Source organism: Emys orbicularis, chromosome 8 (assembly GCF_028017835.1).
Source record: "Emys orbicularis isolate rEmyOrb1 chromosome 8, rEmyOrb1.hap1, whole genome shotgun sequence".
Lineage (NCBI taxonomy): Eukaryota > Metazoa > Chordata > Testudines > Emydidae > Emys > Emys orbicularis.
The window spans coordinates 68286960-68359048 of record NC_088690.1 but is presented as its reverse complement, the minus strand read 5'-3'; the positions used below and the strand labels follow the sequence as shown (position 1 = coordinate 68359048).

Genomic DNA, 72089 nt, shown 5'->3' with positions numbered 1-72089 from the left:
ATATTTGCATTTTTTGTCTAGCATTCAAATCCTCTTCAGCAGCTGTCAAACAATCCTAGCTGGCAAGCAGGTATTCAATATTGTTTCGATATTACATTTCTTCAACAATATTAGTGGAACTTTCCCCAAAGGCAACAATCAACTGCATAACAAACTGAAAAAGTAGTTTACTTTTCTTGGAGAAATTGGACTATTTTAAATAAAAAAGTGACTTATCTAAAGTAACCAGCTGCTCAAACTCAAATGAACACACAAGTGCTGTCTCCCAATTCTATTCTTCAGTGCTCACAGACTTGCAATGCTCAAACCCCCATTAATAGTTTCAATACTGAATTGAAGATACAGGAGGATTAAAAAGTCAAAACACAAGATTCCTTAAGGATAGATTTGGTGTATTAAGTATAAAATTCAAAACAGAATGGCAGAGGCACTGAGGAGACAGAATAAAATATATACTAGAATCATTTCATCAATAGGTGTAGTTTTGCTTAAGAAGAATGCAGGTAGCATCTAGAAATGGCTATATACCGTGCTTGTAGTACAAGAAGGCAAAGCAATGAATAAAGAGTTGTTACAAGATAGCAAATCACAGGCAAAAATGGAATGGGTTATAGCATCTTGTGTCAATGCAATCTAAATGGACATGCACCAGAAGGAGAGGTGAACTGTTATTTATACTTCTACTCTAACCATCTAGATGAACAAGCCTGACCGTGACTTTACCAAGCTTCCAAAGGCATGGGAAAGTGGCTAATCCTGTGCAAACTCTGCATGATGAGCTTGTGCATATTAAGACAGGCATCTACTTTACACACTTATATGTGCACATAGTGAAACACACACAGGCCTGGTCTACACTATGAGTTTAATTCGAATTTAGCAGCGTTAAATCGAATTAACCCTGCACCCGTCCGAAATTTATTTATTTCGAAATAAAGGGCTCTTAAAATCGATTTCTGTACTCCTCCCCGAAGAGCGGAGTAGCGCCGAAATCGATATTGCCGTTTCGAATTAGGGTTAATGTGGCCGCAATTCGATGGTATTGACCTCCGGGAGCTATCCCACAGTGCACCATTGTGACCGCTCTGGACAGGAATCTGAACTTGGATGCACTGGCCAGGTAGACAGGAAAAGCCCCGCGAACATTTGAATTTTATTTCCTGTTTGCCCAGCGTGGAGAGCACAAGTGACCACAGAGAGCTCATCAGCACAGGTAACCATGCAGGCCGATAATCGAAAAAGAGCACCAGCATGGACCATACGGGAGGTACTAGATCTGATCGCTATATGGGGAGAGGATTCAGTGCTAGCAGAACTTCGTTCGAAAAGACGAAATGCCAAAACTTTTGAAAAAATCTTCAAGGGCATGATGGAGAGAGGCCACAATAGGGACTCAGATCAGTGCTGCGTGAAAGTCAAGGAGCTCAGACAAGCCTATCAAAAAACAAAGGAGGCAAACGGTCGCTCCGGGTTAGAGCCGCGGACATGCCGCTTCTATGCCGAGCTGCATGCAATTCTAGGGGGGGCCGCCACCCCTACCCCACCTGTGACCGTGGATTCCGGGGCGGGGATAATCTCATCAGCTACACCTGAGGATTCTGCGGATGGGGAAGAGGAGGAGGAGGAGGAGCTTGCGGAGAGCACCCACCACTCCGTTCTCCCCAACAGCCAGGATCTTTTTCTCAGCCTAACTGAAGTACCCTCCCAACCCTCCCAAGCCAGTATCCAAGACCATGACCCCATGGAAGGGACCTCAGGTGAGTTTACCTTTTAAAATATAAAACTTGTTTTAAAAGCAAGCGTTTTTTAATGATTACTTTGCCCTGAGGACTTGGGATGCATTCGCGGCCAGTACAGCTACTGGAAAAGTCTGTTAACGTGTCTGGGGATGGAGCGGAAATCCTCCAGGGACATCTCCATGAAGCTCTCCTGGAGGTACTCCAAAAGCCTTTCCACAAGGTTTCTGGGCAGTGCAGCCTTATTCCGTCCTCCATGGTAGGACACTTGACCACGCCATGCTAGTAGCAAGTAATCTGGTATCATTGCATGACAAAGCCTGGCAGCGTATGGTCCCGGTGTTTGCTGGCATTCAAGCAACATCTGTTCTTTATCTCACTGTGTAATCCTCAGGAGAGTGATATCGCTCATGGTAACCTAGTTGAAATACGGGAATTTAATTAAGGGGACAGAGGTGGCCGTTCCTACTGGGCTGTTTGCCTGTGGCTGAAAAGAAATCCTTCCCTGCAGTTAGCCAAGCGCGGGGGGGGGAGGAGGGGATTAGCCCTGAGCTTTTCGCGTTTGGCTAGCAGGGATCTTCCCTGATACCAGCCACGCGGTGGGGGGAGGGATAAAGCGATCATCCAGAGAATTGGATGGGGGGGGGGGGAGGGGTTAGTTTGGTTTCTGCTGCTGAAGGTTAACAGGAAAACCGCAGCACTCAACGGGCTTTGCTTGGTATGTGGGAAAGGAGGGCGCAGAAGCCGAAAGACAATGGCTTACCATGGCCGCATGCAAGCCGAATTCTGTTGCCCGGACCTGCGTCTGTGATCTCTAGCAGCAAAGCCACAGACACTCAATATTAAGAGGCAAAATGCGACCTTGCACAGAAATCACATGTGCTATGTAATGTGAATAGTGTTGTTCACCGTGAAAGAGTATAAGCATTGTTCTATAAAATGTATCTTTTTAAAAAATTCTCTCCTTTTTTCCCTCCCTCCAGCAGCTGCAAATTTTTCAAGCCTCCCTCCTCCGTCCCGAAGGCTCTCTCAGATAAGGCGTCAGAAAAAGAGGACGCGAGATGAGATGTTCGCGGAAATCATGGAATCCACCCGCAGTGAAAGAGCTCATCTGAATGAGTGGAAGGACATGGTTTCAAAGTATAGGAAAGATGCCAGTGAACGTGAGGACAGGAGGGACCAACGTGAGGAGAGGAGAGATGCTCGAGATGAGAGGTGGCGGCAGGAAGATCAGAGGAGGCAGGATGCAACGCTGGGGCTGCTGCGTGAGCAAACAGACATGCTCCAGCGTCTGGTGGAGCTTCAGGAACGGCAGCAGGATCACAGACTGCCGCTGCAGCCCCTGTATAACCCCTCTCCCCCCTCACAATGTTCCATAGCCTCCTCACCCAGACGTGTAAGAACGCGGGGGGGGGGAGGCTCCATGCACCCTCCCATTCCACCCCAGTGGACAGCCCAAGCAAAAGGCTGTCATTTTTTTTAACCTTTTTTAGTGGCCTTTTCCTTCCCGCTGATCCTCCTCCCAAACCCCACCCGGGTTCTCTCCCTCTTTTTATAATCAATTAATAAAGAATAAATGATTTTTAAAAGATAGTGACTTTATTTCCTTTGAAAGCAAGCTGTGATCGAAGGGGGAGGGTGGGTTCCTTACAGAGAATGAGTCAATAAAGGGGGCGGGTTTTCATCAAGGAGAAACAAACAGAAATTTCACACTGTAGCCTGGCCAGTCATGAAACTGGTTTTCAAAGCTTCTCTGATGCGCAGCGCTTCCTGGTGTGCTCTTCTAATCGCCCTGGTGTCTGGCTGCGCGTAATCAGCGGCCAGGCGATTTGCCTCAGCCTCCCACCCCGCCATAAAGGTCTCCCCCTTACTTTCACAGAGATTGTGGAGCACACAGCAAGCAGCAATAACAATGGGGATATTGGTTTGGCTGAGGTCTGACCAAGTCAGTAACGATCGCCAGCAACCTTTTAAACGTCCAAATGCACATTCTACCATCATTCTGCACTTGCTCAGCCTGTAGTTGAACAGCTCCTGACTCCTGTCCAGGCTGCCTGTGTATGGCTTCATGAGCCATGGCATTAAGGGGTAGGCTGGGTCCCCAAGGATAACTATTGGCATTTCAACATCCCCAACGGTTATTTTCTGGTCCGGGAAGTAAGTCCCTTGCTGCAGCCGTTTAAACAGAGTAGTGTTCCTGAAGACGTGAGCATCATGAACACTTCCCGGCCAGCCCACGTTGATGTTGGTGAAACGTCCCTTGTGATCCACCAGTGCTTGCAGCACCATTGAAAAGTACCCTTGTGGTTTATGTACTGGGTACCCTGGTGCTCCGGTGCCAAGATAGGGATATGGGTTCCATCTATCGCCCCACCATAGTTAGGGAACCCCATTGCAGCAAAGCCATCCACTATGACCTGCACATTTCCCAGAGTCACTACCTTTGGTAGCAGCAGCTCAGTGATTGCTTTGGCTACTTGCATGACAGCAGCCCCCACAGTAGATTTGCCCACTCCAAATTGATTCCCGACCGACCGGTAGCTGTCTGGCGTTGCAAGCTTCCACAGGGCTATCGCCACTCGCTTCTCAACTGTGAGGACTGCTCTCATCTTGGTATTCTGGCGCTTCAGGGCAGGGGACAGCAAGTCACAAAGTTCCATGAAAGTGCCCTTACGCATGCGAAAGTTTTGCAGCCACTGGGAATCATCCCACACCTGCAACACTATGCGGTCCCACCAGTCTGTGCTTGTTTCCCGGGCCCAGAACCGGCGTTCCACGGATAGAACCTGCCCCATCAACAACATGATCTCCAAAGCGCCGGGACCCGTGGTTTGAGAGAATGCTGTGTCCATGTCCAGGTCCTCATCACTCTTGTCGCTGCGCTGCCATCGGTGCCTCCTCCTCGCCTCGTTTTTCTGGTCCTGGTTCAGCATAAATTGCACGAGAATGCGCGAGGTGTTTACAATGTTCATGACTGCTGTCTTGGGCTAAGCGGGCTCCATGCTTGCCATGGTATGGAGTCTGCAGTGTCCACCCAGGAAAAAAGGCGCAAAACGGTTGTCTGCCATTGCTTTCATGGAGGGAGGGGTAAGGCTGTACCCAGAACCACCTGCGACAATGTTTTTTGCCCCATCAGGCACTGGGATCTCAACCGAGAATTCCAATGGGCGGGGGAGACTGCGGGAACTATGGGATAGCTATGGGATAACTACCCACAGTGCAACGCTCCGGAAATCGACACTAGCCCCGGTACATGGACGCACACCGCCGAATTAATGTGCTTAGACTTTATACAATCTGTTTCCAAAATTCGAATTCTGTAAATTCGGATTAATCCCGTAGTGTAGACGTAGCTGCAGATCTTAACTGTGGGTATGTCCTCAGATAAGCAGTGAACCCATTTAATAATTGAACTCCATATACAAATCTATGATAAGATCATTCAAGTTGCAAAGTGAAGCAGGTGAGCCTCAGGAAAATGTCAAGAATTATGGCTGCCCATAAAACCTTAACTCTGCCCCTATGCATTATAGTAGTTTTTAATTATAGGATCACATGCACATCTTTCTGCATGAGCCTGCCTCAATGCACAGACTGGACAAACTATCTGGTGATGTGGCACACCAAAACCACTATGAGAAGATGGGTAAATATTATCCCCATTACATGATAATGAACTCAGATGGATTAAAAGATTGTAAATGCCTTGCATGAAGTCGCACAGGAGGAAGTTTGTGACAGTGCAGGGAACAGACCACAGATCAGCATTTCCTGAAGCCCCTTATACTGTTCTTGTCCTTGATTAGGAGTTTCTTGTGAATCATGAGGAATGCAGGCAGGACAGCTGCAAGCCTCACAGCAAGGACTCCTTTGTTGACATAGGATTCCTGACACCCATTCCTTAACTTCAGCCTGTGCAAAGAGGTAACGTTCTCACCTCTTCTTGATGGGCTTTGTGAAACTCCCAAATAGTCCCTTGCATTGGTTGTAGTAAGAGACTTACTGAGAAGAGAAAAATTATAGTAAAGCCGAACAAACAATGCACAACACATCTAATCTAACACTCTATATAACTACCAGAGGTAGGTGCAATCTGTGTAGTTACAGTGAAACAGCATAATCTTATTGCACACAGCATCCTCTGTCCCCAATTTGTCCTGTGGCCAACCAGCTATCCATACAAAGACATTGTGCTCAAGGTAAGTGTCATTCCTCTGGGTAATCAAGTGCATGGCTGTCACTCCCTTTGGTGTCTGCTCAGTAATATTTTCTGGGTTACTTAGGCCTGTGATCTTCCCACACAGAAGGTATTTAAAGAGATTTCCCAGTCCCAGGACTGTCCCATTGTTATGGTATGTCTCAAGATGTTCCTCATAAATTCATCTTATTCAGAGGCATGCGTCTCTGAAGATGACATTTTGCCAGACAGGTAACACCTGGGTGCTGACTAAACTATTAAAATAACCTCAGCGAGAACATAAAAGAAACAAAGAATGAAAAAAATGTTTGAGTTGCTTCCTGACTACTTTTTTCGTACTTTGGTAGTGCCAGGAGCCCCAGCCATGGGTCCGGAAGGAACGTTCTGTACTAGGTGCTGTACAGATACAGAATAAAGATGGTCCCTAAACCAACAAGCTCACAATCTTTCCAGGTGTAGAAAAAAAAATGTATGCTACTACAGGTAGTCCTCGGATTTATGACAATTGGTTCCTAAAAATCGCATCTTAAGTCAAAACGTCGTAACTCAATTTTCCCATAGGAATAATGTTGGATCGAGCATTGTTAAGTCAAAATAGACATCGTAAAGTTGAAACCAACGTCGTCAAGTCAAAACAGGATGTAAATTTATAAATGTCGTAAGTGCCATTCATCATTCCTCAAGTTGAAACCAACATCGTAAAGTCGAGGATTGCCTGTATAATGTATTTGGGTGGAAAAACCATGGAGCGGATCCTCAAGGAATCCATTTTGAAGCACTTGAAGGAGAGGAAGGTGATCAGGAACAGTCAACATAGATTCACCAAGGGCAAGTCATGCCTGACCAACCTCATTGCCTTCTATGATGAGATAACTGGCTCTGTTGATACGGGGAAAGCAGTGGACGTGATATATCTTGACTTTAGCAAAGCTTTGGATACGGTCTCCCACAGTACTCTTGCCAGCAAGTTAAAAAAGTATGGATTGGATGAATGGCCTATAGGGTGGATAGAAAGGTGGTTAGACTGTCGGGCTCAACAGGGTAGTGATCAACAGCTCAATGTCTAGTTGGCAGCTGGTATCAAGTGGAGTGCCCCAGGGGTCAGTTTTGTTCAACAACTTCATTAATGATCTGGCTGATGGGATGGATTGCACCCTCAGCAAGTTCACAGATGACACTAAACTGGTGGGAGAGGTAGATACGCTGGAGGGTAGGGATAGGGTCCAGAGTGACCTAGACAAATTGGAGGATTGGGCCAAAAGAAATCTGATGAGGTTCAACAAGTACAAGTGCAGAGTCCTGCACTTAGGACGGAAGAATCCCATGCACTGCTACAGGCTGGACCGACTGACTAAGCGGCAGCTCTACAGAAAAGGGCCTGGGGATTACAGCGGACAAGAAGCTGGATATGAGTCAGCAGTGTGCCCTTGTTGCCAAGAAGGCTAACAGCATATTGGGCTGCATTAGTAGGAGCACTGCCAGCAGATTGAGGGAAGTGATTATTCCCCTCTATTCGGCACTGGTGAGGCCACATCTGGAGTACTGTGTCCAGTTTTGGTCCCCCTGCTACAGAAAGGATGTGGACAAATTGGAGAGAGTCCAGCGGAGGGCAACAAAAATGATTAGGGAACTGAGGCACATGACTTACGAGGAGAGGCTGAGGGAACTGAGCTTATTTAGTCTGCAGGAGAGAAGGGGGGCGGTATTTGATAGCAGCCCTCAACTACCTGAAGTGGGGTTCCAAAGAGGATGGAGCTCGGCTGTTCTCAGTGGTGGCAGATGAGACCATTGCTTCTTGTTCTGTCAAGTTGCAGTGGGGGAGGTCTAGTTTGGTTATTAGGAAAAACTATTTCACTAGGAGCGGGATGAAGCACTGGAATGGGTTACCTAGAGTGGTGGAATCTCCATCCTTAGGATGTTTTTAAGGCCTGACTTGACAAAGCCCTGGCTGGGATGATTTAGTTGGGGTTGGTCCTGCTTTGAGCAGGGAGTTGGACTAGATGACCTCCTGAGGTCTCTTCCAACCCTAATCTTCTATGATTCTAGGTTATTTTGAGAATGATAGAATTATAGCAATGTAGGGCTGGAAGAGACCCCGACATGTCATCAAGTCCAGGGCCCAGATTTGAGGCAGGACCAAGTAAACCTAGACCATCCCTGACAGGTGCTTGTCCAACCTGTTCTTAAAAACCTTCAATGATGGGGATTCCACAACTTCACTTGGAAGCCTCCGTGCCTCAGTTTCCTCCTCTGTAAAATGGGCATAAAGACACTGACTTTTGTAAAGTGTTTTGAGATCTTCTGATGAAAAGTACTTTGTGCATATAAAGCATCTTTAATGTGTAAGTTCAAAATAAATTTAGAACCAAACTGATTTTGTGATTTTAAAAAAACCTGTCAACTCACCCTCACAAACTACTGAGGCAGAAAGCATAGCAAAACTCTAAATTAGAACTAGCCCAACGTCTCCCCATCCAAGGTTAGTGAGGGACAAAGGCATATAGGGCAGAGAACAGTGAGTGAAGAAAGTTGCATGATATAGAATCTGCACCTTTCCAAAGCAAACATACTTGTCTGCCTGTTTATAAAGCAGAGGCTGATTTCTTAAGAGTCTCCAGCATTCTGCTCTAGCCTCAACAAAGCAGCCTATAATGCAGTCAACCACAGGAGCAGTTCCTTTGCACAGGGCTAGAGATGTGGGCAGCAACTTGCAGCCTCAGGTTTTTCTTCTCAGCTCTCATGATGGTCAGCTAAGCTGCAAGAACATGCGACTTTGCACCACAGAACCACTGTGGGATGCCCGAACCCCAAGCAGCAACGCAGCTTTCTGCTGAGCAGGGAGTGAGTGGGAACCACAAAATGAGAGCAAAAAGTGAGGCACGATAAGAGAGGCAGAAAAGGATGGAAGAGAGATTGGCATAAAGGTGGCAGAAACTGTGAGAGGGCACATACAGCCATCCATCACAAGGAAATATATAGGAAATTCATATCGCCTCAGTTACACTAGCTAGGATACTCTAATAAGGGATATCATCCCTCTGGCTTCAGGACATAACCCCAGGGAATCTCATCTGTCAAGGCAGTCAAGATAGAGACAAGGTGGGTGAGGTAATATCTTGTATTGGACCAACTACAGAAGATGGTTCATTAAAAGGATATTCACCCTCCTTGTCTCTAATATCCTGGGTCCAACACAGCTACAACATTGCAAGACAGTCAAGATCTGTTTTGACTTTCCCTGCCCCTCAAATAACCAGGTTTTATTCTCAGGTTTGACTGTTTGCATTTATTGGTCACTAGTGCTTCACTCTGGAATACTGGGAATGCTTCGTAAGCGGTCAAACCACAGGACTGGGAGTCAAGACTCCTGGGTTCCATCCAACTCCACAAATGACTCAACTTAGGCAAGCCAACGTTTTGAGCCTCAGTTCTCCCCTCTGTGAACTAACAATCATCACAGGCTCTTTCACAGAGTTATTGTTTGCCAAGCACCATGAGACTTTTGCATGAAAGGGTGTATCAAATACATTATTGTAGAGCCCAGGAGAGCACAAGATGCAAGAGTTAAGAGCAGATTTTCATATACATGGCCACAAAAGTTAAACAAATTATCAGGTTAATTTCTCCACTTCACATCTGAGTCAGCAAGGACAGAATTCAGTGCTGATGCAGAGTATGGTTTCCAGTGATTTATATTCAGCAATGTCCTCTGAGTTTGCAGACGTTGGTGTCTGCCCAGCCACCGAGCAGCTTCTTCACATAGCTATGCTTCTTCAGGGCAAGCATTTTGTGGGAACATGGATCTAGCACTACTGAGTGAAGTCTATAAGCTGGGATCATTTAAGCAACAACTTGGAAAACCTGGTGATCATTTTGGAACTGGGTCAGTAAAGAAGGGCTTGATTTTAGGAGTGAGCTTCCCATGCTGGGAAAGGAGGGCAAACCGGGAAAAGTTAGAAACTTAGAATCATAGAAGATTAGAGTTGGAAGAACCCTCAGGAGGTCATCTAGTCCAACCCCTGCTCAAAGCAGGACTAACCTCCAACTAAATCATCCCAGCCAGGGCTTTGTCAAACTGGGCCTTAAAAACCTCTAAGAATGGAGATTCCACCACCTCCCTAGGTAACCCATTCCAGTGCTTCACCACCCTCCTAGTGAAATAGTGTTTCCCAATATCCAACCTAGACCTCCCCCACTGCAACTTGAAACCATTGCTCCTTGTTCTGACAAAATTACGTCAAGACTTCACTATGATCCCATTAGTCTAAGCTCACTAGCTTGGTTTGTTGTGATGTACAACAGTTTAAAACATTTTTAAGATTGCAGTTACCAGGGAAGGGGAGTTACGGTATGCTCAGTCACTTCGCTTTTCAGATACTCTATCACCTATCCCATCATCCCAGACTAGGGAATATGGAACAGGATATACATATGCTGTACTGTTCACTGCAGGCCCATATTGACAGTCTTGCTCCATTAAAATTTCCATGGAAGTACACTGGTGCTTTATTCTTTATAAAACCACAAGCACAGTTGTAATGACAAGAGTTGTCCTTTCATATAGACGCATAAACTCTTATTTTGATTTCTCATGCAAGCTTTAACGAAAATATGCTGCATACAACTTCTTCTCCCTGCATATGCTTGTCTATTTAGACAATATTCCATCTTTTTCCTTGTACTCCCTGTGTCTGTATTTGTACAGCGCCTAGCACAATGGGGACCTGGGCCATGACTGGGGCTGCTGGGTGCTACCACAATACAAGCAATAACTAAGTAAATATTAGAGAATGTACAATGAACAACATGACAAATTCTGCTCTCAGTGAAAACTATAAAATTATTGTAACTCCAGGGATTTCAGTACAGGTACTCTGGAATTACACTGGTTTATCTGAAAGCAGATTTTCAATCTGGCTCCCAACATCCATTGCTCCTCTCCCCAAGGGACACTCAAAGGCACTTATCCTTGTTAAATGCAATTGAATAAAGCATGTTTGAAGTTTCCAGGCCATGGGTGTGTAAACCTCCCTCCCCCTGAAAGTTGGTGCCTCCACCACAAATCCTATGGATGACTAGCAAGCCAGCAGGGTTAGAATACAAATGATACACCAAGAAAGGGAAACCTAAAGGAGGGGAAGTTATTTTTCTGGCTTAGTCTTTTTTGTTAACCATTTATGCTTAACATGCAGACAGCTGAAGAAAAGCTGTTTTGTTAAGGCCTGATCAACAGTTTTTTTGTACCAGTGTAACGTTCAGGTGCGATTTTTAAAAAACAACTCCTAGTATGGCTGCAGCTCTCTCAATATAATACGCCTTATAACAGACTCCAGCCAGCAGGAGCAGAAGGCAGAGAAGCGGGGTCCTTTGGACATTCAGAGAACTCAGTTTTGAATGGACTTTCTCGGTTTCTCTGACTGGCTCTTTGCTCAAGTCCCCTGACCCCACGCTCCATACCTGCCCCTCTTCCCCACTGCCCTGTCCCCTTCCCTCTTCTTTCCATTTAGCTAATCCCCTCCTAAGTAAAGCCACACAAAAAATCCAGATATTATGGAACTAACATGTTTGCTGCCATCAGACTGTTCACACAGTTTGTATGTCATACCCCTTGCCCACCCTCTGGCTGGCTGTCCTATTTAGATTATAAGCTCTTTGGGACAGAGACCATCTGCTGCTCTGTACAGTGCCTAGCACAATGGGGCCCCATTCTTGGTTGTCACTTAAGCACTACTGTAATACAAAAGATTAAATATGTATAGCTTATTCCCCTTCCTGAACAGGAATAGCTGTACTTGTACAAGTATATATATACTGGTATAACTGTGTCCATACTAGGGGATGGTGCCACTTTATATTGGTATAGTTAAAGCAATACAGCTTGTGTGCAAACAAGCCCTTGGATCCAATACCTTCACCCCTTAATAGGACATAGCACTTCCTAATTACACCTCCAGATTCTCCACTGGAGACCTCCAGAGGATCTGGGAAGGCAAGACTTGATATTCCTGATGTTTTTAAGTTTAAAATAACCTTTTTTTATTGTACCGCCATGCTTCACATCTTCCTTGTGCATCATAATGCAGCAAACAAGGCAAAAACCTAATTGTTGCCACTTCTTCGGGTCATCTCACACATGAACTTCAACAGCAGCTACCTCTTAATGGACTATTCCTAGCCACACTTAACTTCCAACCTACATATACAGACGTTTTTTGATGGCTTGGCAATTTAAAAGTAAACATCCTTTACAAAATAACATTCACTATTAAGTTCTAGGGTCTGGCTGTGACATTAGCTACTTGCTTCTTTAAACAAGACAGAGAGAGTCCATTGAATGCAAGCTTTAACAATGAAGCCCTTTCAAAATACAAAATATTTGCATCTATGCATTTTTCTTTTCAGTCATAAGATTAAATCAACTATACCTCAGCATGCCTTGTAGAGAAGGTTGGGTGGAGGGTGGGAAGGGAGAGAGAAAAGTAGAGAAGAATTTCTACTAAACAAAAGAGCTCCCAGAAGTTGATACAAATTTGCTGGAAATTAAACCCACTCAACATTTTTCATTGTATGCAGACATACCAGAATCCCAACAAGGAGCATTTTTTCCAGCTAAAATATGAACCATCAGCAGTTTGACCACCACCAGACCGAAATATGACATCCAAGTGGAAGGAACAGAGGGCTAGGTAGGGGAAGAAGCAGCAAAGTAAAATATTGCATATGTTTACACTGAATGTAGGGTTTGCTCTACAAGTTCACCACGTTATAGGTATCACTCCCACCAATCGTTCAGAATGTGCTGAAACTGCTCCTCTTGGAACGGACAGGAAACTGGACCCCCAAGTACTGCCATGCTTTACTGTCAAAACTGAACCACTGCGACTTCCTTTAGGAGAACAATGGTAGCAGCACCTTTTAACTGACCAGGTATAGTGGGTTTATTGGAGCTGAAAAATGGAAATCCATGAACATGAGACTAATCTCCAGTTTTCACAGAGCTCAAAACAGGCATGTTATACAAACACAAATAGTTGTTTTATTCTTGCTTGTAGTTCTTATATACCTTCCAAATGGATAATGATGTAAAGTAAACCTAGGAAACCAGATGAACTTTCAAAATGTAAAGCATGCCCCTGTGCAAGCCAGGAGGAAGAAATGGATCCTTTTACATTTAAGTATGGACCATCCCCCCTTGTTAATTTTTCTGGGATCTGCTCTTTGCACCCTTATGTTCTTACTACACCCATAGTTCAAAGAAGTCAGCAGCTTGATACTATCAAGATGAAGATTTTTTTTTCTTAATTACTACCCTGAAATAAGGAAACACTTTGAGAGGAAATATAGATTAAGCACACAGATTTCAGAATAAAAGCAGCAGAATCACTGTCATTTACTAGTCAAAAATAAGCTGTTTTTGGATAAGCATTTATTAGTTAAATACACCCCTGCAAGATAGTTGCCAGCTCCCTGGAAAAAGTCCTGTCCGCACACTGAAACCGGCCAGTTGCTGAAACACACTGGCAGGCTCCATACCACCAACTAGGTATGTGAGCTCACCACCTCAAATGGCCTCCATTAACCAATTTTTAATCCAGAGAGCTGGTTGTGATTTGCCTCAGGAGTAAACCAACCACCCAGCACACTTAGCAGCTAAGCACGTCAGGAAGGACAAATTCTCTAACCTATTTTGGTATCTGAGATACACCAGTTTTAGATCCTAGCAGGACTCAGCAATAGGTTAATTTCCTAGTGACATACAAAAGAGCTAGAAATGCTACAAGATCTTGAAGCAGGGCAGAGGGGCAGAAGGTGTTTTACTGCAGCCTGCAGGAAGCCACAACAACCTAAGAGAGACAAGTGCAATAAGACGGGCAATCCTGGCAGGGTCAGAGAGATACAAACCCTCCTAGACATGGAGGGAGACTTAAGATCTCAATTCCCCAATAAAACAGTGGCTGGGCAGCTCAACGGCACAGGTGCAGTGTACAGAAGACGTAGAACAGCAAACAAAAGAAGTTCTTCCCATAGCAAGACATGAGCAACACGAAACTGGACCTTCTGGTTGATCCCTTTTACACAGAAAATTGCTGCCAATTGGATCAGAGGCAGAGGCCATTGAGGTAGGTTCTTGGGACAGGCATAAGGAACCTGGAGCAGATTCTGTGAGCCACAAATCAAAATCAGCGCTGGTTTTGGGAAAGGATTGGAAAAATAGAACAAGGCAGCAATGCCAGAGATGAATGATCCTCATAAAAATCATAAGCTTTTTGCTGGAGTTTTCCCCATTTACTCTGATTCTAGATGTAAGCACCCAGGGAAGGACCACATTTAAAATGTGATTGATTCCTTGCTTTAAAATAGGATTTTTATTTTACTTTTTACAGAATTGGTTAAATTAAAATACATTAAGTCAACTAGCAAGCACTCAAGGGTTACCAGTGCCATTTTCTTTCTCCTCACCACAAAAGATCATACAGATCAATGTTCTAATCTGAATTGTAAGTCAGATGGTACCTGATTTAATTCCTGCAAATCTTCATATATTATATACATTTTTGTGCCATAGAAACAGTGTTCTAAGTCACTGGCTAAACCCTTTACTGTATATAGTACAAACATTTCTAGAATTTAATTCTGAAAATATAAGATATAAAAGTTTAGAAAACAGGGTTTATATGTTTAAACATGCAGTTACAAGTGTGGCATGTTTAGAAAAAATTGAAACCAAAAAACTGAACCAATACCTATGAATGCAGCTTCACAATAAACTTCTACAGGACTCCAAAAGTCTTAAATAAATGTATCTAGAAGTCTGAATTTGTAGATTTGTGTAGCAATTTAAGACTATTTGCACAGTCAATATATAAAATCTTGTATTTTTTGCAACATCAAGTATTTGATTTACCCAAAAAACCACAAGTATATCTATGAAATGAATGCAGCATTAACAGGTTATCAAGGGGCTTTTTTGCTACTTAAGTAGCCTAACATATGCAATATGAAAACAGGCAAATGCATGTTCTCAGGCACACAGATACTATTGCTGTATTCTAGACAGTCCATAAAGTCAAATATGAAAGTTACTGTAAAACTATGTGTATAACAATTATAGTAGAAGGACAATAATGCAAAACCCATGTGCTACCTATAGTATAGGGCCTACAATTATATTAGTTCAAAATAACTATGTCAATATCTGAGTTCCTGTAAATTCATTAATACAATATATACACGTCTTTATGTCAGCTTTTCAAAGGAGTCACATTCTTCAGTTTATTTGCGCATGGCTAGTTAAGAAATCAGTGGCAAAACATTTAAATACAGACCAATTCTTATGTGAAGTCAAATAAAGTAGATTCAATTATATCCCAAAGAACTATAGTAAAACAAAGCTTAGGCTACAAGGTTGAGCACCCAAAAGATAGGAATTGCCAGATTTAAGGTTCCCCATGGAACCTTAATTCAGCCCCCTACATTATGATGCAGTCTTTAATTACATGATACAGTTTTTCCCCCACTGGACCCCTGCCTCATTCAGTGAAGGATGAGTGGGGAAAACAGGATCCTCACCCAGCCCTTTCCCTGACTCTACAGCTTCTTTTGAAGTACCTGGCCCAAGTCTTTGCCCGGAGGATGTGTACTGCAGTATCTAGGCTGGGGAACACGTGCAGGGCTTTGGAATGCTCAGGGTTCCTTATAAGCTGCCCCAAATAAATAAATAAATAAATAAATAAATAAATAAATATCAAGCTGTACACCACAAGCCACAGATGGGAAATAGCACTAACAACTCACAACTCAGACAAATCTTAACAGAATTTCATGGGATCAGCAAAAGGCCACCTCCCTGGCCCCAAGGCTATCCCCCATTAAATACAAGAGGCCTAGGGCAAACAATGGAAGTATGAAATTCTCAGAAAAGTTCACACAAATCTTTTATAATGGAAGGAATTAGGCATTCTAAATATAAGGGCCATTTCGAGCTTCTTCAATATCACAAGTGAAATGAAATAGTCCAAATGAAAGATGCAAGTTAGTTTATACTGTCTCATGTAGAAAAACAAGAACTTAAAAATATTGTTAATACAACTATATGCATTTCTCTGACAAGAAGCCTAGGAGATAGTGCAATAAATTACTTATCAGTGGCTCTCCAAAAGGGTGGAATAGCCTTGTTAAATATTTAATCTACACTGATGAGCCAAAACTAGAACATACCTTGAGAAGAGTATTTGAAGTCTAGGGACCAAATCTTGCTCTTATTGACTTCAATGGAAGCAGAAATGGGCTGCAAGACCAGCTCTTATACTGCACCCATTACAAATCAATAATGGTACCGCAAACCAGTGTAACAAAGAAATCAGGTGAAGTATGCAAAAATGACAAATAGTAAAGTTGCTAAGTACTGTATGTGTATTAGATTTAGAAATGTTGCATGATAGCCTCCATTTCCATAAGAGATTGCATTTTGTCTCTCAGCAGTCCATCAGAAAGCTTCCTCAAGAAGGATGGAAAAGAGGTTGGGTTTTTGCATGACCCCAAGTTAAAGTGTGTATTCTCAATGGATAATTCCAGGACCCACTGATGTGAAGGGATCCTGTGTGCTTGTAAAAATGTGAATAATGAGGAGATGGAGTTAAAATTAGTTCAGTCCTTTAGAATAAGTGCGACTTTGCTGGACTGTTGGACCAGTCTACATCTTGGGTGAGTTCTTTATATTTTCTTCTCTAGATGGACCAGGATGTGAACTGCACTGGACTCAAACTGCTTGAAGTGCAGAGGAAGGACTAGTCAGGTATCAGAAAGACAACTGACACTTATAAGTTGGATCATTCTTCATAAAGTGACTCACCCACTAATCTGGTCCTTGAATTCTATAGCCAAGAGGGCTTGAAAAGAAATAATGTTTGTAGCCAAGAACCTAGACACTGAATCTAACAGATCATTAGAGGCCCTTCACAGAGTTAGTTAAAACTTCTCAACTTTCCAAAGGTCATGAAATTCCAACTTCTTAGTCTTCAGGATAAACTCCCACCAGGTATCTCTTAGTCTAGAGGGAGTAGCAAAGAATAACTGTCAGTAATTAGCAGTTCTTAGAGGGCCACAGAAGAGTATGCTTTCCTTCCAAACTGTAATGCTGGCTGGTAGAGAACATAAGAATGGCCATACTGGGACAGACCAATAGAACCATCTAGCCCAGTATCTTGTCTTCCAACAGTGGCCGATGCCAGATACTTAAGAGAGAATGAACAGAACAGGGTAGTTATTGAATTATCCATCCCATCATCCAGTCCCAGTTTCTGGCAGTCAGAGGTTTAGGGACAGCCCCATGCTCTGGATGTGACCATAGCTAACGACCAATAGCCATTGATGGACCTATCCTCCATAAGCTCATCTAATTTTATACTTTTGGCCTTCACAACAACCCCTGGCAATGAGTTCCACAAGTTAACTGTGCACTGTGTGAAGAAGTACTTCCTTTTCTTGTTTTTTAAACCTGCTGCCTGTTAATTTCATCTGGTGACCCCTGGTTCTTGTGTTATGTGAAGGGGTAAATAACACTTTCCTATTCACGTTCTCCACACCATGCATTGTTTATAGACCTCTATCATATCACCCCTTAATCGTCTTTTTTCCAAGATGAACAGTCCCAGTCTTTTTAGTCTCTCCTCATATGGAAGCTGTTCCATACCCTTAATCATTTTTGTTGTCCTTCTCTGTACCTTTCCCAATTCTAATACAGCTTTTCTAAGGAAGAAAGGCTGGCAGGGGATAGGCTAAAATATCCAAGTGGATGAGTCTCAATGCCAGGAGATAACTTAACTCCACATTCACTCAGGCTGGCAGAAAGAGAACAACTGTGGAGTGGGCGTTTTATATACCCTGGGTTCCAGAAAGAGAGACACAAGGGCATGTACCCACTCAGCCAAATGCTAACATTTTAAATGAGTTCCACATGATCATACCATGGAGAGCTGCAATGCCAATATCAGCAGAAGAGTCTGAAACAATCAAGAGCTCTCATCCCATCCCATCCCCCCCGCTCCCCCGGTCAGCGTACAGCTTGGATCCAGCTGACGCATGACCACAGGACCTGTCTCCATTGGATCCTACACACACAGCACTGAAGCACTGCTTCAGATTCTAAGAACTAAGTATTGTTATTATTTCTGTGCCAATGTTACCTAGGTACTTCTTGGTCTTGGAGCCAGAGAGGAGCCAAGGAGAGTGTTTGGAACTCGACAAGCCTCAGACCGGAGTGAGATTCAGTGTCCAAAAACTTGGTTAACGCTCAGTTAAAGTTGATTGGCAGGGCTGTGAACCCTTCCAGAACATGAAATGCACCTATACTTAAACCTCTGAAAGCTACAATTTAGAGTTAAAGTAAATGCCAGCTCACCCTGCAGCTTTCACTCTGCCCCCTGGAGCTGGCAAGTGCCACTGGGGATAGACTGTAAGTATGTTTCAGCCAGGGCTGTCCCATAATAAGCAGGCATGAGGTACGTGTCATTTTATGTGGGGTGCTGTGTCCCACAGAACTGTATTCTCCCATTCATCTGCCTGCACTCCAACAGCCCTTCAGTGTGTTAGGGCAACCGCATTGACTGGTGCAGGGATTACTTGCAGTAGGTCACAATAGCTCACACTGCAATATGTGGAGAGATGCATCTACATCCAGAGGGATCATGAACCACTTGTTTCTGTGCTGAGTGATGTCTGCTCTGCAAGCAGAGGAGCACAACAGATTATTCTTGCCACAGGAATTGGCAGCAGGCTGGTGAGGAGGTAAGTGCAGGGGACGCTCCAGAGGGGATCCTTAGGACAATTGTTGGTAACATCTGGCCACTCGAGGGTCATCTGCGCAGAACAGGTGAAACGGAGGATAAGAATAGGCATAGCCAGCTGGTGTTGACTAAGCTCACCTCACACAACTTTTGCTTTAGCGAGGACCTGGTGTGACAGTTTCTCCTAATATACTCAAGTGCTGTGTCCCTGCAGTGCTCCATATCATATGGATAGAGTGCAACAGTATCCATCAGAGCAGGCAGGACATCACTGAAAGAGGGCAGAGTTAGGGTTGCATAATGGGGATGGGTGCCATGTGACCTGTATTTCCTGGTTTTCAGGAGTGCCAGGCACTCAACGTTCTGGTAGGGTACGAGGTGTTGCTGATCAACCTTAACTCTGCATTAACAAAGTTCTGAGGGCATTTCCCTTGTTTTTGGGGGAAACGGGAGTAATGGGGGACCATGAGCACAAGGAGACTTCCTGGGAACATCTCAGTGGATGTTCTATCCCTTCTCTCAAAAGGTACCCCAGCCCGTTGGAGGGAAGTATCAGTACTCAAGATAGTCTTGCCACACATGTGGTTTTTAGAGCATTTTGAAAATTGAAATAAGCTCAGCATAGGCTGTATGTTGGGAACCCCTTGAGCCAAAGGACCCCAACTTACACCACTAACTCCACCCTGGCCTTGATGTGGCACAGCAATATTATGGTAGGGCAATAGTACCACCACAGTGAAGGTCGCAACAGCGTTTCCATTATAATGGGGTGAAAAAGGTCTACAAAAATTCTGTCTTTGGGATTAGAATACCATTTTAATACTTACTGCAGTTTGTACATGGCTGGATTTTTCTATAGCAGTTTGTTTTTGGGAAAACGCATTTGAGGTTGGCTGTTTTAAAAAGAGGGTCATTCGACTGAAGTTTTTTTCTAATGTCTATCTTTGCATTCGGACCCCTTTTTCCAGGGACCTACAGCACTTTGAGATGTGAAATTGATAAGAGTAATCTCTGTGTTTGCGTAGATTGGATAAATTATTCTAAATAATTCTAATACTTAGTCCTGCCATGAGTGCAGGGGACTGGACTAGATGACCTCTTCAAGGTCCCCTCCAGTCCTATGATTCTATGAAAAAGGTGACATTTGTTTTCTGTGTGTATTTTTCATAGTACACATGAATTCTTGTTTTGACTGATTACATCATTCTGGTACCATATTAGTGGATGTTGATGCTACACCAGTCCTTATTATAGGGTTCTCTATTATGGCTGCATTCCCTGATGCTTAGCAATCCATTTTGATATGCTTACACTGATGAGAGTCACAACTACATGGCTTCTCCAATCACTCAGTCCCACTGTTCAGGAAATGGGCGAGGAGCTTGCAGCATAGTTACATTACCATAAAACTGCTGCTTACTAGAGTCTTTCAGCTCTACTCTAATACATATTATTTTCCTTGACAATGCTTCTAAAGGAAAATCTGAGTATGCCTGTGGAGCACTGAAATATCATCTCAAACAAGAACTTTGCTCTCATGGCAAAGCTTCCAGGAGCCTCTGCAAATGCAACAGAGAGCTAAATATGCACAACACATTCAGAAAACTGCTACGGGCAGGTGTAGTAGGAAGAAAGCCTGAGACATAAGCCCTTGTATCAGAGGCCTAAGGCTTGGGCTAAAGTAGTAGTCAAAGCTTTACTGATATAAAGCAAAGACAAGCTGTGAGCAAGAGGCAGGACCAACTCACAGAATCTGGCAAGAACAGGGCTGATATTGTAGAAATACACATTCTTAAGAAGTCCTAGGCACAGAATACTCGCTGTCACAGAGTCCCCAGGCAACGCTCTGCTCCCCACAAAGCCAGTCAGGACTTTGGGGAGTCTCCTCTCCCTTGCAGCAGACTGTCTTCAGGGCAAGAAGCTCACACGGCTTCACCTTCCTGGGTCTGACCTTGGAGCATTCAGCATATGCCCCTCCGTGCGCTTCCCACAGTGCGTCCGCCCAAGTGGGGTCCTGGGGAAGCCAGGGGGTCCTGCACGCACCCCCACTTCGCAGTCAGACGAGACTCTTAGCCAGCCAGTAAAACAGAGGTTTATTAGATAACAGGAACATGGTCTAAAACAGAGCTTGTAGGTACAGAGAACAGGACCCCTCAGCCAGGTCCATTCTGGGGCCCAGCGAGCCAGACAACCCCGTCTGCCCTCACTTCCCGTCCCCAGCCAGCTCCCAACTGAAACCCCCCCCAGCCCCTCCTTTCTAGCCTTTGTCTCTTTCCCGGGCCAGGAGGTCACCTGATCTCTTTGTTCACCTTTAGCTATTCCCTTGCAGGGGGGAAGGGCCCCAACCATTTGTTGCCAGGATACAGAGTGTCGGCCATTTATGCGCACTGGAGACTTAAGAAATGCATAGGGGAAACTGAGGCACCCACACAGCATTCAGAGGAAACATTAAGAACAGTCCCACTTCGTCACACTGGTGCAAACATATCCTGCTATCAAGTGGTACCAGAGCATCCCGATATCAAGGATGGTACAAAAAACATTCCCCAAGGATAACAGGAACACACTGACCCCTCCTAAAAGATAAGGTCAAGATGGGTAATAACTAGCCATGTCAGAGGCAGTGAGCTGGTCCATTGTTACGGCCATACATGTATTAGTGGCCCGGTAGAGTCTGCGGGATACTAGTACTGTGCTTCGCCGACAATAAACCTGGCTGGGTGCCTTCGTACCTAACAGATCTTTTGGTCATTGGGCAGGTCTGCTGTGCCAGCTGTCTGCGCAGAGCTGGGGCAGCACACAGTGAGAACACAGAGATGCAGCCAAACATCTAACCACAGCAGGACTCAAACTCACAGTACATGGGTGCTGCACAAGTTCAAAGGCCACAGCTTGTCACCTCGAGCCACCAACTTACTGACTTCTGGCTGCTTGAAGAACCCTAGTCCTGCTGCACGTGCATAAATGGCTGTATCATCAACCCCGAATCATGTTATTGATCCAACTTTTAAAATATCGCTTCCCCAAAGGGACAGTGGGGGCTGGACGGTAGCTGATACCAATCCCAAGCAGGTGATATTAGTTTGGGGAGGATCAGACCCATAGTTTGAGCCTCACATGTATGTAAATGTCAGAACCATAATATTTTTTTTTTTTTTTTTTTTTTTTTAAGGGGACATGCATCTTGGAAGCTCCTTGCTCAAGTGATCTGAAATGTGGACCACTAACCCTACTCTGGATCGCCATGCTGCACAGCAATTTTTAAGACAATCCAGGAAGCATGTGGCTTTAAGCACTTTAAAAAAATAGGTTGTTAAACAATAAGCTAGTCTCAACATTAACATATATAATTAACCTGGGTAATCCCATCCATAAACACAAATTCAACTATCATCTCTTGCTGATGACCCTCAGATCTACCTCTCTACTGCAGACCGGTCTCCATCTGTCCAAAAGGAAATCTCAGCCCATTTCTCTGACATCTCCTTCTGGATGTCCAGCCATCAGCTTAAGCTCAACATTGCGAAAATAGAGCTCTTAAATGGCCCCTCTCCCCAAGACCTTCCTGCTACCTTTTCTCGATCACAGTAGACACCATTACCATTCCACTTGTCTCTCGGGCAAAAAATTTGAGCATCCTCATCGACTAGGAACTTTCTGTAGGACCTCACATCCAAACTATGTCTAAGCCCTACTGATTCTTTTCTGCACGACGTCTCAGACACAGCATTTCCTATCCATCCACACAGCTAAAACCCTTGTCCAGCCTCTCATCTTGCCTTTCGATTAGAGCAACATTCTTTTTTCCTTAGTTGACCAATGAAGTCTTGTCTTGCTTGTATCCATTCAGAATACTGCTGCAAAGATCATTTTCAAAGCCCATCACTTTGACCATGTCCTCCCACCCCCTTGAATCCCTTGACTCCTGCCTTAGATCAGCCTCTATTGCCCACTTGTTAAATTTTAAAACAAGCACCTTCATACTTTCTCTTATGCTGCCCCCCATACCTGAGAGAAGCTGCCCATAACTCATCCTCCTTCAAATCCCTCTTCAAAACACTTTAGCATGATGCCCAGGGCCGTCCTTAGACATACACAGCATACGCAGCTGCGTAGGGCACCATGAAATTTGGGGCACCAAATTGCCCCAAATTTCATGGTGCCCTAGCCTAGGCAACTGCGTGCTGCATACGCGGCAGCACCAGCCCTGGCGACCAGCCCTATCCCTCAGCTGGCCCCCCTTGCAAGGGGCAGGGCCGTCCCTGGGGGGGCCCGGACAACTCCCTCCACCCTGCCTCTTACCCTTCCCCCCCTGCTCCGCCCCGGCCCACTCCCATTCCACCTCTTCCCCCAGCGACCGCGCACTCACCGGCAGCGGCAGGAAGCGGAGCAACCCGTCCCCAGCCCACTCTACTCTGCCAGCTCCCAGCCACGGCGCTCCGCTTCCCGCCGCCTGTGAGGGCGGGGAAAGGATTGTCCCCCGCACTCACTGGCGGCGGGAAGCACAGAGACGCAGCCCCAGCCCACTCCGCTTCCCTTGCCCCGGCCCCAGCCATGTCGCTCGGGTTGGGGAAAGGACCGCCCCCGGCTCTCACCGGTGGCGGGAAGCGGAGCGCCGTGGCTGGGAGCTGGCGGAGTAGAGCAGGCTGGGGCCGGGCTGCTCTGCTTCCTGCCACTGCCGGTGAGTGTGTGTGTGGGGTCCTTTCCCCCAAGCCCCCTCCCCCGAGCGACACGGCTGGGGCCGGGACGAGGGAAGCGGAGCGTGCTGCTCCTGGCTCCCTGCTAATCTCCTGGGCCACTCTGGGCCTGTGGGACCCCCCAAAGTGGCCCCCCACAGCTCCTGCCTTCCAGATCCTGGGGGGGGGAGGCCTGGGGTCCCACACAGCATCCCCTCGGGGGGCTGCCTAGGGCACCCAACTGGCTAGGGATGGCCCTGGTGATACCTAGAAAAACATTGACAATGGTTAGGCTCCTGGTGTGCTGAGACCATAGCCTCCCTTGCTGACCATATTGTCTCATTGTTTCCTTGTATTTTTCATGTTGGTCTGTATTTATCTCTTGTCTTATACTTGGACTGTAAGCTCTTTGGGTCAGGGATTGCTTTCTTGTTCTGCGTCTGTACAGCGCCTAGCATCATGGAATCCTGATCCAAGACTAGGGCTCCTAGGCACTACGGTAATACAAATAACTATAGCTGTGCTATCACTCCATTATAATGCATGCTTCTCTCCCCATTTTTGCACCAAAGGAGCTGAAATAAGCCAGTCTTGGTTTGTCCCACAACAGTTGCACTGACCTTTAATGCCTCAAGAAGGAACAGACGGACCAATGTCTTTATCCCGCCAAACACCTCGAGAAAAGGCTGCACAATTAATATCATTCCGTCAAATATATGGCACAAAGACGTAAAAAGCTTTGGACTTGCTGATCTGAAACAGACATCTGTCCTGCAAGCAAAAAGCATTTAAAGCCTGGAATTCTGACTGGCAATAACTGGGTAAGAGAAAGAATGAGCAGCCCAGCTGGTCACCGCACAGCTACCATGGCATGGCTCTGATCTAGATAAGACACTCAAATGTGTGGAATGAGCTGCTATGAGTTTGCTAGGTAGTTTTTCAAAGAAAGGCTGAAATAGTTGGGTGAGATGGAGATCCTGATTCACTGCTTCCAACTCATGAACAGCAGAGGAAGTGGTTACTCGTACCTTCATTTCCAAACACTGGTATCCATAGGCCTTGGCTACACTTGCAGATGTACAGCGCTGTGAGTTAAACCTGACTTCGTACAGCTGACTAGGCCACACTGACAGCTGCCCAGCACATTGTCATGGCCACATTTGCAGCGCCATTGGGAGTGGTGCATTATGGCCAGCTATCCCACAGAGCACCTCTTCCCATTCTGGCGCCATGGGTTGTGGGAAGGGGGCGTGGGTGCGGGGCATTCTGGGTCCTGTCCCAACGCCCCATGATGCATCGCTTCACATCCCAGAAATCCCTTTGTTTCCGTCCACCTTTGGCGCCATCTTTCAACGGTTTCTGTGCAGCGCGATCTGTTGCCTGCAGGAAATGGAGCCTGAACTGCTGAGGCGTATGCTGACTTATCTCACCAGCACGTCACGTTTGGCTGTCGAACTATTCCTTAAGATCCAAAGTGACAGTGAGTGAGGAGTCCGACGATACTATCGAGCAGCGTAACGCGTACGACACGAAATTGCTTGTGGCATTCACGGACATGCTCAGCACCGTGGAACACCGCTTTTGGGCTCGGGAAACAAGCACCAAGTGGTGGGATCACATCGTCATGGAAGTCTGGGATGACGAGCAGCGGCTGCAGAACTTTTGAATGAGAAAAGCCACTTTCATGGGACTGTGTGAGGAGCTTGCCCCCACCCTGTGGCGCAAGGACACAAGATTGAGAGCTGCCTTGACAATGGAGAAGCGGGTGGCTATTGCAATCTGGAAGCTGGCAACTCCAGACCACTACTGATGGGTCGCTAACCAGTTTGGAGTGGGAAAGTCGACCGTTGGAATCGTGTTGATGCAAGTTTGCAGGGCCATTAATCGCATTCTGCTCAGAAGAACCGTGACTCTGGGTAACGTGCAGGACATTGTGGATGGCTTTGCACAAATGGGTTTCCCTAACTGCGGAGGGGCGATAGATGGCATGCATATTCCAACTCTGGCACCAGCCCACTTAGCCTCCAAGTATGCTAATCGGAAGGGGTATTTCTCTTTGGTTCTCCAAGTGCTTGTGGATCACCGTGGGCGTTTCATTGACATTAACGCATTCTGGCCCAGAAAGGTACATGACGGACGCATCTTTCGGAACACTTGGCTGTTCAGGAAAATGCAGACCGGGACTTTTTTCCCAGAGCGGAAGATCACGGTAGGGGAAGTCGAAATGCCCATTGTGATCCTTGGAGATCCCGCTTACCCATTAATGCCGTGGCTCATGAAACCCTACACAGGGAGCCTTGACAGCAGCAAGGAACGGTTCAACTACAGGCTGAGGCGGTGCCGAATGACTTTGGAGTGTGCCTTTGGCCGTTTAAAGGGCCGCTGGCGATCTCTGTATGGGAAGCTGGACTTGGCCGAAAACAGCATCCCCACGGTTATATCCGCGTGCTGTGAAGAGAAGGGTGAAAGCTTCACTCAGGCATAGACCTCCAAGGTTGAACACCTGGAGGCTGAATTTGCACAGCCAGAGAGCAGGGCTATTACAGGGGCCCAGCCCGGGGCTGCAAGGATTAGGGATGCCTTGAGGGAGCAATTTGAGGCTGAAAACCAGCAGTGATATCTGGTGCCCTGCACGGTAGCGAAGTGCAGTAGTTCCAATCTTTAGGAATCAGTGTTTGCTAAGCAGACTTGCAGCGCCTGTTTATTTCCTGGGCTAAGGAGTCTTTTACTTTATGCAATAATAAAGAATGTTTTCAAAGCCAAAAAATCCATTTATTGAAAAGAAAAAAAAATTATTTATTGAAAAGAAACAAGGGGGTGGAGTGGGGAATGGTACAATCACAGATTCGCGTATGTCCTGTCTGGTGTGCTGTGCAGTGAGTGCTGCACTTCAGGATAGCTATACTGCCTGGTGATGGGGGTTGAGTGCAAAGGGTAAGGGTCGTGGTTTTCAGGGCTGGGTGGTGAAGATACTGGTGTTGGAGGCAGCTGGTGGTGTGAAGAACACGGAAGTTGGGGAAAGTGGGTTGGAGGTGACAGTGGGGCACAATGGAAAGAGTTTTGGGACAAGGGCTGTAGGGGGGGGTGGCATTTGCGCTTGCGGTACTGCTCCTTCTGCATGGCTACGAGCTCCTGGATAGCGTCTGCTTGGTGCTCCAGGATGCTTATGAGCCGATCCGTGCTTTGCTGCCAGTGCTCCGTGCTTTGCCGCCGGTGTGCTGCGTTTTCCTGGCGGATCCTGCTTTCTCTCTCCCTCCAGTTCTGTGCTTTCTCATTCTCTTTAATAGATTGCCGCATCACTTCTTGCGGCATGTCTTCTTTGCTTTTTCGCGGTCTCTTCCTGAGTCTTTGCAGTCTCTGAGCAGGCGATAAGAGGGACTGTTGAGGTCTCAAGGTTGATGCAGCTGTATAGGCAAAATGCAACATTTAACAGAGGCAGCATTGTTTATACCAGACAGAGTAATGATTCCCCCCGCACTTAAGGAGTAGAAAACACACAGGGTATACACAATAGCATAATTTTCCCGTCCGAAACAGAGCACACATATCCCATGGGAGCCTCAAAATGGTGAGTAAGGGGGACTGATTGTTTCAGGGCTGCACTGTCCTCTGGGTTTCTGTGCCTTGGGAGAGCCAACAGCTTCAGGGGGCACCTACACTGAACACTGTCCCAACATTTTCCACAGGAGTTCGTCCTGGACGATATCTCGCTGCTGAGGGTGACCTGGGAAGCAAGGGAGGGTCTTCTACTGCAATGCGGCTTCCGCCCTGGCCCATATGCAGCTTGCCTGTGTGCAGCAATGGTCCCCCAGCCCCTCGCGGCACAGTGGCGCGGACACGTTAGTCTGGCTGGGACAAGGACAACGGTGGCTCTCCCGATAAACCTGCGCAAGCGCATTGCACACGTTCTGGATGAGACATTCGAGGAGATTACCGAGGCCGATTACCGCGATGTGATAAACCACATCAATGCACTATTCCGCATCTAGGCATGCATGCCTAACCCTCCTCTCCCAAAGAGCCCGCACCGAAAAAGTTCCTTCCCGAAAAAAAAAAAACCGCTTACCGGGAACCTGCTCTTCTGTTTGCCCTCCACCAAGTACCGTCCGCTGCGACTGGCTACCTTCCTCCTGGCTCGAGAAGAGCTCCTGGCTGCATGGCTCCAGGGATTCCGGGGTGTCTCCATCCGGCCCACCACCCTCACTCCCGTTTTCCTCCTCCCCCCCCCCCTCGGCTCTGAAGTGTCCATGGTGGTGCTCGGAGTGGAGGTGGGGTTAACCCCAAGTATCGCATCCAGCTCTTTGTACAATCGGCAGGTCACGGGGGGGGCACCCGAGCGGCCGTTTGCGTCGCAGGCTTTACGGTAGGCACTCCGCAGCTCCTTCACTTTAATCCTGCACTGCAGGGCGTCCCGGTCATGGCCCCTTTCCATCATGTCCTTTGATAATTACGATACCTTCGGGAAGGTATCGTAATTCCTTCGGCTGGAGCGCAGCTGGGACTGTACAGCTTCCTCCCCCCAAACACTGATGAGGTCCAGCAACTCGCCATTGCTCCATGCTGGGGCTCGCTTGGCGCGTGGAGGCATGGTCACCTGAAAAGATTTGCTGATAGCACTCCACACCACGCCGGGCTGAGCAAACAGGAAGAGGATTTTTAAAATTCCCGGGGAATGTAAAGGATGGGTCACATGGTTGGTTACCTGAGGCCACGGCAGTAGAGTTTGAACTGATGACCAGAGTGGCTAGAACAGGCATTGTGGGATACTGCCGAATACTTCTGGAGGCCAGTCTCAACGCATTGGGCGGCCGCAGCGGCAGCGCAATACACGCTATTCCTCTCGGGGACATCGAGTACATGCAACGCTGCAACCACGGAGATACAGCGCTGCAAATGCCTTGCCAGTGTGGACAGGGAGTGAGTTACAGCACTGGGGTGGCTTTACAGCGCTGCAACTCGCAAGTGTAGCCAAATATAAGGCACACTTGCAGCCCTTAACAGCCACTGTTTCCCACTGGTTTATCTGTGCAGATGGATGCACTCATCCCAAGAGGGGGATCTATGCCACACTCAAAGATGGACCAAGTAGTTTCCAAAGTCTCCCAGCAACTAGTGTCACTTGTTTATTTACCTATCAGCCAATTCTCTAGGTGACTACCCAATTTTCAATAAACAAGCTAGCAACTAGTGAGGTTCCATTCTCTCATGGTGAAACTGGCTCCATGCCCTGCGAGTCTCCACATAATTACTGTACATTACTGTAATCAGATTAAACCTCACTACGAGAGGAGCTTCATGTTATCACTTTCAATTAGATTTAAGCCACTTATTGTCTGCATTAAGATCCATTTGGACTACAAATCCCACACCACTGCTTGAGAAATGGAATTTATCAGCCAAATGACAACAGCAATGCATGCTATACTGAAAGCCGGAGAAGACAGTAAAGACTGGATAACAATTGCAGTAGCTTTCAGGGAGGGAGAAAACGTGGGCAAGTAAACTAACACCTACCCTATCCAAGCTTGCTTGTCTCCCAATTCTCCACTCCCTCTTTTTCTTCTGATCCCAGCTTCATAAAAAAAAATGGAAGATTTGCTAGAGGCCCAGAGGAATTTCTCAGTCCAGGATTTTCACTAAAGCTAAGAGAAAGACTGAGGATAACAGCAGGCCTGGCAATGCAGCATAATTTGGCAGATGGTCATTAATTCCATAGGAACTACCCTCCCAAAAAGGTCAGTCATAAGAGTGGCAGAATTTGGCCCATAGGAATTAAAAGAGCTGCCAAGACATGATGCAAATAAGCAGACTAACAGGACAACTTCCCATGCAAAGGCAAACTATGAGATGCATTTAGAAAATACAGATCATTGTTTACAGAGGAACATAATCAAAATGGCACTCTGAAAAGTTTTCAGCATTTGCTTCTTACTCATTTGTTGGGCTACAGTTCCTCTTCAAGCACAGACTATATGTGGAGTGACTAAGTTGAGAAGCTACATATTTTCCCTCTGATCTTTCTTCCTAACCGTCAAGTTTTTGCTTTCCTTCACCCCAGTCACCCATGATCAGCTGAAGGTTGGTCTTTGGCTTAAGGCACTGGGCTAACTCAGTTCTATTCCCACCTTCACCAAAAGCTTCTTGGATGACCTTGAGCAAGTCACTTCTCTCTGTTCCTCAGATCTTTATCTGCAAAATGGAGATAATATTTCACGGCCTCTTATGTGTGTTGAAGTTAACATTGAAGTGCTACAGACACTACACTGATGAACAGAGAAATCTCAACTTATTTATAACATGGACTTCTTCTGAGCTCTATTCAGTTTGGTTCCTTGGTTTCTCCCAATCATGTATGAGGAAACACACTTGCCCCAATAAGATGTATGTTGTGAGACCTAAGTTTGAGTGCTTTCAAGCATCCTAGAAACAAGATCAATAGCCTAATGCAAACCCTGTCATGGATGAAAGCATTAATCCATCCACATTTTTTATTCTGGAGATCACTTAGCAAGACAGTCTCTTACAGTCTTGAGACCACCTCCTTCACTTACCCAACCATCCCCCTCAATATCCCAGTGTTAGGGCCTCAAAATGTTCTCTCAGAATGGGAGGTTGTCACATTCACCATTGTAGAATAGCCAACTTACACAGCACCTTCAAAGCAGTTTGCAAACTGTAACAAATTATTCTCCATTTTTCAGATTGGGGAAACTGAGGCAGGAGCAGTTAACTAAAATCATACAAGTCAGTGGCAAACTCGGAATTAAAAGTCTTCAGACAACTTGACCATGCTGCCTCTTGAACCAGCACCATAATTCGAGAAACATACAACTCTAGTTTCTTTTCTTAAAATCATTTTTTAAAAGTTTTAGAGGAAATGTTATGCAGTATATCCTTCCTCTAAGGCTAGGTCTACACTACCAGCCTGAATCGGCGGGTAGAAATCGACCTCTCGGGGATCGATTTATCGCGTCCCGTTGGGACGCGACAATCGATCCCCGAATCGACGCTCTTACTCCACCAGCAAAGTTGGGAGTAAGAGCCGTCGACGGGAAGCCGCGGAGGTCGATTTTGCCACCGTCCTTACAGCGGGGTAAGTCGGCTGCGATACGTCGAATTCAGCTACACTATTCGCGTAGCTGAATTTGCGTATCTTAAATCGACCCCCCCCCGTAGTGAAGACGTAGCCACAGAACAGCAGTTCATTGCACAAGAGTGAGACTATTGGGAAGAAACAGGTAGACAGCTTCTGTCTTCTGAAATATACTTGTCAGACTCTTTGTTGATAAGGTAACACCAGTGATGTGATTGCAATGACTGAAACAAGGAACTTGATTTTCTGAGAAGCTGATTACCCACAACTCCAATTTAAGGCAATGGGCGCTGCACATACTCAGTTCCTCTAAAAATCAGACCCAAGAAACCTATTATATACATAAAGGAAAGCTGTGCCTGTCACTATCAGATGGGTGGGAAGCCAGAGGGCTAAAATCCAGAAAGGCTACGTAGTTTTAACATAGCTGCAGCATATGGTTTTGATGGAGTGGTATCAACAGCCTGCTCTGCATGACTGAGGTTTATGGTCGCTAATACCACAGAAGTACTTTTATACATACAGCAACAACTGTCCAAAGTACTTTAAAAAAAAAAAAAAGCTGACATCAACAGAAGAATAAGCACATCAAATCATTTATTACACAAAGAAGCTGATCTCTCTTTCAGAGAGAAACCACAATCCCTTCTACCTAATGCACAAAGAATCAAGCACAGGAAACGCGAAGATTTAACTGAGCAACGTGTCACTGAAGAAAACTATGGTTCTTTGCCACTATTTTTCACAAACTAAATGTGGCCTCCGACAACATTTCTCCCCGTAAAGCAACTAGATACTTAGCACTTCAACTTTTACTAAGCCCACATGAATTGGCTGGACTTCCAGTAAATCAAAACTAGAAGGAGATCTTTCTCTCATCCTTGTGATGCGTGATATTTCATATATTATCCACCACAAAGTCTGCTAATCAGCCATCAACTGGACAAAAGGAGCAAAGCATTCCAGTCAATCAACTCTCAGTCTACCAGTCCACCCACAACACTCAAGGCTTCATACCGGCTACACAGGGCAATTCACTGAATGAGACCGTTGCCTTTTATTTCCTTTACTGGCAAGCTCTTGTCCACAAGAGCATTCCAAAATATGTCACATTCCTGTGTGTGTGTGTGTGTGTGTGTGTGTGTGTGTGTGTGTGTGTGTGTGTGTGTGTGTGTGTAAATAACTGCAGGCACTTAGCCCCAATTACGTATTCCAATAAGCAAGCACTTGCTGCTCCAATCACTGCTCCCCTCTATCGCTGTATGCCAAAAGGGTAGGAATGTCTCTGAAATAGAAACAAATGTCTCTAGAGATTTCTCATGCTACACTAACCTAACTTTTAAAAAGGGAAGGAAATGCTCCCTCCCAGAGCATGATCCTCCTGCATATTCCACCCATTCTCTGACTTTTTGCTGAGTTCAAAGCAGCGGTGTTTGAAGAGTCTTAAAAGTCAACAGGCGTACAGAAGAAAAATTACAGCCAATGAAAATCCCAAGGAAAATACCTGACCACACACCAAGCCCATTTTCCTCTCCACTCTCCTCCATGTTTTTACAGATGTCTGCTTGAAGAGGGAGCTCTCATTCTCATATCGAGTATACTGTGTCTTCTGTCAACTTTTCATTTGATTATAGCATGTCTCAAGGACATTCCTACATCCCAGGAGGTGGTACTTGCAATATTCGTGGTCAACAGTTCCAAAGATGAGTGCCTAAAGTTAAATATAGTCTTAGGAAAGTAACTTTAGTGCTCCTTTTTTAAATATCTTGACCTCTCCAATCACAGACACCTTCGTGTTCTTAGGTAGCACCTGCACCACATAATGAAATGCAAAACAGTAGTCTGATGTAATGTTAGCAGGTAGAGTTAAAACAGCCAGGAAAGGCTAATAAAGGTTCACTGAGCAACTTAACACAGCAGCATTATATATATATATATTTTCTATTTCTGGTTAACTGCATATTATTGTCTAAAGTGTGCAGCATAAGATACAGATGCATTGACACCAAACTAATGTTTCTGTAGGAACCTCAACTTTTCAATTTTCTGACTTAGTTTTGGCTGTGCACTCTGTGTTTTATTAGTCTACTGTGTTTTGCAGGCCTGCCAAGTGTCATGCATCTCACACAACACTCACACCTAGGGTGACCAGACAGCAGATGTGAAAAATCGGGACGGGGGTAGGGGGTAATAGGAGCCTATATAAGAAAAAAATCCAAAAATCGGGACTGTCCCTATAAAATCGGGACATCTGGTCACCCTACTCACACCTGCAGGCTGACACGCATTGCCATGGCCCAGACTGAATATTCTGCATCCAGCTGGGCTGCAGGAACATCCGGCAACTGTGGTTCGGTCACCAGAGGCCGCTGTGGCACCTGGGGGGAGCATGCAGCCAAGCGGCTTCTGTCTGCTGCTCCCCCTGCTGGACCTGGAAACAGCAACCAGGAGGAGCAGGCAGTGACAGCTACCACAGGAAGGAGGCAGCAGGGACAGGTGTGTGGGTTGGGGGGGGGGGGGGGGGAGGGAAGAGGGGGACCAGATTCCCACACCCAGCATCAACCACCAAACAGGTCTCAGTTGCCCCCAGTCCTTAGACACCCACTAGGTTTCACAATGTGCCCTATGGCTTCTATCCCCAGACACTCACAAATCCAGTTTCCTTCCCAGCTATCCCCAGACACTCCCACAATGCAGCTTCCCTCAAACCCCAGTTCCACACACACAAATTCAAGTTTCCTTATGCCCAGCTTTCTGCAGCCACCTCCATCAGTCCCCCAGGCATCACCAACCTCCACCCAGCCAAATTAAGCCTTCCTCCCAGCCCTCACTTTGTATTTTATTTGTTTGGGTTTTTTATAAATAACAATTGTCTCTAGTGATGTTAACCACCAACTGATCCCAGTCACCATTTGAAATACACACCTCCTTGAGGTAATTAGGGTGTGTGATAGAGTGGAATATCTTTTTATTGCTGCTTTTGGTTTTTTACAAGGCTGGGTTATAAAAACAGAATAACCACGTACATAAATAGATTGGATGTTTGCTGCAAGAGAAAACTTTTCAGAGTTTAATTTGCAGAATGTAACCAGAATTGTGGAGGTCTCTTATAATTGTGGGAACTACAATTTCTCCCAGTTCCCCACAATCTCCTCCAGTTCCTGATGTTAAAGTAGGGATTTGAAGGGTTTTGTTCTGTGTGGTTAACTGAAATAGTGATGATCACCCTCATGCAAACTGTCACACTAGAAACCTGACAACACACTTTAAAGTCACAAAAGGTACAGAGCTTGTTGGGGTGTCTGCTAAAATGTTAGATTACTGGGCACACTTGGTGATTTCACTCCTATATTCATTTATTTTTCCCTAAACCAAGCAAAGACGGTAGCACTTCAAGAACTCTTGTCGCTGTCACCTGCCAAACCTCCATCGTTTTTGGTGTGACCCTGCTGAGAAAAAAAAAAGGGGGGGGGAGAATATTTTTTCCTACACAAACTAGAGGACAAATAAAGGGATCTTGCTCAAACATTCAAATATACTCACCTTTGGGCAGATACCAAGCATGGGAAATATCAGCCCAGAAAGTTTGGAGAGTTGTGAGCAAGTGAAAAGAGGCTATTAGAATGGAAATGCACTTTCAGCCTGACTAGCAGAAGCCTAGACATCTGCTAGAATATATTCATACAAAACTGTTACAAGATACTGATGAAAAACTTGTGCATTTCTCAACTAGTGTGGCAGACTCATTTCAGGAAGGGGGTATACAAGAAGCAAAAGAAGGGGTCAGAGTTAATAGGGAAAGCTGCCAATCTCCCTCACACACACTGCAAACATTCTGCCCCTCTTCAAGTAAAGCAGCAGGCCGTTACTTGAAAGCTCACCATTGCTCACAATTTGGCCCCTAGTGAAAGTGGCCATGAGAGCATCTCACATGTACAGGGCAGCAGCCTGCCAACCCAATCTTCTCTGCTCAACTTAAGGGAATACTAATGGGTGCCCCTCAACCATGTAGCCTTTGAGTGAGTACAGAGTCAGCAACACACATGTAAGACAAAGTAAGGAAAAGGAAGGATACACAGAAGAGACAAGACCAGTAGGGAAAAGAACCAGAAAAGGAAACATGAAAAAATGGACAGAAAAGAGTAAAGGGAGCAGTAACTATCTGCTAATCTACCCCAAGGTGGGGAGTGCCAAACGAAGTTGGGACACCTGTTTACTCTGCACACGGAGCCAGAGTTCTTTTTACTGAGTGAACAGCAATAAAAATGAAAAGCAGGCAACCACACCAGGGAATGGAGAGGACCTCGAAACTAGGGAATTGTGCTGTCCAGCAGGGCTGGGGAGTTCAACCTCCAGATTCTATGCCCCTCATTTCCTGGAGTCCCTTAACCTTGTAGTTTGTCCTATTCTCATGGACCGTAGAAGGTTGGGGTTGAACACACTCAGACATCTCAAGGGTACTGGGGTAAGAGAGCATAGACATTGACATGAGTCTGGGGAGCATGGCTCAGCAGTGGGCGCTCTCCAGTGACTCCCCTCCCAGTGCTTCTGCCTGGCACAGTTCCCTGAATGCCTAGTTCACAGCCTTCCATCCATCAACTTGTCTGCCCATTGTACACATCCAGTTTGTGTCAATTTTATCATAAAAAGCCAAGCTGAGGATTTGTCTCTAGCAACAAGAAAACATGACTTGATATGAATTTAGAAAGCTTACTTTTATGTTTTTTTCTTCTGTTATGATCATAAAAACCCTGCCAACAGAAGTTTATCCGGGCTGGGGGAGCATGAAGGAGATGTCAGGGCTAAACAATGGGACCAGTGAGACAAAGTAAGTAAGGTGAGCTGCTGCCCAGCTAAGCTCCCACCCGCACCCTTTCTCCATCATCCCACCCACCTCAAAGCCCCACTTCACACAGTTTAAGCTGTTCTATTGCCCCATCCCAGTTCACTTTTGAACAACCAATACCCACACAAGTAAATAAGTAGTAACAAGAATAGGAAGATGCTGGTAAGTACTATTAAAAATTGAGGAATTTACAAACAGAAGCTTAATCAACAGATGCAGTCCCCAAAGCCAGGATGTCACCAGCTAAACCAAGCCTCCCCTGCCCGTTTATGTCAATTCATGTGCCTTATCACCTAACCAACAAGAAATGCCCTTTCCAGTCCACCCACAAGGCACTCACCCAGTCCCTCCAGACACACAACCCTAACCCTATGCCTCCCTCCCACACACACTCCCTCCAGGTACAGACCTCACAGGTACACGTCTAGGGAACACAGCTGGGGCTCAGGCTGCCATCTGGGTACAGAGGTGGGGCAGGACATGTGCATGGGGGCGGACATACCCGAGAGCAGCCCTAGGGCTGAGGGGTCTGTGAGGGAACAAGCCAGGCTGCGGAGGAGGGGGGCACTGCCTGCCCTCAGGAGTGGTCCCCACCTCAGTGCTGGCTAACGGAACGCCCGGGCCTGAATCCGAGCCCTGAGCTCGGCCCCACCCCCTGAACAGAGCCAGGCTCTCCCCACCTAGCAGGGGGTGCGGGGTAGGTCCCCCCCTACGACGGGGCACCCTTCCGGGGCAGGGCAGCCAGGACCATCGCTGGGGGCCCCTCAGGCGCACGCCCGGGGCTCTCACGGGGGGCCTGCAAGCCCCACCCGACCCACAGCAGGTAGGGAAGGGGGCTCCGCGGGGAGGAAGAACCAGGGGCAGGGGGTTGCGAAGGGATGCCCCGCTTGGCCCGGCGTGGGCGGGCCGGCCCGGCCTGGGGGCGGGGATGGGACCCGGACCGCCAGGGGGGTTGCATGCAGCCCGCCGCAAGCCGGGGGCTGCCCCAACGCAGGCCTAACCCCGGAGGGTGGGGGGCGGCGGCTCGGCCCGGGGCTAACCTGGGGACGCAGCTGGGGCTGGAGCCGTCGATCTCCCAGGTGGCGAATAGGTTCATGGGCACTGGGCGGCTCAACACCCCGGCGCCGCCCGGGAAGCTCAGGCGGCCCCGCTCCGCCGCCATCGCCGCAGCCGCCGCGCTCCCGCAGCTGAGCCGGTAGCCGCCTGCAGCGAGAGAGACGCACACTCCGGACGGTCACTGCGCCGCGCCTACCGCGGCCGGCCAGGGTCACATGGAGGGGGCGGGACCGGAGCCGGAGTGCTGCGTGGGGGAGGAGCGTGGTGAAGGGAGGGGCCTAGGTAGAGAAGGGGAGGGGCTTAGGGAAGGGCGGAGCGCGCCGTGGGACTCGGCGCCTAGAGAAAGAAGGGGCTCAGTCTGTGTGCAGGGGTTATAGCTGGTCCTCCACCGTTACCAGAGAAGATAAGGATGTGTTGCAGCAGGGAGCTTAATAATGGTAGAAGCTTCCTGTTTGAGTTCGCTAGTTACTATTTAAAGAATGGCTCTTTGTCTTCACCCTACAGAGCCTGGAGACGGGGGAGGAGTTTGGGGAAGGGAGAGACAGACGGACAGAAGTCTGCGGGGCGGTGCTTAGGAAGAAAAAGGATAGGAGTCAGCAGAAGGAAAGTGGAAGAGCCTGGGGAAAGGCGGTGTTTGGAGAGTTGAAGGGGACGATCTTAGGGATAAGAGAGGGGGAGCGTGGACAGGGGTCGGCAGGGCAAAAGTCTGGGAGACGTGGGGAGCTTGGAGAAGGAAGCAGAACGAACCTGCATGAGGAAAAGACGGGGGAGATGAGAGGAAGTTTGGGGAAAGAATGGGGAACCATAGGGAGAAGGAATCCATAAATGTGTGGAAGAACCTGGGATGTGGGAGGAACCAACGGAGGAGAGGAGCCTGAAAAGAGAGAGGTGGCAAAATCTAGATCGGAAAGGAGGGGCAGAGCCCAGAGGAAGGAGTCTGGGTGGGGGTGGATAAAGTTGAGGAATTAGAGAGGGGGGAGCCTATAGGGTTCAGGGAGAGAAACCTGGCAAGCAGGATTTAGCAGTTTGAGAACTATTCTTCCTAGGATTGCCAACTGTCTAATTGTGCAAACCCAAAGACCACTGTCACACCCATTCTCTGAGGCCCCACCTCAGCTCACTCCATCCCCCTCCCTCGTTGGTTCTCCCCCACCCTCACTCACTTTCACCAGGCGGGGGGGAAGGGTTGGGGTGCTGGGGGGAGTTTGGGGCCAGGGTAGGGGTGTGGGCTCTGGGAGGGAGTTTGGGTGAGGGGTGTGGGCTCTGGGAGGGGGCTGGGGCAGGAGGGTTGGGTGCAGGAGTGGGTGCGGGGTGCAGGCTCTGGGAGGGAGTTTGGGTGCAGGAGGGCATGCGGGCTTCAGGAGGAAGTTTGGGTGTGGAGGGAGTGCAGGCTCTGGGAGGGAGTTGGGGTGCGGGTGCAGACTCTGGGAGGGAGTTTGGGTGCGGGCTCTGGGAGGTGGCTGGAGCAGGGGGTTGGGATGCAGGAGGGGGTGTGGGCTCTGGGAGGGAGTTTGGGTGCAGGAGTGGGTGCAGGGTGCAGGCTCTGGGAGGGAGTTTAGGTGCAGGCTCTAGGCTGGGGCAGGGGGTTGGGGTGCAGGAGAGAGTCGGGGTCGGTGTTTACCTCGGGCGGCTCACGAAAGCGACCAGCACATCCCTCTGGCAGCAGCTCCTAGAAAGGGGGGCAAGAAGGGGGTCTCAGCGCACCGCTGCCCACAGGCACCGCCCCTGCAGCTCCCATTGGCTGCAGTTCCTGGCCAATGACAGCTGCGGAGTCGGCACTGGGGGTGGGAGCAGCACCCAGAGACCCCCGTTTGCCCCCCCAGGGGCCACAGGGACAATGCCAGGAGCGGCGCGGAGCCAAGGCAGGTAAGGGAGCCTGCCTTAGCCCTGCTGCCACGCCTGACTGTTTGTGCCCCAAATCTCCTGGTTTAGCTGAAGTAGCCTCCGGGAGATAGAGTGTGATTCCAGGAGACTCCTGGTGAAACTGGGAGGGTTGGCAACCCTAATTCTGCCTGCACACTCCAACACATCCCCTCCCTCTTATTGCTTCCTCCTCACCAACTCTTTGGGCCCTGTCCGCCTCAACCTATGCTGTGCATGTTATGCACCTGTCTTTCTTTTGCTTACCTGCTTGTTGTAAATTACTTCCTATTATTTAAATTCTAGAAAGCACTCTAAGACTGTTTATTGTGAACACAGTGTATATAGTACATTGAGGTCCTATTCCTTGTCTGAGGACCTTAGATACTACTGTATCTATTGAAATAATAATATCTTGCAGGATTGGAATTTAAGAGGACTGGATTCCAGAGCTCAGGACCATGTATCCCTATATGAACCTAAAAATATTATTCCAATAATAAGCAAGAGAAATCCTACTGTTCTTATAAAAAAAACCTGTGCTATGTGTACTACCTTTACAACTTGGCATAAGGACCTTAGTTACTGTAAAATTACAAAGCACACCCTCTTTTGACATTCTGATTAATAATCATCTGGAGTTCTTAGGGGCAATCAACAGCAGATGTGGGATGAATGAGAGATCCGGGAGCACTATGGTCCGTATTATAGAGGAGGTCAGACAACACGAAAAGGTCCCTCACCAAAGGCTTGTAAGCAAAGTAAGCTGTCATGGGATAAGAGGGGAGGTCCTCTCAAGGATCAGTAACTGGTTAAAAGATAGGAAACAAAGAGTAGGACTAAATGGTCAGTTTTCAGAATGGAGAGAGGTAAATAGTGGGGTCCCCTAGGGATCTGTACTGGGCCTAGTCCTATTTAACATATTCATAAATGATCTGGAAAAAGGGGTAAACAGTCAGGTGGCAAAATTTGCAGATGATACAAAACTACTCAAGATAGTTAAGTCCCAGGCAGACTGCGAAGAGCTACAAATGGATCTCATAAAACTGGGTGACTGGTCAACAAAATGGCAGATGAAATTTAATGTTGATAAATGCAAAGTAATGCACATTGGAAAACATAATCCTAAGTATACATATAAAATGATGGGGTCTAAATTAGCTGTTACCACTCAAGAAAGAGATCTTGGAGTCATTGTGGATTGTTCTTTGAAAACATTTGCTCAATGTGCAGCAGCAGTCAAAAAAGCTAACAGAAAGTTGGGAATCATTAAGAAAGGGATAGCTAATAAGACAGAAAATATCATATTGACTCTATATAAATCCATGGTATGCCCGCATCTTGAATACTGCGTACAGATGTGGTTGCCCCATGTCAAAAAAGATATATTGGAATTGGAAAAGATTCAGAAAAGGGGCAACAAAAATGATTAAGGATATGGAACAGCTTCCATAGGAGGAGAGATTAATAAAACTGGGACTTTTCAGATGGAAAAGAGACGGCTAAGGGAGGATATGATTGAGGTCTATAAAATCATGACTGGTGTAGAGAAAGTATATAAGGAAGTGTTGTTTACTCCTCTGAACACAAGAACTAGGGGTCACCAAATGAAATTAATAGGCAGCAGGTTTAAAACAAAAGGAAGTATTTCTTCATACAATGCACAGTCAACCTATGGACGTTGTGAACATAAGAACGGCCCCAGTGGGTCAGACCAAAGGTCCATTTAGCCCAGTATCCTGTCTTCCGACAGTGGCCAGTACCAGGTGCCCCAGAGGGAACGAACAGAACAGGTAATCATCAAGTGATCCATCCCCTGTCGCTCATTCCTAACTTCTGGCAAACCGAGGCTAGGAACACCATTCCTGCCCATCCTGGCTAATAGCCAGTGATGGATCTATCCTCCATGAATTTATCTAGTTCTTTTTTGAACCCTGTAAGGGTCTTGGCCTTCACGACATCCTCTGGCAAGGAGTTCCACAGGTTGACTTATCTACTTTCTCTACACCAGTCTGATTTTATAGACCTCAATCATATCTCCCCTTAGCCATCAATTTTCCAAGCTGAAAAGTCCCAGTCTTATTAATCTCTTCTCATACGGAAGCCGTTCCATACCCCTAATCATTTTTGTGGCCCTTTTCTGAACCTTTTCCAATTCCAATATATCTTTTTTGAGCTGGGACGACCAAATCTGCACACAGTGTTCAAGTTGTGGGAGTACCATGGATTTATATACAGGCAACATATTTTCTGTCCTATTATCTATCCCTTTCTCAATTATTCCCAGCATTCTGTTTGCTTTTTTGACTGCCGCTGCACATTGAGTGGATGTTTTCAGAGAATTATCCACGACTCCAAGATCTCTTTCTTGAGTGGTAACAGCTAATTTAGAACGCATCATTTTATATGTATAGTTGGGATTATGCTTTCCAATGTGCATTACTTCGCATTTATCAACATTAAATTTCATCTGCCATTTTGTTGCCCAGTCACCCAGTTTTGAGAGATCCTTTTGTAGCTCTTCACAGAATGCCTGGGTCTTAACTATCTTCAGTAGTATCATCTGCAAATTTGCCAATTTTGTCTTGAAGGCCAAGACGATAACAGTGTCCAAAAAAAAAAAAAAGTAGATACATTCATGGAGGATAGGTCCATCAATGGCTATTAGCCAGCATGGGCAGGGATGGTGTCCCAGAAGCTGGGACTGGGTGACAGGGGATGGATCACTTTTACCTGTTTTGTTTATTCCCTCAGGATACTGAGCTAGATGGTCCTTTGGTCTGACCCTGTATTGCCGTTCTTATGATCATTCTGGTCCTGTTTGCCCTTAGAAGTCTATTAATTATTCCTTTGTCATTATCTTCCTAGAAGTTAAAATACCATCTAAGGGAGGCAACTAACTCCAGGAATTACTGTGCCCCAGCTTTTAACCTGTCACGTCAGATATAAGTACTACATAAAAGTCAAGAATGATTCTAGTCTATAGCCATTCACTCTGGAAAACACAGCAAAGGGGGAGTTAACGGTAAGGTTTGCGGAGTTAGACACCTGAGAACATGTGACCATACAAATTCAGTGTAAAAGAGGATGTTATTTAACTGGGTATTCACAGCACATACATCATACACACAATGCAATAACTACAGCGAGACGTGAAGAAAATGCAAGGGACCCCTTGGCCGACCACGGAATCACCCGACTTCATGTTTTGTGCCGAACTTACAGCATTTCTAGACCAGGCTTTGAGAGGCCATGACAACAAACCCGTCAGCCCCACATGGGATGACTCTGCGCAAACGGGCAGTAAAGCCCAGGGCAGCAGCGGGAAGGCTCAGCGCTTTCTCCGGCGGGATGGGCGAAGGGGGTAGGCTTGTCCGCCTCTGGCCCCTCCCGGCCCGAGCCCTGGCAACCCGGCCTCCAGCGCGGGGGTCGGGCCTGCTCAGGGCGTGGGGCCTAGCCCACATCCCCATCGACTCGAGACCGCCCGGGGGAGTGGGAGCAGGGCCCGGTGCGGGATGGGCAGCGGGGACGAGCTGCCTTGGGAAGCCCCACCTCCCCTGGCCCTAGGCTCATTTACCACCCGGCCCCCTCGCCTCGCCCTACTCCGCTCCTGAGCGGAGCGCGGCCCAGCACCCGCCCCTTCTGGACCTCCCGGCTTTGATCCCCTAGAGTCGCTCCTTTCGCGGCCCACGGGCACCCCCTCCCCGGGCCGCCCCCACCGGAAGTGGGTGGTGCCGGTCGGGTTGCGTTCGGCAGCGGACCGGAAGTAACCCGGCAGTTCCAGTGGCGTAGCCCGGATGCTGCGCTGGCTGTTTCCGGCCACCTCAGTAGTAGAGGCCAGTCAGAGGGTGGCAGCTGGCAGGCAGGGCGGGCGCGGGGCCGAGCAGCGGCAGCGGCTCCCGGGTTGGAGCGGCGCAGACATGGTGCTGCTGACTATGATCGCGCGGGTGGCGGATGGGCTCCCCCTGGCCGCCTCCATGCAGGAGGATGAGCAGGTGAGCGACCGAGACACCACCCCTCTCCCGGCCCAGAGCCCCCGAGACCCCCCCAAGCCCCACCCTCTCCCGGCCCAGAGCTCCCCAATTTTCCCCCCCTCCCGCGACCCCCCCAGATTCCCCCGCTCCCGGCCCAGAGCCCCCCAGATTCCCCCCACTCCCGACAGGTCCCCCCTCTCTCGCCCCAGAAGTCCCCCCCCCAAGCACCCCCTCCCGGCCACCGAGATCCTCCCCAGATCCCTTCTCTCCCTGTTCAGAGGCCCCCCTTCCCGAGCCAGAGCCCTTCCCCAGACGCACACCCTCTCTTCCTGGCCCAGAGCCCCCCTCAGACTGAGATCCGTCCTAGGGGGGGACACAGACGCTGTGTGGAGGCTTACAAAGCAGACCCTAGGTGGGTTGGATGTGTGCCCCCAGAAGGCTGTGGTAGAGCTTGACTGTGCTGGCAAACGTGAGTTTCATGCAAGGTTGATGACATTTGGCACTGTTCTTCTCGCACTGTGACCCCGTTGGACACTAGACTCACCCACCCCCTGGGACGGAGAGAAAGACATGAAAAAGAAATAGATTAAATAGTGTATTAATGGGTGATTAGTCCACTGACAACAGAGTGAAGTATAGCCTTATAATTCTGGAACCTAATGGTACCTTTTTAATGTTAGTTGGAGCTCTTTTCCAATTCAGCAAGGCTACTTCTGTTATAACCAATTATAATACTCATTAACATCAAACCTACCGATAAGCAGATTTACATTTTTGCCACCTTTTTATTGGCTGTTTACATTATACATTATTTAAATTAACACTTGCACGAATGTTATTTTCAAACTATTAATACAATCATTTTAATAAGTGATTTTTAAATTTTAAAATGTTTTATTAAAAATTCTGCTAAAACAGTTATAACCAAATCATAGCCACAACATAACTTTGGGTCATGTCTTTGTTACCTTCAGTTTTTTTTATTTTACTATTTTCAATTTATTTTTAGCTTTTTTTAAACTACCAGCTTTAATTTTCCATACTTGTCTACATTTAAGCTAACTGAAACCTAAGCCTAATTTTGATTTAACCTATTTTATAGGCTACAGCAGACACAACTTACATTGATTAAAGGTCTTTTCTGTTGGGTAGGAGTGCCACCTCCCCAAACTATGCTATTTATGTGACAGAAGCATTCTTCCATCAACGTAGTTGCATCTGTCCTGGGGGTTGGTTCAGCATAGCGATGTCAGGGGGGTGTTTTTTTCACACCCCGCCTGATGTAGGTGTGTAGACTAAGATTTATAGCCCTTGAGAAAGGTGGAGACTAGATTTGGCACCAAGATCTAGGCACCCCGCCTCCCCCCAGCATCTAGACTCCCGAGAGAGAGACCATGTGTCTCCTCAGTATCAATGAAGTTCCTAGCGAGCCTTCCTGCACTGAGATCCCAAAGTAGATCAAAACTGTGTAAGACGCCACGACCCACCCATCAGTGAGATTCTCACATACGTGCACACTTTTGAGGGAGCAAGCTAATACTTCTGGAGAGAGAGATCCTGGCAGTATGTCTTCACTGCAGTGTAAGCCCAGGTTAGTAGAACTCAAGTTAGCAGCAGGGCCAGCGCTTCCACTAGGCGACCCTAGGCCTCACTTGCTCCGGGACCCGCCACCGAAGTGCCCCGAAGATGTGGAGCGGAAGGACCCCCCGCCGCCGAATGCTCAGAGGAGGAGCACTGCCGCCTAGGATGGCAAAAACCCTGGCGCCGCTCCTGGTTAGCAGACCCAGGATTTGTTAACCAAGGTTTGACCATCTATACTCACTTGTAACCCGAGGAATTGTTGAACCTTGGGTCCCAGCTTGGGGCTCCAGCATCCATGCTACATTATACTGGTCTGAGTCCAACCACCCTTATCCCAGACTTCTTAGCACCCTCCCAAAATGTGTCCACTCTACCCCTTTGTTCATGGTGCCATGTGGGAAAACTTGACTGTCCAGAGGACAAAGAAAGCTGGCCTGTGGGATTGTAGGACATTTTTGGCACAGCGTGAGTCTAGCAGGGCTGTGTCTACACTGCAAAGTAATAGGGCTTGAACCCTGTGTTCCAGTTTGACTCAGACTTGGACCCTTCACCCGTGGGGTACTGGGACCCAGGGTCCAAGTCCTGAGTTAGCACAATTTGTGTGTAGACAGATGGGAGTGGGGTAGGCTTAAGCCTGAGTTCAAACCTGGGGCTGACACTGCAGTATAGATATACCATTTGAATCATGAACTCTTCCCCTCTCCCTCAGGGCAGTGAGACTGAAGCACCTTCTCTGGACCAAGACCCTGCACAAGAGATGCCACAAAAAACAAAACAAAACTCCCTAGGGGACCTCCTAAATGGGGACTGAGATATTCATCAGAGGTAGATTCCTGAGATTTACCAGCACCTACCACTTAGTTTGACTGTGTTCATTGACTTCAGATCCAATTCTGGTAAAACTGTTTGAGGTTAGCTATGGATATCATGTTAGTTTCCTTGTGGGAAAGGGCCTGCCTATACCTTAAGAGGTTGTTGTATTGTTTGTAGTTCATTTTGCCATATGGTAGAACCATGCCTAATAGACTTTTTTCCCTTCTCAGTCAGGTCGGGACCTGCAGCAGTATCAGAGCCAAGCTAAACAGCTTTTCCGGAAGTTGAATGAACAGTCGCCTACCAGATGCACCCTAGAAGCAGGATCCATGGCTTTCCAGTAAGTAAAACATGCTGTAGAGATTAAGGTGGAAAATGTAGGTATCCCAACCTACATCTATAGAAAACTGAAAGGTACTTCCAGGAGACATTGGAGGTATATTAGAAATTGGGCCATCAGAGAAGAGTAAGAGTCATCCCACCAGCCATGGGAAACCTGTGCTCAGAGAGAGAGTGTTATTTCCTTTTATATCCTTTCAATCATTTTAAAATTTCTTTTCTTCTCTAGCATTGTTAGACTTCCTGCATTCCTATCCAGTTCTTGTATTCGGCCACTCTCTTTTCTGTAGACTGCATATATTTGGTTCCCTTTATGTTTTCTCTACAGATTGTGCCCACTAATCATTCTAGCATCTGTTGTCCTTTGGATTCTCTGAGGTTTATCAATATATTTTTTTAATAGTGAGGAGTCCCACCTATACTTAGGTTAGCATTACCACAGTTGATTCTTCCTATACAAGATTCTCTTCTCTCTCCATTCCACTATAGTATATACTTTCATGTATCAGCCTTGCAATACGAGCTCATCTAATTTGCTGTTCATTATTTCCCTGATTCTCCTCAGCATTTCTGCTCTCCAGCAAGCATTGTCCATGTTTTATACACTTTTGATTAGTATTAATAACCCAAAGTGTCTTAGCTGCATTTAGCTCATCCCTTTGAGTTCGCTGTCTCTCTTTAAAACCTTCCATAATGTTTGCCCTTTGCTTTCATTGTAAACCCTTCTAAGTTAGGGTCATCTGCAAATCTTACTGATGTACAACATAGTTCTAGCAGACTTGCTCAGGGTAAGCAGCGAGCTGGCAAAATCTGCAGGCGACACAACATTATGTAGGTTAAGACCTAAGAAGACTGATGTACTTCAGAGGGACTTAATCAAGCTAGGCAGCACAGTGGCAGTTGAAGTGAAATGTTGACACATTCAAAGCTATGCACATTGGAACCTCCTAGGTTCTAAACCAGGGGTTGGCAACCTTTCAGAAGTGGTGTGCCGAGTCTTCATTTATTCACTCTAATTTAAGGAGGTTTCGCGTGCCAGTAATACATTTTAATGTTTTTAGAAGGTCTCTTTCTATAAGTCTATAATATATAATGAAACTATTGTTGTATGTAAAGTAAATAAGGTTTTTAAAATCTTTAAGAAGCTTCATTTAAAATTAAATTAATATGCAGAGCCCCCCGGACCGGTGGCCAGGACCTGGGCAGTGTGAGTGCCACTGAAAATCAGCTCGCGTGCCGCCTTCGGCACATGTGCCATAGGTTGCCTACCCCTGTTCTAAACTAAAGATTGAAAACATTTGACTGGCTACCTTTAGAGAGGAGATTAATAAGAGGGGACATAAAAGTATACAAAATGATGAAAGTTATAGAGAAGGTAGAGGCACCTCTAATCACCTTCTCTCATAACACAAAAACAAGGGAACAGCGAAGTAAACAAAAAGGTGGCAAAGTCAAAACTGATAAAGGAAATTGTTTTCAATGCAATTAATTGCCACAGGATCTCATTGAGGGCAAGACGGTAGCAAGATTTAAAAAATTTGTACAGGTAAAAATATCTAGAGTTAAAAACCCTTGTTTGGAAGCACCCTCATGGCACAAAGCCAGTCTGTAATAGTTGGGGCTTAGGAGGCAGCTTTCCTCAAGATGGGTTAACTCATAATCACTTACTGCAGGTTTTTCCACATTTTTTCACTTTTCTCTAAAGCAGTCTGGTGCTGGCCATTGTTGGCAATAGGATGCTGGACTAGGTAGCCCACTGGTTTGATCCAGTCAGGCAATTCCTGTGTTGAGAATTTCTGTTCCCAAAGATGCTACTTGATACCTCTTCCCAGTTTGCAGTCAATCTGTCAGTCATTTGTTTCCATACCACAATATTATCCAAACATCATTCTGACTTCCACTGAGATGCCTGGGGAAGATATCTAAATCATACTAAAGCTCTTGCTATGTAGTGTCCATAGTTCTCTCTGCTTACCAAACTTATAACTATATCAAAAAAGGCTATCCGGTTTTTGGTCACAGTTATTTATGAATCACAACCACCTTGCAGTGGCTTTGATCTCATCAGAGCTGTTAAACTAAGAAAATTCAGCCAAGTTCAGTATTTCTCTGGGAGATCTTAGAGGTGCAGTTGAGGGGTGTTGGAAGTGTTGTGGGTGAGTAGGCAGGGGAGGAGCACTTTGCCCTGTGAGTCAGCATTGAAGCAGTTCTTCAGCCAGCTGTTAAGGCAGGGGTGGGCAAACTACGGCCCGTGGGCCGGATCTGGCCCCACAGGGCTTTGGATCTGGCCCACGGGATTGCCCTCTGTGGCACTGTGGGCCCCACGCCGCTCTCAGAAGCGGCCAGCACCACGCCCCTGCAGCCCTCGGGCGGGGGGGCTCCATGCGTTACCCTTGCCTCCAGGCATCACCCCCCGCAGCTCCCATTGGCTGGGAACGGGGAACCGCGGCCAATGGGAGCTTCGGGGGAGGTACCTGGAGGCGCGTCAAGGGCAGAGCACATGGAGCCCTCCGCCCCGCCCTTCCACAGGGGCTGCAGCGCTTCCTGGAGCGGCGCGAGGCCGGGGACAGGGCAGGCATGCAGGGAGCCTGCCCTGAGCCCGGTGCACGCCGCTGCCACCCCAGAGCCGCTTTAGGTAAGCGGCGCCTGGCCGGAGCCCAAACCCCTCCTGCCCCCTAACTCCCTGCCCTAAGCCCCTGCCTGCACCTCGCACCCCTCCTGCACCCCAACTCCCTGCCCTGAACTCGTGCTGCATCCTGCACCCCTGTGCACCCCAACCCCTTGCCCTGAGCCCCCTGCCACACCCTGCACCCCAACCCCTGCCCTGAGCCCCCTCCTGCACGTCGCACCCCTCCTACACCCCAACCCCCTGCCCTCAGCCCTCTTTGACCCAATCCCTTGCCCTGAGCCCCTTCTTGTACACCGCACCCCCTCCCACACCCCGCACTCCCTCCCACACCGCAACCCCCTGCCCCGGCCCTGCATACAATTTCCCCACTCAGATGTGGCCCTTGGCCCAAACAGTTTGCCCACCCCTGTGTTAAGGGGTGCAGATTGCTGCTGGTACCATTTTTAGGATGAGACATAAAGTCACAGATGAAAAAGAAAATCCGTTTTAGTTTTAAACAAAAATTCTAATGAAACTTTTGATAATGCTGAATTAAAAAAAAATGGTGTTTGAGATTTGGCCTAAAATAGTCCTATTTAGTGGCTAGTGCATTAGCTTGGCCGAGGAGAAAAATGTTCTTCATTAACTGACGTACTAACTGCTTGAAAATAACATAGTGCAGAGTAAAAAATTTCATGACAGATGTCGTGGAGCAAAATGGAATGTGCACTTCTCCAAATGTGCTGAGGTGTTAATATGAATAGCCTTGAAACAGACAAAGTTTGAAGAAACTTTGGCTCTCACTGAGACCCCCAAACCAAGTTTGAAGAATTTTCTTCGGCCATTTTAATGTTGGAGATTAAAGTCAAAAAGCCTTACAACCAACTCAGTTATCATGGCATGTGAGTATACACACTGATAGGTATGCAGGTGATAAGTGCCTATGCAGTCCGCTGTGAAATTAGTTACTAGCTGACCTTTGGCTGATTAGTGTTGTAAGTCTTTAAGTGCACAGATTACTAGTTTCATGAAAAGGCAACCCTTGGCCTTTGCCAGCTGGTGCCTCTTAAAGAAGTGTTTTTTTCCTCTCTCTTAAAATAAATATAAAATATTAAAATAAATATAAGAAATTAAATTCCAAAAGTATATGAATTAAGATTGCACAGATAAACATTCAGAAATCAAGAATGCAAAAAGTTAAAGGTGGCCAACTGTATCTCTGTCCCCTACATACATGCATTGCAAAAAGGGCTAATTACATGATTTTATACTGTGTTAAAATTTATACCAAAAAAGTGTTAGTGCAGCGTTAAAGTTGAGAAATCAAGCCGTTACGTGAGAAAATTTATATTACGGTTAATCTGGGGTGGCAATGCTATGCGGCATTGGAAATCTGTGTGCTTTCTCTACTGATATAGAAAACTTGGAATCCGAAACAGCTAATATCATAAAAGGAGTAAAAACAGCTCTGGGAAACATGGAGACCAAGGCAAGAGAGCTCAGATCAAAACCGGCTGGCCTAAAGTGTGATGGTGCGGCTGTGCATATGACAGGAGACCGTGTTAAGAGAAGATATTGTACTCTAGCTTGCTGTTACACCTGTACCCCGATATAACGCTACCCGATATAACACGAATTCAGCTATAACGCGGTAAAGCAGTGCTCCAGGGGGGCGGGGCTGTGCACTCCGGTGGATTAAAGCAAGTTCGATATAAAGCGGTTTCACCTATAATGCGGTAAGATTTTTTGGCTCCCGAGGACAGCGTTATATCGAGGTAGAGGTGTATGTGCCTCATAGGAGATTATCCCTATCTTAAAAGGTTTTGTTTTGAAATATGTTTTCTCATTTTGCTCTTCGAATCCTGAAAGATTATGGATTGCTCAAGCTCTTGATAATGATTTGAAGTAACAGTGGGTTATGCTGGGAGGGATCCAGTATGTGTATTGGGTTGGTAGTCAGGCCAGAACACTGAAGACAAGGATCAGAAATGATCGTTTGGCTAGCACTGTTTTGGAACATACTTTAGAAACTGGGTCATGGACTGATGTGGAACAAGTTAGGGGCTTTCTTAGGGTAAATCAAGAAGCTAATTTGTGAGTATATTCTATTCCATGGTGGACAGTGGTGACTACACTTACTGTTCAAGGCAAGCCCCGTTGTTGTTTGAGGCTTTTTACTAAAGCTAGGAAGTGCCATGTTGGGAGTGCAACAAAAACAGATAATCCTGGCCTCTCTGTCCAAAAATTAATTCTTGAATGTGGCAAATTTGAAGGATTTAAACATTTCTGGGTCGCTAGAGGCTAAGCTGAGGAAAAATCAGATCTGTATGCTTGAAGCTGCTGTTGAACATATGGATACCAGAATTACCAGGCTATTGTATGGTTTCAAAACTTTCATTCCACACAGCAGCCTAGTGATTGAGAAAATAATTGGCCCATTTTGGCAATGTACAAATTAACAGCGTGTTAAATCACTACATATAGGTGTTAAGTAAAGAGAAAAGGATAGGTGACTTACCAGTTACTTTTAATGCCAATAAATCCACAATAGTGCATATGCATAATGAAAGTTTTGAACCCCTAGGCAACCTATCTTAGTCCCATCAATAACAATATAACCTCTATGTCCTCATTGTCTTGTATCACTGTGGTGCTACAATACGAGTTTTCCACAGTTATTTAAATTAAAACAAGCCCCCAAACACACACGTGTGCTTTGTTGCATGCCATGACTTGGGCCATTCAATTATATCTGCATCCAGTGTAGGTGACTTTCAGCCCTCTCTGGTATGCTGTACTACTGGCTGGAAGAGGAACAAACATGGTAATAAACATAATCACAGTTAGCATTCAACAGCAGGCAGCACTAGTTAGTGGAGGGGTAGCTAAGTGCTATTCTGTATGTTCAGATCTAAATCTCAAAATCCAATGGACTTCATCCAATCGGATTTGTTCTTGAATTAGAAATAAAATACATATTCTCTGTTCTGGCATGGGAACTCAAACTGACACTAAAGTAAGGACAAAACTAAACTTGCAAGAACAAATGATAGTTAGACACTAAAAAAGGGATTGCGGGGGGGGGGGGGGGGGGGGGAGATTAAACCCTGGCTCATTAGTCAAAAACAAAACAAGTGGAATGCAGCAAAGTGCCATTAAGCAGTCACACCAGCTACTATATTTCATCATAACCTACATGTGAATGAGGCCACAGCCTGAAAATTATTAGCACAATCACACTTTCTTGTCAGATAACAAAACCTGAAGTCCCAGTGGCCCATGGACAAGCAGCATTTCTGTTTCTCAGCTTGCCTCTGTGAGGCTTTGTGTATGGGAAATGGAGTCCCATGTCTAAGACTCATCCAGGGTGGAGTTTGGGATGCCCCAACTAGTCTCCTAAGGCTGTGCAGGGCTGACCACCTATCTGATGATTGCCAGGGGATTGATGCAGTTTTGAATCTCTGTAGGAGATGCCACAATAGTCTTCTCTCCCTATTCTCCCCCCCCCCCACCCCCCCTTTCCTGCTGACCTCCAGGAGAAGATGCTCCTGTGCACTGTACAACATATCCTCTCCCCCATACATTATGGAGCTGCCCTACTGGGTCAGACCACGGTGCATCTTGGTCAGTATCCTGGCTCCGACAGTGGTCTGTACCAAAGCTTGAGGGGGAGTATACAGAACAGGGCAATTATGGAGTGATCCACCCCATCTTTCACTCCTGGCTTTTTGTAGTCAGAGGTTAGGGTTGCCCTGTGTATGTGTTTGCCTTCCTGACTGTTTTGGCTAATAGCCATTGATGGACTTATTCAGTTCTTTTTTTTTAACCGAGTTATACTTTTGGCCATCACAATACCTGTGTCAATGAGTTCCGCAGGTCAGTTGTGTGTCATGTGAAAAAGTACTTTCTCTTGTTTATATAAAACCTGCTCCCTGTTAATTTCATCACCTGAGCCTTGGTTTTTATATTATGGGAAAGGCTAAATAACACTTCTCTGCGCTCACTTTCTCCATGCTGTTCATTTTATAGACCTCTATCATATCCCCCCTTAGTCGTCTCTTTTCTAATCTTTTTTAGTCTCTCCTCATACGGAAGCCATTCCCTACCCTTGATCATCTTTGTTGCCCTTTTCTGTACCTTTTCCAGTTCCACTACATCCTTTTTGAGATAGGGTGACCAGAACTGGATGTAGTATTCAAGGTGTGGATTTACCGTGGATTTATATAGTGGGATTATGATAATATCTGATTTATTTTCTTTCCCTTTCCTAATAGTTCTTAAGATACTGTTAAGCTTTTTTACCACTGCTGCACATTAAGCAGAAGTCCAGGGTGATGCCAAGATCTTCCTTGAGTGATAACAGCTAATTTAGAACCCAACATTTGGGATTATTTTTTCCAGTGTGCATTACTTTGCACTTACCAATGTTGAATTTAATCTGCCATTTTGTTACCAGAAAGGGCATGGGAGTGTGGGGCCTGCCTCCTTCAGATGACAGAATGTCAGCAGGAAGAGGGGAAAGTCCCTTATTCTGCTAAGTCCAATGTCAGGACTTTTTAAAACAACAAACAAAAACACTAAGGAAATTCCCAGGCAAAACTTTGTTAAAATGAAGTTAAAAGCCTTTGGCAGGGATTGAACCCATGATCTGAAGCCTCAATAATACTGTAGTTAGGGAAAAGAAAAGAAAAACTAAGGTATTCAGAAAGACTTAAAATGAAGCCTAACGTGTAAAACTGTGGAAATTCAGTCATGATACTTGCAGTAGAGTAACTCTGTCCTGAGCAATGCACCGAGAACCTGAAACTTAGACTACAATATCCATCCCAAACAAACAGTTCATCTTAGCAGGGGATGCTAGAGCTAGACTATAGTATGCTGGTTTGTGCCAACTCAGCTGCCTTTGTGGCTATGAAGTCCAAATAAAAATGCTTTACAATGTCCTGGTAAGATGAGCTTGCTGAAAGGAGTCATTCCCCACTCCTCATTAAGGGCTCCAACCTGCCAAGCATTGCGTGCTCTCATCACCTTGCAGGGTCAGGCCCTAGGATTCTGCATTCCAGCCAGCCATCCAAGATGATGTCTCATATAAATTCTCCTAGGAGGGTGAGTAGATGGAGATTATGGTATTTGCAGAGGAAAGGAAAGGAAAGGGTTAGTGCAATGACAAGATATCCCAATATTGGGGAGACACTTATGAAGCCTGCTGTGCGATGCCTGGTATGCTTTTGTGTGTAGTATAATAATAAACCCAAAGGCTGGGACACTCCACCATAGAGAAGGAAATATGAAAAAGGGAAAAGTGGTGTCTTACAGGGGCAGGGTTAAAATGTGTCCGGTTTGTTCTCTTCTAGCTACGTTATTGAGAAAGGGGTGTGTTACCTGGTGTTGTGTGAGGCCACCTTCCCCAAGAAGCTGGCCTTTGCATATCTGGAGGATTTGCATTCCGAGTTTGATGAACAGCATGGAAAGAAGGTGCCGACGGTCTCCAGGCCTTATTCCTTCATTGAGTTCGGTGAGGTCCTTCCCCTTGAGACTAATTAATAAACATCCTGTTTGTTTGGCCACATTAGCCTCTCCCAGCTCAGGCCATGGAACTTACCACTGACAGTGGAGAAATCTGGTGCTCTCTATGAGCCAGGCATGCCAGGTATGTGAATGGAGAAATGGTAGGGGAAATGGCAAATTTTCTACAATCCAACTTTCCGCTTTTTCTTGTTAGCATTCGTGTGCACCTTGCTCACTCTCTCTGCAGTGCTCTGCACTGGGGTAGCCCAGAAAAAGACAGCACTGGATGCTCATGCTCCGTGGGCAGCCATATTGTTACTCTAGGCAGCGGTTCTCCCCTGATTGTGTTAAAGGGTGAGAAGCAAACCAGCAAACTTCCTCTCACTTGAGGTCACATGGGCAATGTAGGGACTTCCAAAACAGCCCTCAGCTGTACTTTTATGGCAGCATTGGAGAGGTGTGGGAAGTGGATGTGAAGCATGGTGGAGCCAACTCTCATTAAGCATTGAGGAAACCTCTGAGCTGATTGGCTTCAGATGTACATGTCCTCTTTTGGGTGGCCTGTTCTTGTAAGTCCAAAGGGCATCCATCCTGTCAACTGCTTTGTCCCTGGTGAAGGCACGCAGGATGCAACGTGCTCTAAAACAAGTCATCAGTGTTCCTTGTGTCTGTCAGGGGAGGAAGGGGTTGTTAAATTGCCCTTGGGGTATGCTGTCATGAGGTCAGGTGGTTGGGATCTACTCAGAGCGGGGTAAGAGGTGTGGTGGTGGGTGCAGTTTTGGAGGGAAAGAGGTGGAGGCTGGCTCGAGGGATGTTCTTGGCATGGCAGGCAGGAAGTGCTAGGAGGAAAAGTTTTCCATGTTGACAACCACCTTTTGTTCCAGACACTTACATCCAGAAAACCAAAAAACTCTACATTGACAGCCGGGCAAGAAGGAACTTAGGCTCCATCAATACAGAGTTACAGGATGTGCAGAGAATCATGGTGGCCAACATTGAAGAAGTCTTACAGCGAGGAGAGGCGCTCTCAGGTACACGGAGTTCAGCTTTTGAAACTCCTTCCTCTCTCTGAGGCTGGCAGGCGGGAGATGGCTGAAGGAAGGATTCTGAGACTGGGTGGCAAAGAGGGCCTCCTGAATCAAGATTGCCTTGTAGTGTGTATGTCTGGCTGAAAGTGCATTTTCATTTGTCTGATCTACATCATAAATAAGGCTAAGATTTAGAATGGGGTATAAAAGTCATGGATAGGTCACAGGCAATAAATAAAAATTCGTGGCCCGTGACCTGTCCATGGCTTTTACCAAAAATACCTGACTAAACATCTACTGCTGCTTTGGGCCCTGCTCGAGTGCTGGGGGTTGGCTGCCCCCGGCTGCTGCTCCTGGGGACTGCTCACCGGACGGCTTCCGGGCACCCCTGGGGCTGCTGCTCCAGCTGCCTCAGGACCGCTGCTGTTCGGGCGGTCCCCAGGGCACCCGCAAGACCGCTGCTCAGGCGCTCCCCAGAGCCAGCCACACTGGCCACTGTTCTAGCGGTCCCCAGAGCCAGCTGCCTGGGGCCTCCTGAGCAGCAGGCAGTGCGGCTGGCCCCAGGGACAGCCAGAGCAGCTGGCCCCGGGTCACTCCAGCAGCGGCAGGTGCAGCTGGCTGTGGGGCGGCCCTGAAGTCAGCCACACCAGCCGCTGCAGAAGGCATGGAGATTGCAGAAAGTCAAGGAATCTGACTTCCGTGACCTCTGTGAAAGAATAGCAGCCTTAATCATAAACCATCTGGCAATTTGTAACCCTACTTTGGGAGGAGCCAAAGCCCCTTGTGGGCTTGGGGCTGTTCTTGTCCTGTAAAGATGAATGTTGGTGGTGTGTGTCAAGGACAGGAGTGATGTGTGCTAGTGTTTTGAAGGTGCTGGTGAAGTTACTGTTGACCCTTCTGTTTGGGGAGGTAAACAGTTTATATTGCATTGTGTTGTGGCTTGGCTAACAAGCTTAATGTAGGAATCCTTCAGAACATGAGGAATGGAGTATGCACAATAAATCAGATAAAGCTCCAATAGAGCAGCTGCAATTATCTATGAACACAATACAGCGGGAGTGTCTTTGAGTAGCAGCCGTGTTAGTCTGTATCCGCAAAAATAACAGGAGTACTTGTGGCACCTTAGAGACTAACAAATTTATTAGAGCATAAGCTTTCGTGGGCTACAACCCACTTCTTCGGATGCATCCGAAGAAGTGGGTTGTAGCCCACGAAAGCTTATGCTCTAATAAATTTGTTAGTCTCTAAGGTGCCACAAGTACTCCTGTTATTTTTGCGGGAGTGTCTTGTTACTGTTAATCCTGCAATTAATCTGCTTCCACTTTCTCTTCCTTAACAGCTTTGGATTCCAAGGCCAACAACTTGTCCAGTTTGTCCAAGAAGTACCGTCAAGATGCAAAGTATCTTAACATGCGTTCCACCTATGCCAAACTGGCAGCTGTAGCTGTGTTTTTTATCATGTTAATAGTCTATGTGAGGTTCTGGTGGCTGTGAGATGTTGGCAGTCACTGGAGAGGGAGAGCCTGTAGCATGGCAGGTGTATGTGTGCAGCACACTTTGTTCACGGGGATGTGCATTAGAATCCACACAGGACTGTCACCTTTAAGGGTGTGTCCTGAAAATGATACCTGAGTACTACACTGCTTAGTGAATCTTAATCATAGGTATAAAGTCTTCTTGGTGGACTAGAGGCTTTTCCTATGAGGCACTAAACACTAGGGACTTGGTAGAGTGTGGCTTCCCAGTGTACTAAACTCATTAACAGTGCTGTTTGATGTGTCCTGGAGCAGTTAATCAGTGAAGTTTATCCTAATCAGGCGGTACTGGCAATAGTCACTTCTTCCTCCCTTTTAAAAAGTAGCTCTAGTGGGAAATGGACTCTAATGAACATTCCTTGTGTCAGCAATGTTTGCTTTTCTAGAATCTGGGTCTGCATTTGCTTTTTTAAAACAAGACTCCCTTGTTTGAAGACTGATTCTGCACTGTACATATGTAATGGCTTTCACCCTTGTCAAACTAGCTATTGTTGGGTTTTCATTGTCTGACATCTTTGCTTGTTAAATTTTCAATTGCTTTAGGAATAAATGGATATTAAATTATGCCTTAAAATTGCATTATGTTTAGTCTTAGGAGAGACAGTGAAAGGCCACTATCACTGACTCCTACAAAATTAAACTACTAGTTTGTAAATCTCACTTTCCTGGCAGTTGTGTATAAGAGCTTGTTTTAACGTGACTCAGAACAGTCTGTTTGTGTAATTAAAAAGGCACTGGCCCAGGCACAATGCAAACAATTTCATCTCTGTTTTCCTGCCATCTATCTATCTCCAGAATCATTGCATTATTTCTTTCCCCTCTGTAAACATTCTTTATTCCTCAAACAAGTGTATCACTACCGCTAGCATTCCAGCACTTGCAAACTACTCTACAAAAACAGCCCAGTGTGTGTGATGAAGAAAAAGTAGAACATTTCTTTAAAGAAACATTTCCGTTTCAAGTTTCTGTGAGTTTGGTGATAGAGAATAATACAGAGTTTTAAAAACTACGATCCCTTGTTAATGTCCTGTTCTCCCTATGGTCACCCTCTCTCCACTTCTTTTGGCAAGATCTAACTGTAGCTGAAGAGAAATTCATATTGTGGGGCTACAGCATTTAATTTCTTAACTTGTTTCTCACTAGACAATGTAAATAGTTCCATCATGATGTGATTTTATATATATATATATATATATATATATTAATTATTTTATTTTTTGGTCCAAGTGCTAGAAACTGTCTTGCCTATTAGGCTTTAGTTTTTTAAATCAAAGCTCTGTTCAGGCACCCCCCACCTTTTCCACAGTAAGGTGTCTGTTTCTGTCATTATCTAGCAAGTGAACACTCTCATAGAACAGACAGAACAGAAGGAGAAATTCAAAGTTCCTCAGCACCTTCAGAAAACACTTAATCTGCTGCAACTCTGAAAGTGTAAGCTGTAACCAAGATGGTCTCCTGCAGTAAAGTAGGGCATAGGAGCGAAAAGAAGCCTGAGTGACTCCCCTCTCCTCCTCCTGTGGGCAGGCAAATAGGCAGCTAAAATTTGTCTGCTGATCTACTTGCAAACCTGATCTGTCAGTCTCATCTTCTGATTTTTGCATGATGTTTCCATTTGTTTATTTGTAGAGAGCTGTACTTTTAAATTCTTAAAAGTTGTGTCCCTGACAGATGAATGTACAAGTGATCTAGGTCTGTGTGTAACTTAGGTACTGAGAGGTGAGCAGACACCACATCTAGATTCTGTAATGACCTATAGGGAGTAAAACTCTCTTGCAGTGATTGGCAGCTCAGTGAGCAGTTGCCTGCTGCAGCCCCAGTGTCACAGTGAAATAAACACTTGCAAAAGTTCATTTCCTTTAGTGTGGAGTTTCCTGTCTATACGTACAGTGTTTTCATAAAACACCCTCTCCTTCCTTCTCATGATCCAATTTGTCCTGGGGTAGAACTGGGCAAAGGCCACTTGGTAAATGCTGTATTAATGGAGTAGGCTTGTACCTAGGGTGGAACATGTCCTTTAACTGGGGCTGGGCTCAATTTTTCGCCTATAAGTTGGGTAGAGTTTGGCAAATGTCATTGTCTTTTTCTAGCCCCTAGCGGGAAAACTTCTAATGTTACCTATTACAGGTGGGCCCAAGGCCTGCCTTTGTGACCATAAATGCATGTGGAGAGTAACATGTATGCAGCTGCAGCTATTTTGTGTAGCAGTTTGCAGCTTAGGTAGGTCTCGGCCCTGAGAAGCAAGTCTTAATTAATACAGCAAGCTAGTCAGTGCCGTATGCATTCCATGGCTTTGAATTTGCTGAAGAATCCATCCCTTGCTGTACTCAGAACTGTACTCAGAATGTGTTTTTATTTTAAAAATATTGTTCCTAGCCCTTTCCAAGGTGCAGAAGATCTTAAAAACAGGATGCAGCTAGAGTACCCTGTAGTGTGACAGTGCCTCAGACCAGTGTCCTGTCTGGGAGGGATCAGTGCTACATGCTGCAGGGGAAGTTACAGGAAACCCTGAAGTTGATGGTTGTGGAATAATCTACAACCACAAGGGGGAAAGGTTTCGCCTTCCCCCGGCAGTTGTCAGTAAGTTTATGCTATGAAGCCTGAGTGTTTAACTGAACTCTGCATGTTCATTCCCAATTTTTTTTAATCCTAAGATTTTGACATTAATATCTAATGCAATGCATTCCAAATGCTAATTGTGCATTGTTTTAAATTGGCTGCCTTCGACTTGATTATATGTCCCATGAGATGGACTCCAGGTCCAACACTGCCCTGCCTTCAGTCCAAAACAGAGGCATTCTGGGAGTTGTAGGCCTCACATCAAGAAGTGCTGGGAGGATGGGCAGTATGGAAGCGGCTCCCTTACCTCAGGGCAGGAGACAGCAAGGTGGGGGAGCTTTGGCTCTCCAGTCAAAGGCTGGGAAGAGGCCTAAACAGCAACCAGTCAGAGAGGGTCACTTGGGCATCATCACAGAACCTTCAAGTAGCCAGAACTGGAGCCTGGCACCAGGTTTTCCTGAAGTACCCTGAGGAGGGGGTATAGTCTGGGTAGAGATCCAGAGATGGAGACATCTCAGGTCTGGTTTACACCTAAAATTTAGGCCAATTTAGTGACATTGCTCAGGGCTGTGAAAAATGTCATGCCCTCTGTGATGTAGTTAGGTCAACCTAATCCCCATGGCAGATGCAGCTAAATTGATGGAAGAATTCTTTTGTTAACCTTCCTACCCCATCAAAGGTGGTGGATTTACTACAGCAATGGGAAAAAACCCTTCTGTTGCTTTAGTATCTATACTACAGCAGCATAACTGTGCCACTGTAGTGCATGTAGCATAGACATATTCCATAGAGAGAAGCGAAGGTTGTAACCTGAGCAAAGAAAAGAAGAGGGAGTTTAGGGCCAGATCAGATGCCTGCTTCATTAGCTTGGGCCAAAGGTGGGAGCTCCCCTTTGTCTCGAAAAACCATCAGAGGGCCCAGCTGTCACTGCAGAAAGGGGAAAAGACCTGGAGAATGTTTGAGAGATTAAACCAATTTATCAGTGAGGGAAGTAGAAACAATGGCCATGCTCCCCAGGTAAGACATTCCTTTTACTCCCATGGTCCCCGTGCTCTTTGCTAAGAGGGTCAATAGGAGACCCTCACTTTCTTTATGCCACTCACTTTTTTTATACCTGTATCTTAGCTCCTCTTATTAGTTTCTTCTCTTAACTAACTAGTTGCAGTCTTTTTCTGTTGGGGGGCGGGGGGGGGGGGTCTGTCTCTCAGGCTTTGTCTACACTCCAATTAGACACCCACAGCTGGCCAGTGCCAGCTGACTCAGGCTTGTGGGACTTGGGCTAAAGGGCTGTTTAATTGCGGTGTAAACTGACCCACCCAAGGTCTTTACTCCGTTCAAAATACTGAATTAAGGTAAGTTTAGTTTGTTATATTCTGTCCATTTCTCTCTCCTCCCACAGAGCATTAGGATATTCTGCTGTTTAGTTTAAGGAGGGAAGCCATACTGCTTTACAGGTTCCGTTTTGTTTGATAAGAATCTAACTCAAATTCCATCACATCCCATATACCACAGAGTCAGCCAAAAGAGGAGGAGACTCAGACTTTGAGTTTACTTTAATATGTCTCAATGCAGAAAATACCATTTTTAGCAACTTGTGGCCAGACTTTTCTTGCTCAATCTTAACTTCCAAAGATTACGTGTCAGTTGGCCACTGTGTGTCACTGAGACATTACCTGGGCTACCAGCTTCCCAAGACCCACATACAATTTATTCATAGGAACAACAGCAATAGGTTCATCCATTTAATAAATGCCTGTCAGTGGTAAAGCCAGATAAAGTTAATCAGTTTCTTAGGGGAACCTATGACCCATTTCATGGTACACACAGAACATTTTGACATTTGCATTAATATTTGGCAAGTCAGTACACTTGATAAATTTCAGATGCAGTCATTCCAGACCAAACTGCTTTGCTATCCTGTCTGCAAAGCCTCTCCCCAACTTTCTTTGGCAATGGGAGAGTCTGAATTGGAGGGGAGGGAGGAGTGGGGCGTAGCAGGGCAGGGGTTATTTTCTTTTCTAAACAGTGTGTCTGATTTGGTAGCTCAGAGATTGCACAAGGCCCTGCTGTAGTAAAGCCAGAGCGTACGAGGCACATTTCTCAACCTTTGCATGGAAGCTACTATGCAAGCTAGAGGATGCCAGAATGCGCTCCTGTCTCATCCAAAATCCTTTGTTCACCTCTTGCCTGGGGACTGTGCTGCATTATAGCTTATTTAATGCTTGTTTGTCTGCATCATACACAAAGCTCAGTGCTTATATGTAATGGGTGGGGGAAATGCCCTGTCTGGATTCCAAGGTCAGAAAGGACCCTTGTGATCATCTCCTGTATAACACAGGCTACAGGACCTCCCCAGAACAACTTCTTTTGAGCTAGAGCAGATCTTTGGATGTTTTTTAATCTTGATTTTAAAATTGCCAGTAATGGAGAATCCACCACGACAAACTGTTCCAATGGTGAGTTATCCTCACTTGTTAAAAATGTATGCCTTATTTCCAGCAGGGGGCAGTGCTGTCACAGCAAAGGACATCAGTTGTGCTTTCACTTCACTGGAATTAGAAGTTCCCCCTCCATTACCATCTCTCTTGGGAAGGAAGTTACTCCTGGCACACTGTGTAGGTTTGAGGGGGCACAGAGAAGTAGCTGATCACACTTAATGAGGGACTCCTGTACTAGCTAAGAGGCTTCCATCTACTGTATAATTTGTAAGTTTCATTTACCAATATCCTGAGCTGTAGTCTCTTTTGTTAGATGAGCGAGTCCTGCTCTAGTATCAGATCTTCTCCCCAGGTGTGTACTTAGACCATGATCAAATGGCCTCTTGTCTTTGATCAGCTAAGCAGATCTCCTTTAGTCCTGACTTTAACACACATTTCCCAGACCATGAGTCATTCTTGTAGCTCTTCTCTGAACCTTCTTCCAATTTTTTCAACACTGTTTCTAAGTGTTGACCCCAGACCTCAACATAGGGTTCCAATAATGGTCTCACCATAGCCATATGTAAGTATGGCCAAGAAGTAATACCTTGATGTTGCCCTGTTTATATATCCCAGGATTATGTTAACCCTTCTTGCCACAGCATCACCTGGGGCGCTCATGATGACTTGTTTGTCCACTGTGACCCCTAAATCCTTTTCAGTTACTGCTTTCCAGAATGCAGTCCCTCATCTTGTAAGTAGATCCTGTGCTCTTTGTTCCTGAATGTATGAGCTTGCTTTTCGGTGTATTAAGATTAGGGCTGTCAATTAATCGCAGTTAACTCACGCGATTAACTCAAAAAAATTAATCGCAGTTTTAAGTGCACAATTAAACAATAGAATACCAATTGAAATTTATTTTTGGATTTTTTCTACATTTTCAAATATATCGATTTCAGTTACAACACAGCATACAAAGTTGAAGTGCTCACTGTATATTATTTTTTATTACAAATATTTGCAGCAATGGCAAACAAAATAAATAGTATTTTTCAGTTCACCTCATACAAATACTGTAGTGTAATATCTTTATCATGGAAGTGCAACTTACAAATGTAGATTTTTTTTGTTACATAACTGCACTCGAAAACAAAACAATGTAAAACTTTATAGTTTACAAGTCCACTCAGTCCTACTTCTTGTTCAGCCAATCACCAAGACAAACACGTTTGTTTACATTTATTGGAGATAATGCTGCCCGCTTCTTATTTACGTCACCTGAAAGTGAGAATAGGAGTTCTTATGGCACTTTTATAGCCGGCATTGCAAGATATTTATGTGCCAATTATGCTAAACATTCGTATGCCCCTTCATGCTTCGGCCACCATTCCAGAGGGCATGCTTCCATGCTGATGATGCTCGTTAAAAAAATAATGCATTAATTAAATTTGTGACTGAACTCCTTGGGGAGGGTTTTTTTTTTTTTTTTTTAATCCGTATTCTGACATATATTTCATGTTACAGTAGTCTCGGATGATGACCCAGCACATGTTGTTTGTTTTAAGAACACTTTCACTGCAGATTTGACAAAACACAAAGGAGGTACCAATGTGAGATTTCTAAAGATAGGTACAGCACTCGACCCAAGGTTTAAGAATTTGAAGTGCCTTCCAAAATCTGAGAGACAAGGTGTAGAGCATGCTTTCAGAAGTCTTAAAAGAGCAACATTGCAATGCAGAAACTACAGAACCCGAACCACCAAAAAAGAAAATCAACCTTCTGCTGGTGGCATCTGACTCAGATGATGAAAATGAACATGTGTCGGTCTGTACTGCTTTGGATGGTTATCGAGCAGAACCTGTTATCAGCATGGACGCATGTCCTCTGGAATGGTGGTTGAAGCATGAAGGGACATAAATATAAAGTGAGCACTGTACACTTTGTATTCTGTGTTTTAATTGAAATCAATATATTTGAAAATGTAGAGAACATCCAAAAATATTTAAATAAATGGTATTCTGTTGTTTAATTGTGCAATTAATCGCAATTAAATTTTTTAATTGCTTGACATCCCTAATTAAGATGCATGTTGTTTGACTGTGCCCAGTGTACCAAGTAATTCAGCTGGCTCTGTATCAGCCACTTTCCCTCCTTATTTAGCACCTCACCAATCTGACAACATGCAAACTTTATCAGCAATACTTGGTTTTCTTCCAGATCATTGAAAAAATTAAATATTGGGCTAAGAACCAGTCCCTGCAGGTCCCCACTAGAAATACACCCATATGTTTTCAGTTCCAGCAGTTAGCTAGATGCTAATACTACTTCTGTTTAGAGCATAGATTCATAGGGGTTTTCCCCCAATACCTTTGGATTACAGGAAACCCCTAAAATAGATCTTGGCAGAAAAATAGTCCCCTTAGTGAGTCTCTTCCTGTATTATCTCAGCATCACCTTTCCTGTCATGCATTTCTTAGACTAGTGCTTTTGTAATATCGATACTGTAGACATTCAGTGTTTTTGCCTCTTGCGTCAGCCTTCAGTTGCAGCTCCTTTCTCTGCCTTTGTGATTAAATTTCTCATTTAATGATTTTTCCAGTCTTGTTTTTTGTTCCTTCCCACTGGATTCTTCCATGTCCATTAACTGTCTGAGATTTTGAACACCCTCCGAGCAACATCAGTTTTTCTTTGTGCATCAGCAAGGCCAGGTGAAATACCTCTGCCAGTGCTGTTCCATAGATCTGGCAGGCCCTCTTTGATGTGCTGACCTTCCAAGAGTCCTGTATGACAGCACTTGCCACAAAATGCTCCACAAAAGCAGTGGCAGCATTCTACTGTGAACCAGTTAATCCCTCCTCTGCTGCTCTTAGTGTCCCCAGCCGTGCCAGAAGCATCCTATCAGTGATGGCCCCTGCCAATCACTACCACCACCACCAGCTCAAGAAGTCCTGGGACTTCTTAATCCAGGTATATGTTCTTCTCCCAGCCTTCAGCCACCATCCACGTTTTCCTTTCCACTTCACCACTTTTATGTTTAGGTCAAACTAGCTGCTGCTCAACCACCCCAACCACAACCCTCCCATCACATTGCCATCTTTGTTTGGCCTTCCAACACAGAAGCAGCGGGTGGCCTGCTGTCATGCACTTTCTCTGCAAAGCTGTACAGGCTGAGGTTTTGGTTCAGACAGCTGCTCGCACTGAAACAGGAAAGAACTGAACCGAAAGCAAAGATGAGGAAGTGGAAGCTCATGCCAACCGCAAAAGTCATTGTGTCCCCTAGTTGCCCCGCTTTGCATACCCCATTTAGAAGAGCTGTGATGGGGGTGAGTGACAAGTGGTGGTTTGTTAACACATCAGCAAAAGGTGTTGATCCCCTGCCATCTCAAAAAGTTGTCCTGCAGTTGTAGACGTAGTGCATCGATGGGTTTTACAAACCTCATCAGCCCTACAGTTTATGGTAAGAAGTATAACTCCTTCTGATTTTAGAACAGGCCTCTGGACCAGCTGCTGTTCTGGAACTTCAAGTCACCTCCCACTCTTTCCTGGGTGCCAACTGCCCCCAACCCAGCTGCCAAATCCTGTAGCTTCTCCTTTCCCCCATGCATCTGTGCACTGTCATTACAGAACCTGCAGTGCACTGACTACGTTAAGGGGGAAGGAGTGTAAAAAGAAGTCAGTTGAATATCCAACAGGCGGTGGCTGTTGGGCTGACTGCATTAAATATGAAAGTGAATAATGCAATCAAACCAGCCCCCATTTTGGGATGTACTTGAAGCTGCTGCAGAATTTAGGTTCTGAATCCCCTATAGAGATCACTGGGCCTTGTGTCCAAGTGTGCTCTGGAGCTGGAGGATCCTATGCACAGCTGTGTCTCTGGGTGCTTTCTGAGCGAGACCATTTGGTAAGTGCCCAGCAGTAGCCTCTGCCAGGCACAAGGAAAAGCAAGAGAGAAGGTGTCATAGAGTTTAGGCCAAAATGGACCATTCAATCGTCAGGTATGACCTGCATAACACAGGCCAGACAATTCCACTAAAATACCCCTGCACTGAGCCCAACAACTTCAGCTAAATCAAAGCATCTCAGTCCACAGACTAAACTGTTGTGGCCACAGGCAGAGAAAAGGAGAGACCCAGGTGCTCCAATGCCTGAGGCCGCTGCCATGGCAGGGAATTGATTAGGTGGGATATGCCCAGATCCTAGCAGGTGAGTTGTGCTGCAGAGGAAGGTGAAAAATCCCTAATGTCCCTTCCAATGTGACCTGGGGAGAAATTCCTTCCTGACCCCAAATCTGTTAGCAAAACTGGGGAGAATGGCCAATTGTAGGGGGAGGGTAGATTTAATTTCTAAATTCCCTGGTTTGCTGTAGGGTAGGTGGCTGAGAGGAGCTGCTGCTGGAATTGTGTGCTGTGTATTTTTAAGCTCGGTGCAGTGTGCCTAAAGTGGATAGTAGGTACCCTTTCCCAGTGTCTGGCACGGCTGGCTCATACAGGCTGCCAAACCTACTGTGGGTGGGTCATCCCAAGGGAGGAACAGTGGTGTTAATTTTTGTTGGTGGCAGAGTCCTCCAGACAGGGCCGGCTCTGGCTTTTTTGCCGCCGCCCCCCCCACGGGGGGGGGGGGCGGCGAGCCCCGGTGGGGGCTCCGCTCTCCCCCCGGCGGCCGGGGGGAGCGCGGCCGGAGCCCTGGGAGGAGGGCGGCGAGCCCCGGCGGGGGCTCGGCTCTCCCCCCGGCGGCCAGAGCGCCGGGGGCAGGGCGGCGAGCCCCGGCGGGGGCAGGGCGGCGAGAGGGCGGCAAGCCCCGGCGGGGGCTCGGCTCTCCCCCCGGCGGCCAGAGCGCCGGGGGCAGGGCGGCGAGCCCCGGCGGGGGCAGGGCGGCGAGAGGGCGGCAAGCCCCGGCGGGGGCTCGGCTCTCCCCCCGGCGGCCAGAGCGCCGGGGGCAGGGCGGCGAGCCCCGGCGGGGGCTCGGCTCTCCCCCCGGCGGCCAGAGTGCAGGGCGGCGAGCCCCAGCAGGGGCTCGCCGCTCTCCCCCCGGCAGCCGGGGGGAGGGCGGCCAGAGCGCCGGGGGGTGGGCGGCGAGCCCGGCTGTGGCCCCGCTCTCCCCGGCGGCCCGAGCGCGGCGCTGCCCCCCTCCAGGTGCCGCCCCAAGCACCAGCTTGGTTGCCTGGTGCCTGGAGCCGGCCCTGCCTCCAGACCACAGAGAGCAAGCCAGAGCTCATTGCCCAACCACTGTGTCTTGTTGCTACCTGGCCCACAGCCCCTGTTGAGACAAGCGGGGCAGGACGTGGGGATACTGGAGTTCATTTCTGGTGGAGGGGGGAAGCTTGTACCATCTGGATACTGCTTCTCTCCACCCATCCTCCATTCCCCTACTTGCTTGGTCCTGCAGCCACGACCCTGACCGAGGCAGCTTCAAGGGCTTCCCAGCTCCTGTTGCTGCCATGCTCTCGTGCTGCAACCCCCCTCATAATTTGAATCAACTATTTGCCTGGGTCTGCAGCGGGCCCTGTATGTCTACACTGTGGCTGGGAGTGTGCCTACCAGCCCGGGTAGACAGACTCACATTAGCTCGCTCGGCTTGAGCTAACGCACTAAAAATAGTAGTGTCGATGCTGTGGCTTGGGGCAAGCTACCTGTGCTCTGACCCAGCAGGCTAGGTGGGCTTAAGAGCCTGAGCTGCAATGTCCACACTGCTATTTTTAGTGCGTTAGCTCGAGCCCCGCTTGTGCAAGTCTGTCTGCCTGGGCTCTGACGCTTGCTCCCTGGTGCAATGTAGACCCTCGGTCTCCTTGAATTGATTTTGGCAGAAGAGAAGCTTGGGCAGAGGGTAGGAAAGGGGAGATGCAAGTGGGAGCTGACTTATGCAGATCTTTGAAGGTAAAGAGGAGCAGCAGCTTATGTGCTGCTCACATCCAGCTAATGTGAGTTAGGTTGGGACCACTAGTGAACAGTGAAAAGGCCCAGCCAGTCTTGGACTAGGCTGCTTGATAGCAGCTGGAGATTGTGCTAGTTTGGGCTTGGGAGGGAAGAGAGGGAGCCCATGTCAGTTTGGGGAACCAGCCCCAGCCACAACTACACTTTCAGAGGATAGCCCTTGAGTGCAAATCCATCCCTCCAGCCTTATTGGCTGAACAGCTTTCCTGAACAGAGCTGCCCAGTTTTGCGCCACTCCATGTGAGACATCTTATGCAAACTAACAAGTCAGTTTGCAAGTGACCTTAAGCTTCAGCTCAAAGGGAATACATCTTGCCACTGTGGACATGGCGCTGCACAGAACTTGGCAGCTGTCGCTGGGGGTGAGAGGATGTCAGGGAGGGAAACTGAAGGCATGACTGGGTACTGGCTGCAGGTGTTGGGGTGAAGCTGCTGGGGGAAAGCTGAGGGCCATATGGCAGCTGTCAAGGGAAGCTGGGTTGGGTGCTGGCGGGGACTGGTTGGGATTAAAATGTGAGGGGCTGGACCTCTCCCCACTGGTTGTTGTAGCGCCTTCCCAGCTGTGATGCAATAGGGGAGCAGGCACTACAGTGGGCTCTTGTGGCTGCGAGCTGCAATTGAAGCCATTTGTGAAGCTCAGCTAATACTCAGCCTCTCTGCTGGGCTGCAGGAACGGGTGACAAACGTGTGAGTGTCACAAAGACGTGCAATATGTGGCAGCCCTGCTTGAGGACTTGTCTACAGGGGGAGGGTCAGGCAAGTTAAGACAGTTAAAGCTGTTAAGTCAATGTAACTGAAAGGAGGGGGAGGATAGCTCAGTGGCTTGTGCATTGGCCTGCTAAACCCAGGGTTGTGAGCTCAATCCTTGAGGGGGCCGTTTAGGGATATGGGGCAAAAATCTGTCTGGGGCTTGGTCCCCCTTTGAGCAGGGGGTTGGACTAGATGAGGTCCCTTCCAACCCTGATATTCTATGAAAGTGCATTAAACCCCTGTCTGGATGCTGTCATTCAGAAGTACCAGAGTCATCCTCAAAGGAGGATTAAGCTAAATCCACTTTACTTATGAACAAGAGAATCTTGACAAGGATTTAATGCACATTAGTTTCACAACTTTATTTGTATCAGGGGATAGCAGTGTTAGTCTGGATCTGTAAAAAGTAACAAGGAGTCCTGTGGCACCTTATAGACTAAAAGACATATTGGAGCATAAGCTTTTGTGGATGAATACTTCATCAGCTTTATTTGATTCATCTCAATTTTCCTGACTGTCCTGCTGTAGACAAGCTTTGAGCGGCATTGTACCGAGTGTACCATTTCCTAACTAAGCACTAGGCTGTTTTACACTGCTAGTGAATTGCCCTGTGGCATGCAGGTCACCCTGTCTACGTGTTTTAGTTCTCCGTACGTCTGTCTGTTCACCTGCAGAGCAGATGTACGGACAATGCTTTACCCTTACAGGTGTTTGTTTTGACTTGAATGGGAGCTGGCTCAGATCCTTACTCACCTTTATCATGCAAGATGTGCATGCTTGACTTGACTTTTCAAACACTCATTGCTTTGTCAAACTGAAACCAATTTTCTCCAGACCAAGGCTATGATGACTACTTCCATGCCCAATTGCTTACTTGCAGACTTCAGCCATTTTGCTATCGCTATGATTTTTTAATCACAAAGATTGTTTTCACAACAGAGAATACATATATCCCCCCACTCATAAAATGGCTGCACAAACTTTCTAAAAATATTCATCCACTACAACAAAAGGATTTTGCACTTGACATTTTTCATCCCAGGATCCCAGAGTGCTTTACAAATATTAAACAGGTGGGTTTTTAAAATTGTGTTTCCTGAGGAATTCTTATTGGGTCTTTGGCTTTTGCCCTTTAGTAAATTAGAATTACAATAGCAGTGATGAGTGCTTAGTGCATACCTGAAATAATCCATACAGTCACATGACTGAATAATCTCAGAATATGAATAGCTGGACTAGTGCACAGCCCTAGATCTTAGTTTCTGAGGCTCATTGAGTCCTTAGCTTTACTTCCACTTGGAGTTCAAAGGGGCCAACTCTGACAGAGGAAGGAAATGGGTGCCCTCCAGTGCTGAGGGAGAGGGATGGCATATCTTGAAATGCAAGAAATTGAAGCTGTTTCCCAATTTAAATATTCTACCCCATTGCTTATTTCTCAGTCTGTGAGATGAGCCTTCTGGAGCATTAAAGTATGATCAATGCCATAAGCACAGCATTCCTCATGGTAGTTTTGATTGGATGGTGCCAGGAATGGGGAAGGGAAGGAACAGTATGATTGATAGGGTTCACTCTAATTTAGTGGGAGTTTGAAAGAATTGACCCAATTGCCTCTGGCCTCAAGGATGGGGTAGGGGTGTCAGCCAGGCACGCTCCTTGGTTGAAGCAGGAATGAAATTGCTGGGGAGTTTGTGTCAGTTAGTACTTTTCTCAAAAGCCACAACATATTTCTGAAAACTCAACTTCCCCAATTGGCTGGTAAAATGGTGCATATTGCAACTGCATCTGGCTTGTGGGGTGAGGTGTTGGGATGACTTGCCCTTTACCCCATCCCACTGCAGAGGGCAGGGAAGCTGAGCAATGCTGAAACTTGAGCTTGTGTGGAGGGACTTGTTTTGATGTTGAAAGAAAAAAAATACGTTGGGGCTTTTCACTGTTTACTGAGAACATTTTTGTACTAGCACTGGCGTGACCTTTCGGAAATGAGGATGTCTATTTTCTGCAGCCTGAAATACAGACTCTTCAAATGATAGGGCGTTCGACTTCTGTGGCTAGAAGTTGGCAGCAGGCAATAGGCAGCTGACTTCAGAGAAACAAAAAGTCACTACCAAGTTAGCCCTGCTGAAATCCAGTTTCTCTCACTGCAACACAACAGAGCTGTTGCAGCAAAAGTGAAATCTGAGCAATTGCCAGAAGAATTTCTGTTGTGCACTAAGGGGGGAACTGGGGAACCACCGTACATGCTGTGGTGGTTTGGAGCTCTGCCAGAGTGGAAGAAGGCTTAATCCTCATCACTATCTTTAGCCTCCTAAACTCACTTCTGATCACCATGACTGAGGAGCCTCCGGTTCATCTGTCAGACTTCAGCCCTTCAAGTGACGCCTCATAGTGTAAGACTCCACAGTCTGTGCCCCTCTGATGGAGAATCCTGAGCAGAGTAGGCTCCAGTCACCCTTCCTTCATGGCCAGCTCCTCTGTGGGGAGGAAGGTTGGTTGTTTTGCGTGCCATTCCCATACTGGCTAAATATAAACAGACTTTAGATAACAGTATGAATAGTATCTCTAGTTTTATTTGTAGAGAGTTAAGTTAGGTAGGAAGCATCCGAAGAAGTGAGGTTTTTACCCACGAAAGCTTATGCCCAAATAAATCTGTTAGTCTTTAAGGTGCCACCAGTCTCCTTGTTGTTTAAGTTAGGTAGGGACATCCCTCCTGTCAGTGAGCCAGCCTCTTCCCTCCATGCAGTTATCCTTCCCATTTCCCCACCACCCTAGGGCCTTTATGGTCCAACTGGTTTGATGGCAAAGGCTTGAGAGAAATAGTTATCCTGTCAGGCATGCGGAATCAGGTTCAGTGATGTGAAGTGCATCATTGGAGGAGGGGGAACTCAATAGTTTTCAGTCTCTCTGCATTAGTGGTTGTCAAGACAGTAACTGCTGCTCCCTCTAGCTTCTAGCATCCTTGTACCTCCACAGCCAGTCTCCTCAAGAGCTAGCATTCCAAATGACTGAACACACCTGCACCAGTGCTGGCAGGCATTGAAAGAGTTAACACTGGAAGTCTCTGAATACTTAGAAGTAGTGCTAACTCTGCTATCATATCCATGTTGTCACCAATTAAACACTTACGCTGAATGTAACCACATGTACCTGTTTGCACTCACTACTGCTACCTGGTCACAGCACCTCATTCAAAGGAGGGTCTGGTTTGCTGGTCAGTAGTCCATGGCTGCAGGTATTAGACCCAGGCAAGTTCAGTCTTTGAAGCAACTGATTTCACATTTCATCAGTAGGTTCCTCTTACCAGAATTTCTGCTCTCTTGAATGTGCACTTGACCTGGGATATCTGTCATAATATTCTCTGGGTTCTGAATTTACAGTTAGTCGCACCCCCCAGGGAGGTTTGGTAAATCAGAACAAAATCCATGTATGTTTGTGGTAGATGAGAATGAAGAACCCCAACCATATGCTCAAATGGTTTTGAAAGCTTCGAAGATGGCATGTAGCTCTTCTTCAGTGGGGATGGGCACTGTGAGGAAAGTTAAAATACAAAATGTAATCTATTTTCACATAATCCTTGACTAGGTGCCAAATCAGCTTCCCCATATAGCCAGCTATCCCCAACTCCTGATCTTTCCCATCCAACAGAGGGGATCAGTAGACACTTGGAGAGAACTACAGGCCTTGTGTCCTACAGGTTCACTTTTACATTACTTACAAATGAGTACTGTCTCCTCTGTGTACTGTATTTGCAATGGAGGATACAAATCCCACATGAGACAGGAGCAACTAAACTCACTTATGCCCAGGGAGTTGGCTGATATGGCTTCTGACTCAGGCAAAGTTGTCCTGAGTTCTCTTCACTGCCAGGGTCTCAGTGCTGGAGAGACTCAAGGACTCATCCTATGGCTGGGGTTGAGCACTCAAGCTCAAGGCCCAACTGGAAAATGAAGAAGCCTCACTTCTGCATTCTTCTGCCCTGAAGCAGGAGGGTTAGAGGAAGGAAAGCTGAGGTGGTTCTGGAAGTGAGGGATTGTGATGTTAAAGAAAGAGGAAGCAACACAAACACAGATCAGGGAGCCCAGGGCTGCAACCGACTCCTTCTGAGCAATGATGCAGGTCCTCACTGCAGATGGATATGAGGGGAGCTCCTTTGGATCTGGGACAAGGTTGGCCTGGGCACCATCTGTGAAGGGCTATCAGAACTCCATTCAGTAGGATGATATTCTCCTTCAGGCATGGCAGAGACAAGTATCCATTCTTCTCGAAAGCCATCCTGCTCCTGAAGAGGCATTGCCAAGTCAGTGCTTAACCAAGGAGTGACTCTCTGGCGAAGGACAGCATGTCTCCTCAAAACAGGAGCATGTGCTCATGCACCCTGTTGCTGGTTGTGACAAAGTGGAAATGTTCTTAATGTTTTCTCCAAATACTGTGTGAGTGCCTCAGTTTCCCCTATGCCTTTCTTAAGTATCTGGGTGGTGGGATAAGGGTGTGTGATTGTTGCAGAGCCCTAGGCAGGTGAGATGCACAGAGAATGGCCGACATCCTGTCTCCTGGCAACTGATAGCCTGGGCCCCTCCCCTGTAAAGGTGCCAACTGAAGGTGTTGGAGAACAAAGGGATCAGGTGGCCTCCTGGTCTGGAAAAGAGACAAAGGCCAAAGGAGGGGCTGGAGGGGGCTTCAGTTTAGAGCTGGCTGGGGAAATGGAGGGAGGCCCAGAGACGGGTTCTGGGCTCCCTAACCCCCTCAAGATGGACCTGACTGAGGGGACCTGTTCTCTGTACCTACAAGCTCTGTTTTAGACCA

At 46.6% G+C, this 72089-nt stretch overlaps 1 protein-coding gene across 1 annotated transcript; it reads left to right on the top strand.

Moving 5' to 3' along the window:
- The first annotated feature begins 42107 nt into the window (after positions 1-42107).
- On the top strand, positions 42108-56382 carry SEC22B (SEC22 homolog B, vesicle trafficking protein). The gene is made up of 5 exons (XM_065410185.1): positions 42108-42245; positions 44849-44958; positions 52920-53080; positions 53958-54104; positions 55441-56382. Exons 1-5 carry the CDS (start codon positions 42171-42173, stop codon positions 55593-55595), a joined length of 648 nt encoding a protein of 215 aa, XP_065266257.1. The 5' UTR covers positions 42108-42170; the 3' UTR covers positions 55596-56382.
- Positions 56383-72089: the final 15707 nt, after the last annotated feature.

What these genes read in the sequence shown, in the direction of transcription:
- SEC22B (XM_065410185.1), top strand. Translation starts at nt 42,171, where the DNA reads ATGGTGCTGCTGACTATGATCGCGCGGGTGGCGGATGGGCTCCCCCTG. An exon ending in CCATGCAGGAGGATGAGCAG is followed by an intron (nt 42,246 to 44,848) that starts GTGAGCGACCGA and finishes TTCCCTTCTCAG; the next exon opens with TCAGGTCGGGACCTGCAGCA. An exon ending in GCGAGGAGAGGCGCTCTCAG is followed by an intron (nt 54,105 to 55,440) that starts GTACACGGAGTT and finishes CTTCCTTAACAG; the next exon opens with CTTTGGATTCCAAGGCCAAC.